A 61,999-nucleotide genomic window follows, 5' to 3' on the forward strand; every position below is an offset into this window, starting at 1 on the left:
CCCCTGCCATTCGTTGAATTCTAGCATCAAGTATGTCTCGTCTTTCATTATGAGTACGAAAAGAAGTTTTTCACTTCTTTCGCCGGAAAGAAGTTTTTCACCAGCAACTCAAGCTACTCCTTCTGGGTGATTGCCTACTGCTCAGATACGGCCGGTCTCGTCTGACGCTTCCGCATAAAAATGTCCATTTTTGCCAGATTCTTCTCCACCGTTAGGTCGGTTGCTTCGATCTCTCGGCTTAAGGAGCGGCAAAGAGATGATATTGTAAATACCAGATCGGCTATATCTGGCGGACGCAAAGCGCCTCAGTATGTCCAACTCCTTTTCGCTTCGCTTCGGGGTGGAGCTTGCAGTATGGGAAAATCATCAAGTTGCTTGACAGTGCTGCTGCTGCGAATCCACAGCCTTGAATCTTTTTTGTTGTGGACTTAATAAACTTAAGATTTAAAGAAAATTTGTTCCTATAAATTATATTCCATCGCCATCCGAAATTAACCCATTTTTATGATTGCAAACGTTAACACTAAAATCGATGAAAAATGAATTGGAATTTTCGAGCATTACATTCGGTAATTTGATGAAAATTGTAGAATTTGAATCGTGCTTGCCAGGCGTAAATACTCTGATTGAAAATCAAAACCACCGAAAAATCACAACTGAGTGCCAATACTCAGAAAGAAACAATACTGATCAGTTTAGACTCACTAAACTATGATTTATGTTCACATAACGTATATACATAACGTTTTGTTTTTTGTGTCCCGCGTTAGACCTCTGACCATCTGGTCACTTTAACCAAGTGACTACCACCTGTTTTTGTCCATGGCGAACGAGCTAGGTAGTCAGAAGTTAGCCACAAAAGAGGCCTGTGAAAATTGGTTATCCGAGTTTTTTGCCAATAAGGAAGCGAGCTTCTATAACAGAGGTATTATAAAGTTGGCATCTCGTTGGGAACAAGTCATCGAACAAAACGGCGCATATTTGACTTAAAACAGATGATTGTAACTAATTTTATGAACAAATGAAAATTCAAAAAAAATACCGCAGGACTTTTTTGACAGCCTAATATATCATTAGACAGTAAATTTATCCAGATTTTTTTTTTGCTTGAAACAAGAATAGTGAATATAGTAAAAAAAGTTAACAATTTGACGATTTAATTGGGTATGTTTTCTTTCGATTGTACTATCCACTTGCTTTCTCCCCGACGCAACGAGCAATCTTTTTGCCTAAATTCGGGCGTTAGCTCATAATGTGAGTTGATGCGTAAAATGAATTATTCTCCATTTACCGATAATAGGCATTAAAATTATATTATATTGTATGTTGTCCAATCAATTTGTGCTAAACTCATGTTTTTATCATGTGGGTCTCACTACTAACAATTTGTGTAATTGTGGTCCAGGATGTCATAATATCGAGTATGTTGTTTGGTTATGTGAAAATGCAATAAATGTATATAAATGGCTGCTGATTAAGAAGATCGAAAGGGTATACCCACGTAAATCAGATTATGATAGCTTGAATAGTTGCGATCTTACAGGGCTATAAAGTTATTACAAACAATGTTCCGGACAACGTGGTAACGAAGGAAATAATGATATTTTCATTTTATTTTTATTTCCATTTAAGTTTTCTCCATATTCATATCAAAATGTCACTTGTGAATCTACTATCGAGTATTTTTATTTAAGTTGGCTGGCTGTTTGAGTTAATAAAATATAAAATAAAGCACTTTGTTTGAAAAAAGTTATTGGCAGTTAACGAAGAAAAGCGAATCTAGAAACACAGAAGTGGTATAAATAAAAGAAGATGTTGATATCATCGCGCTGTTCAAATTGTGAAAATGTTGAAACATATTGCTAGTTTTGGATCGTAATACGTAAGACAGCCTCCAATTTCGGATGCTGTTCATTTAACTGATCCACAGATTCATAGTAACATTAGTTTACTATTCGCGTTGACTGCATTACGCTTTGTGCCCCTTTTGACGTAGAACTACGTCTTACATTAAGGGTGCCAAATCAGAAAACAGGTCACGTTTTTATGAAATAAAGTTAACGTTAATAACTATTTTTGCCGCGAAAGAATTTGGGGGTTTACATACCAAACGAATCGGAAATTCCCTGAGGTTTGTTTGATATGCTATACATTACAATCCCATAGCCTGTCTATGGTTAAAATTGATGAAAATTGGAAGCATTCCCATTTCCTCATACATTTATTCTGTCCATTTGTGTGCTTTCCCGAACAGAGCTGTCAAATATATAAAAAATATAAACAGTGGATTTCGCTGAAGCAAACATTCATTCTTCGTGAGGAAACCGACTGAACAACATTGTTGCTGGGCGAGCTGGACGGCGAGGGATCAAATGCCTTTCTCAAGGCAATGGGGGTGGAGGAGTAATATAATGGATAATGTTTTCAAGAGCCTTTTTAAGGTTAGAGACGAATGAACTGAAGAAGTTCAAAGTCTCAAGCGAGGAAGGAAGCCAAACTTTCAGTGTCGTTCTGTATTCAAAGCAATGAATATCGCTTGTTCTTCCTTGTTTTGAGTCATCACACGTCTTCATTTCGGATTGAGTCGTGGACGCGACTAAATTATTTACTCGTTGATGTCTCTGGCATTGCAATCATTGCATCAAACTGACGCCATTGCATTAATGTTCTGAGCTACACAATTGTGTGGGGAATCATCAAGCTAGGCAATCGTTAGCTCACCAAGAAAATAAATGTTCTGGAATTTTGTCAGTGATTTGGTTTCGCATGATGGTAGGAAAACTCTCTCCACAAAGGATGACAGCTAAGCTAATCTAGACTGGCAATATCAACAGAAAGGGCTTCTGTTGAGAAGAGCACAAAACGGAGATAAGTGTGTATATATTTAGTTGCTTAAAGCCATCGATATATGGATATTTGTGTGCGTTCGTGCGTGCTTCATAATCCGTACGTGAAAATACTGCATCTTCGCTACGCTGAGGCCCCATATGTATCTGCTCCCGTGTGCATTGGCCCTGTAACGATGCAACAATCGCCTAATTTTTTTTATTGCTATGATTGACGATTGTTTTGTGTTGCAAATTATGCAGTCGTAATGATAAATATAAACAAAGAGGGGAGATAGTGGGAGGGAAATATTTACGCTAGGGTATTAGTACTGAATCTCTGCAGAGGCAAATATTCAGCCTTTTCCCAAGCAGTTAACATTGTTTGTTTTCTATCATCAATGCATTGAACTGACGCTATGGTGAAACAGTTGTTAGGGTTGTGCACCAAAAATATATTTGGGGAATACCAAGTTATTCAATTAGTTATATTAAGTTATTAATTTATTTGGGCTCGTGTGTCAGTCGCGAAACTGCTTCCAACTAGGATTGCATTTGCGCGAATCTTGATCATAATGAAGCAGTGCTTTTTTTCGAGGTTGTTGAGATTAACAGATAGAGTTTGTTTCGTTTATTTTGTCACCAAGAAAGTAAATGTCGTTCTGAAATTTTGTATGTGATTTGGTTTCACTTGCCAGTAGAAAAACTTTCTCCACTAAGGATGACAGCTCCGCATATCTCAAGCATGTATTGTTCTGCGAACACAAGAATGAATCATCAAACAATTATCGTCAAATGATTCTGCAATAAAAAAACAATTCAGGGCGACCAAACTGGTAGAATGGTTATTTCAAAATTTTCGTAGCATTATAAAATAATATCCGCAGTTATAGACAAGCGACTTGAATCAAACTAAAGCGTAGTTCTACGTCAACAATGCGGTCGTGTCTTGAACACAACCTCCTATAACTTTTTTTTGGGAAGGGATAATGGCAATGGATTGGTGGATTGAACACACTTTGAAAATATAAATTATTAATTTAAATTTATATTTCCGTATCAAATATGTGTTCTATGTAAATGAGAATTATGTTGATTTTAGAATGGTGAAAAATCGTAAAGGAAAATAATGTCTAATAATTATTTTATATTATAAAGATCAATTTTAACGGGAATAGTTAAGTCGAGGTCAGAACTACGTGTTTGAAGTAATCAAACAACACAAATTCAATTTTAATTCAAATTTTAAATTGTCTTTGGACCTGCTAATGTAATAGAAAGTATTTTGTCTTAAAACCCGGATGTCGACATTGTACATTCGTGATCGCGGATTGCGAAATATTTTCTCATCTAAGCATCAATGGCTTTCGCTTTTACAGGATCGGTAGTGCCTGGCGGCTATAATGAACCTAGTAAATACAAAACACCTGCAGTATCATCGTGATCGATGATTTCGTTGACTTGTAATCCTTAATTGTTAAATCATTCTAAATATTGCCCGGAAAAGCATATTTTTTCATATACATATGGTTGTGCAAATGTTGCACCCTTGGATAAAAGAATGCAAAAATTTAACTCGTTCGGGTTGCGATATGTTAAATCCGATCGGGTGCCGTAATATTGGTTAACATGTAGTCCATACAATGTAGTGTTTTTCGTACCCATGCGTAGCCATGCGTACCCATGCAGATGCTCCTAAACGGTGATTTTAGACATCTGTAGCGAATCTACTAATTCATGCGTCGTGTAACAAGGATTAATCTTGATAAGTGTCTCGATTCGATTGTCAGCAGTAGCAGCATGGACTTTCCAGACAACCCAATAGAAGCGTATTACAAAAATTACCAGATCCAAATTCGAATGAAATGATTGTCATAATACTCCGTTCAGCCGGCAAAGAAGTATTAATGTTCAAAACCTTGCACTCCAAGCATCACGTTTTCGTATTCGAAACTTTGAAATTACACCCCGGTACAGAAATGAAAGACGTAATCCTACGTCATAAATATGGATGTTTGATCGGGCAGTATTCTCTGGCAGCTGATGAATACAGATTACTCTAAGTACAGTTTGAAAAGTCTTGTAAATACAAAGCAGATCTCATTGAATTTTGACCATAAACATTAATGTTTTACTTTAAAAAATACTTAGAGTGTCCACGTGGACATTCTATAAACCCCCTATCCCCACCATGGACAAGCGTGGACATTTTCGTAACCCCAACCCCCCTAAAGTTGTCCACGTAGTATGTGGACAGCCCCTTACGAATGAAAATTGTGACTGATAAAGATTTTATATTATATTGATGAACTTTTAGTAGGAAATGTAAAAAAAAATGAGTTAGGGTCAGTACGGCGTATTTAAGTATCCAAAGAATATTAATAATAAATTTCGTATTTCAACAATTTAAGACTGCCTTCGAGTCCGTTGAAGTACATTTTTGCTTCAATACTTTTGTAGTTGTCGAAACTGTACCTTCAATTTCTATATCAATAAAATTCACAGATATTTTTAAAAATCCTGACATTTGGATAGCCGCTAGCATCTCTACTTCATATCAACAGATTGTCCTACTTGTAGCTCAGACCTGAACCTACACGAATACAAGTTGTTGTCCGTACTAGATTACAAGTTTGCATTTTCTCTACTCGTCACCAGAATATTATATTGCGCCAACATCCGTGTGGGGGCCAATATGTTTATGAAAGTAGTGGTGAGGTGGGGACAAAATGAACATATCATAAATATCATAAGTGATTGATTGTGTTCGGATGTAATTTTTGCGATTTCGGTGGCATCATCATTCAACATCGAATGAGACTCGATGTTGTAGGTGAAGGGATAAAGGGTTTGAATAATCGTACTGGTGAGGTAAAACGAACACCTGATAGTGGAAGTAAGGCGGACAGTGGAATGTTTTTGAGGGGATATTCGGTTTTGTATTCGTGGTTTTTTTGATCTCCATGAAAATAAAATATAAAATATTTTTATATTCGTCTATCTTTTAACAATAACACAAAAATTGAATGGATAAAAAATATTCATAACTAGAATAATTACAAGCTGATGAAGTGAGGGGCTTCCAAAAAAAGTTGTGTCATGACGTACACGATTTCAGTCCTTCTGGTTATCTAAAACAAAAAAAAAATCGAACAGATTCTGAATCAGTAAAGATGTCGCTATCCCATAAACCTTGGACAAGTAAAAACATATTTTTCGACAAAATGGCGGCGGTTTAAAAACAAAATGTGGTTAAAAACGTTTTTTTCGATTCTGTAGAAATTGAGATATCGTGTACGCCAGTTTGAAAATAACTTATTTCGAGAAAAACGCGTTTCAAGTTCATTGTTATGGCTGTACCAGGTTAGATATCTCATCACCAAAATGGCTCTAACTCGGGAAATAATAGCATTTCCGATAAGTTCTTTCTAGGGTATATTCTTGAATGCCTAAACTACAGAAATATGAAGAATTTTTCATGGTGCCAGGAACCCATCTAGCATAAAATTTCATCCTATCTGCCATATAAGAGTAAAAACTACCCGTTGTGTAGTACTGCACACGCGGCCCCAACTCAAGGTAAACGAGTAGAATATCGATGAAAATCATAATAAAACAATTTATTTATTCGAAATTATATTTTTTATAACATTATTTCAAACTCGTAAAATATCTTCTATTAAAACAATCCAGACATAAAAACTTTTCGGAACATTTCGGACAGTGATAAATTGTAATTGGTAGAATAATACAAGCAGTGATGCTAAACCATGATATCAAAGTGTCCTACCATGTATTGAGGCCAGTAGAAAACGAAAAACACATTAGTTTTAACATAAAATGTGTCATGTAGCACACCCGTTCGAAACTTTGAAAGATTTCGCGTGTGCAGTGCTGCACTCATGGCCCCAGTGGAATAATTTTTGAGTACAGTACGGCACTCATGGCCGTCAAAGTGTTAAACTGCGCTATCAAAAAAGATTATCTTTGTCTGACCGCATTATTTTCTTCTACCAAATTTCTGTAAATAGAATTAGCCTTTGATACACGCTTGTCTTTTACAGATAAATACAAAAAGATACAGATAAATATATATAGTATAGTTCAGCATATCATCTTATTAACCCTCCTGTACTCGCGTGCAAAATCATAACACGTATACTCGCGCACGGTGTCACAGACCGAAAATTGAACTTCTCTGTAATCTTGCCATTGTGTATTTTTTAGGCTTTATTGGCATTTATTTGCAGAAGAGGGTATGATTGAATGAAAAAACTCCAAAAAATATGTTTTCTTCGTCTGTATTATGTTTTAATAGTCATCTAATTCAGCCTCCTCAAAATAGAGTAGTTTTTGACACTCAAACATAAATAACAAAATTCGAATTTTTCACTGTTTGTACTTTAAAGTAAGCAACTGAATATAATTCATGGAAGCATAAATAGCTATAAAATAACATAAAAACGTATTAATCGATTGTGGTTTCATTGGAGTAAGAATCAGAACATAGCATAACTGTATGCTCGAAACAAACATATTTTTTACATTTCATGCAGTTGTTGCGTGTTTTTCGGATCTTTTATCGAAGAGAAGAAGGTATAGCGACCTTCTAGATAATTACCAGATGATAAAGGTTCTGGAATATAAAATTTGCATATTTCTAATATTCTTTGTCTCTGTATTCTTGGTAAACTAAGAATTAATGACTTTTTTTAGATGGGGCATAAAAAGATGATATAAAAGGATTTCTAGGAACTTCCACTTCTTTTTCTTGTTTTCTTGTCGATATTGTCCATTATAAAAAAAGATCCCCGAAACTGTAACTGTTAAAAATTACCATAAGCCACCGATTAATTGATAGTTTACTGTTTACAATTATTCCACAAGTGAAATTCATTCACAAGTGTGTATATGTATGACCATTATATTTAGCGAATAACTATACAAAAGTCAAACATTTATATTTTGCTTTTGAACTTATGAATCTAACGACGTATATATCGACGAAGAGTTAATATATGGATCCGTTCAATCCAGTTACAAAAGCGACTGAAATCAAATAAGAATAGTCCGGTTATGATCTTATACATTATATTCAATAAATATTCCACGCCACTAACATTAATCATACATTTCATTCAACAATATTCTAGAATATGAAAAAAGTCACTTGTCCAAAAAAGTTACTCCTATACTCGCGTCGGTGTCTCAGACCGAAAGTGTTAAAAAAGTGGCACATGTCCCCTTTGTACCAACACATGCAATACGCTAAACGATGACAAACGACGATTAACGAAGCTAGAGAGAATCGCAAAGTCGTAGTGTTGATATTTTCTGAGAAATGAACGAATTATTGATTTCTCGGTCTGACAGACCAATGCGCGAGTATAGGAGTGTTAAGCCCTCAATACTATTGTTCGGCCATTATTCAATTTAAGACAGTCCGGTCCTCCCATTGAAAGAAATTTAAATTTTTCTAATGATGAAAAATGTACTATTTCAAATTTACATCGTAAAAGCCTTTTGCTATCTTGAGCAATAAGTTGAACTATAATATTCTTCGAATTGAAGCGGTTTGTGAACTCAAGAAATGTGCATATACCTTAGAGCGACCACTATGCCCCCACTTCCCCTATAGGTAGAAGATATTGAAGTGCGCTATTTCACCTGAAAATCCATTTCAGCTTTCGAACAAAGATCTATTTCGTTAGCGCAAACATCGAATGAACTAACACGCTTACCACGATGTAATTGTAGAACATATGGGAACACAATTTTCTGAATTATTATATTTTCCGAAAACTTTCCGATATTTCTCTCCATAAGGTAGATCTACGGACTACGTAGTTCACTGGATACTTCAACTTGAGCGCTGACTGGCATCGTCTAAATCAGCCTTTACTGTAGAACCAAAATCAAAACAAAAGCCGAGACACAAAGTCTAGGCAAAAACCCAAGGAACCGTCCCTCTCCGTCAATTATTCTTCTCTACAAATCCTGCCGGTCGTTTTCGTTGAACATATGCTGACGGGTCGTTACATTGCCGGTGTATGTGAATGTTTTCATAAGAATTGCATGATAGAATAACTGACGTAACGGAACATGACGGGACGTGAACGTGACGTGGATGTTGTATGTGAATCGCACTTAAATCGGACGATTGCTTCCCAGAATTTTGCGTTTACAAGCACATTTTGCGATCCATTTTTATTTATATAGATTTATGAAGCTAGTACTTCTAAAGATTTCAATTCTGGGTTGCATTACAAGCTACAAATAAACTAATAGTGCCATCTATACGAAAACTGATTCCCCACAATACCCTGCAATATTACACCTTGCCAATATTGAATGATTTGTTGGCAACTCATGAATTCACAAACAGATGTGGGCTGTTTCATATTGTGTGTCGGTATAATACCCATACCCTTGGAGAGTACATATGTCAATATTTATAATTGTGATTTCATGTGAACAGATGTTAACATGTCGAATATATTTGGAAGGAATCAGTGCTACCACAATAATCGAGCAATGTGTTAAGCGAGAGTGTATTTTCTTTAGAAGATGAAAAACACACCTAAAATTTTTAATTAAAGTACATGAATTAATCCATATCCATGGCAAAAGATAAAATACAAGACGGGATTGTGACAAATCCAAATGATTGTAAACCGGCGCCAAAACGCAAGCGGACTGCTGCCAATCAGGTATGATTCCTCATGAATTGTGCTTATCAATATTTTGACGACATAAGACGATGGTAACCGATTAAACCTAGATGGGACGATATTGACAATTCTTTTTGATCGAAAAAAAAACTTTTAAGTCATAATTTGGGTAAATATGTAGGGTATTCGATGTTGGTTTGTCCACTTTTTGAATACTCTAATCAGCGCACATGTGCCAAATCAGGTATTAAAATGTTTCCAAAAATATCAATAAAATTGTCTTTTTCATGAATTACAGTAGTTTTACAAAATATTTCTATGGATTCACATGTTTTATTGGGTTACAAAGTCCACCTTCTATTGGTGTCAATGCCCCCCTCATTTGAGCTAACTTTAAGCGCGATTCACATACAACGTCCACGCCACGTTCACGTTCCGTCACGTCACGTTGCGTCAATTATTCTTCCATGTAATTCCTATTGAAGCATTCACATACACCAGCAACGGCAAGTCGGAGTTGCCTTTGCCGGTGTATGTGAATGTTTGCATAAGAACTGCTTGGAAGAATAATTGACGCAACGTGACGGGACGGAACGTGAACGTGACGTGGATGTTGTATGTGAATTGCACTTTAAAATATTTTGTAAAACTACTGTAATTAACAGTTGTGAGTCAAACCACTTTATTCCGCGCAGCGAGTGAGGTGAGATGGCTCAAGTCACTGCATTCCCGTAGGCGAATGGCGTGACTATAGTTTGTCACTAAGTGAGATTTGAAGTCGTGTCCTCATATGTTATCGATTCGGGTATTAAAAATAAGTTGAAAAGTAATGTAGCTTCAACAATGAAGCGAGAAACTTTGCTATCTCACGTCACTCGCCTCGTGTAATAAGGGGGAAAGTGTACCATTCTGCTATGAAAATTTGAGCGAGATGGATTGTGAGTTTGAAACTGCATAAACATTTGTTTGCGTTCAGCATAATAGTCTCTGCCATCTACTGTTGGCATGGATATGATTGCACGGCAAACATGTTAAGCATAATCTTCCCATTTTCAATTATCTTAGGCAGTATTCGTCAATAGAATCGTCAAATTTGAATTCATTGTCATCGCTTCAGCCTAAATCGCACTCTGACATAGTACATTAAGTACACTAGTACACTGAAGACCATCATTTTTCACTGATCCGTTCAGTCGGAGTGGACCAAGTTTATTTTTTAATATGGGTTCGAGCACATTTCGACAAGGTACCTATTAGCTCCAAGAAAAAGTTTTTTTGGAACCTTTCCCCCCCCCCACTCTCTTAGGGGGGGCTGCCAAACAAATGAAACACAAATTTCTGCATTACTCGAGGATTAATCAAGCAAATGAAACCAAATTTTGCATGTGAAGGGTTTAGGGTGCAATAAATGTTTCTATGATGGTTAGACTGGGCTGCCATACAAATGAAACACAAATTTCTACATTACTTGAGAATTAATCAAGCAAATGAAGCCAAATTGGGCATATTGAGGTTCTAGGATGCAATAAATGTTTCTATGAAGATTAGACTCTCCACCCCCCTCTCTAAGGGGGGGCTGCCATACAAGTGAAACACGAATTTCTGAATTACTCGAGAATTTATCAAGCAAACGAAACCAACTTTAGCATGTGGCGGTTTTAGGATGCAATAAATATTTCTATGGTGGTTAGACACTCCTCCCGCTCTTTAAGGGTGAGCTGTCATACAAATGAAACACGAATTTCTGCATAACTCGAAAACTAATCAAGCACAATTTGGGATGTGAGGATTCGTGGGAATGAGAAAATCTTCTTCTATCTATAGCAAAAACAGGATCGCTGGATTTGTTGATAAGAGCAGAACTTGAGGAAGGAATTGTCTGATTTAGGGCTGTCGGCGGGACGAAGTTTTTTGGTAAATGGTACATGGTCCGCTCTGACTGCATACTATGAGGGACTTTCGTTGATCAATCATAACAATTTCGATCCGTTATTCCTGCTGTATGCGTAATTTTCCAAATCTGTTAAATGTGGTATGTAGCTTACATAATGCTTAACCAAATATAATCAATAACTCGAAATTTTCCTATTTTGCGACTTGGTCCCCTCTGACATTTGTATCATATATATATATATATATATATATATATATATATATATATATATATATATATATATATATATATATATATATATATATATATATATATATATATATATATATATATATATATATATATATATATATATATATATATATATATATATGTTTATCATATCTGTAATTAGCACATAACACAGTTGCCATTTTTTCGGCGTTAGAGTATTTCCTTCTATACCATTGCATATGGTACACATTTACACAGTAGCCTTTTAGGCATAAGAGTTTTCGTTCTGTTCTTCCATTATCCAGTTAGACCGGACAGCGGAGACAGTTGATTGATCATTGTTGAGTTATTTATAGAACAGCAGCCTGATGTGTCTTGCAGAGCAGAGCAGTTGTATGGATGAATCGATCTTATTTCGACCGTGGATCGATCTCCATCGCTGATGATTGTTGCGTGGACGTAGTTATTCTGTAAAAACACAAAGATGGTCAATGAGGGCCCTGAGTTTTAAACTCACGATCGATCGCTTACTAAGCGAACGCGCAACCAATGTGGCTACGGAGACCACCTTTTATATATTTAAATCATGTAACTAATGCATCTCGATAACCTCAATTCTGATCATGGTTTGGCTGACACACTGATGTCGGTTTGTACACATGGTTACTGCAGTTTGACGCGCTGTTTATCGTGTCCTTTGCGCGTAGCGGAAATAAAGTTTATCTGTGTTGAGTGCCCCTTTAAAATGCTCAAAAAAGGTAATATTCTGAAGAAAGTCAAATTACGAATGGATCAATGTGATGAGAGTAAACTCAGAACAATGAGAAAGGCAACATCTACTTGAGAATTCGAATAGCTTCGTTCAAAAAATGGTGATTTTTAAAACCGGGCAAACCACGATAATTTTTCGGACAAACCATAATCATAATTTCTCTTTGAAGAAAATCGTTAAAAACATTAAAAAATAATAATTTTAACGCCTTAAGGGCCAAAGGTTGTGCAGTCCACTGATCATTCAACAAGAGCCAAAGGTTGTACCGCTCATGACAACTCTACACGAGCTGATGTTTGCGCCGGCTAGTGACCATTCTATCCTGGATTCCTCGAGTCGAGAAGACGCACCACGCTAGTTATGGGGTACAGACTAGGGGGGCGTTGCTGATTAATGGTCAGCTGCATCCCAATAGGAAGTATCCCGTGTCGGGCACAGGTACAGAGCATTGGAGACAGGAACATCACAATTATGAAAACACTTGTAATACTAACCTCGAGCCAACCACAAGTAATCGGTTACATATTACTAACATAGTTATAAGGCAAACATTGTCGAAATATTGAACTCCCGGCCCCGTCAGGTTGACGCCATATGAGCCTTAAAAAAATATATATTTTGGATAAAAAAAAACGCCTTATTATTAGTAACTAGAGACGAACCTGATGTTAACATCAATAACAGCCGATTGGCTTTTATTGTCAGCTGGGTTTTGAGCGGTTGTTGAATTTCTTATAATGTTTTTCAAATAATTTATTTAATGAAATGACTGCCTGACGGCACAAGATGAATGCCCTGTGGTTGTGGACTTCATGCTGTTGAACAAAACAAAATGCTTATGATGATAAATAATAAATTTGTGTTCTCTGTTAAACAAAAGACGGCATACATATAGAATAAGCAGATAAATCGAACAAAGGTTCTAATTTTTCAAAGATCGATTCGGCAAAGATCGGTTCTTTTGTACTGATTTTATCAGTGGATCGATCCCTGCACCGTTTGGAAAATCGATTCGACGATCGATCTTTTCATAAAGATCGCCCAAACCTAGAACACACCCAAAATCGGAAACGTGGGGCTTTTCTACAAACCCAAAATCGTCTTGATTACATGTGATTTTCATGAAGAATAATTTATTTATTTGCATTTACTAGTTGGGTGAACACACTAGGATTGGGCGATCTTGGATGGATTCTTAGAAGATCGGCCTTTTCCATTTCAATTTCCGATTTTTTGGATCGATCTTCTGTACTCGAGAAAATTGAAAAAATCGTTTTTTTTTTGCTTTCGATCTATTCGATTTTAGAAAAAACTTTTTGTAGATTTATTTTTCAGCATACATCTTTTTTTTTGTCACAAAAGGCCACCTAACTTTTTTTTTAAACATAATGTCAACATTTGAATCGCTTCATCTACGATTTACTTCTATGCAAATGCTGACAGGGACAGAACTAACGGCAGCTACTGAGGGATATACTGTAACCAGTTGCGCATAGGATTACTGAACCTGATGTTAACATCAATAACAGGCGAAAGGTTGTTTTTCAGAACTGGCGCCAAAATCAAAAATGAGCTTCAACTAAATGACAGACCTATGGCACGATTGGCTTTTATTGTCATCTGGGTTTTGGGCGGTTGTTGATTTTTTTATAATGTTTTTCAAATAATTTATTTAATAACACGACTGCCTGACGGCACAAGGTAAATGCCCTGTGGTTGTGGACTTCATGCTGATGAACAAAACAAAATGCTTATGATGTTTGAATAGAAATAATAAATTTGTGTTCTAATAACATATAATGTTTAAATAAAAATAAGCAAATTAATCGAAAAAAGCTTCTAATTTTTCAAAGGTTCGGCAAAGATCGATTCTTTTGTACCGATTTAATTAGTAGATCGATCCCTGCGCCGTTTGGAAAATCGATTCGACGATCGACGACGAACACACCCAAAATTGGACAAACCAACATCATTTACCTCATTGATATCTGGAGGCGAATGAACTGCAAAGTTTGAAATCTCTTAAAAAAATAAGTGAAGTGAAGTTATTCATATTTCGCTAGTATGTATGCTTGAATGTGTTGTATCCACAACGAACCAGTGAAAGAACAACGAATAATATATGCGTACCATAATCTACCTCCACTTTTCACAGAATGGATCAAAACGTTTGCGTAAGGATGCAATAAAAACTGAGAGATCCATCCAATGGGTAGACCCGGGCCTTAAGTACATCCAAAGTATTGCTGGTCAACCAAACTCGCATGCGTTTGATCACTACACTCATGCATCGGTACTGCAACTGCCATTGCAACCGGCTAATATCACCCAGGAATCACTACATCGACACTTTGAGCGAACACCATGGAATAGTTCCTATCCCGTACCTCTGGTCACACACAGGACCCCTGAACGCATGCTTGAGGTCGACCCGATGATTAGGCTGGTCAAGACCAAAAAAACCCATTTGGTAACATTGAACAACATGAAACGTACCTACAATCGGAAACGAACAATGGCCAGGAAAATATGCAAGCAAAACAATGGTGCATTATACCCGACGGCAGTATCCCTAGTGGCCGAACACATGGAGCGGGATCCAGATCCGTGGTTTGAGGGCAGTATTGGTTATGATTACTATTTCACCGGGTGCAATCTGGCTGTGATTGAAGAGGGCGAATTCAAGTGGATAGTTAATACAGTCGGTCGTGAAATGAACACAGTAGAAATGATACCATTCAATACGGTCGATAATCGATTAGAGATTGATTCTGGCCAAATTGAACGATATGAATTTGAACGCGAAACCGGTCCTGTTTTCGAAGTTAGCTGGAGCAAATCAGAAGACAGTTGTACGCAATCGACGAAAACAATTATCAAAATTGCGTTGCGAAGAAAGCATAATATTGAAGTGATGTGGACAAACCAAGGGCATGATAGTCTAAAAACCAAGAGGATTAATTCAAAAATCCCGTTTATTTCTCATTGCTTGCTGCCAGGAAGAAATGGTTGGCTTATGTGCACAAGTGATCTCGAGAAAAACATTAAGTTATGGGATTGTAAAGAGAACAAAATACTATATTCTTTGAAACTTCAAAAAGAAGGCCCAACAGACGATTGTTGGCAATGTGTTCGAGTTGTTGCAAATGGTTTTGTGATATGTTTAAACAGAACATCTTTCGAACTAATAAAAATAGATGGAACCGATTTGGTTATAGTGCGAACAATTAACATTTCTGATTTGTTGTGGAAATGCGAGAAAGCTTCATGCATGGAAGTTTGCACCAAAAATCGCATTCTTTTGCTAGGCACAACTCATAAACTGCTTATAATTAGTTTGATCGAGAAAAAAGAAAAAGAACCAGATTTTCAACACATTCTTACTTTTACACACAACCTCAAACAACACCCAACGATGATCAGCATGGGTTCGGATAGCAAACAAAATATCCATGCTTGGATTTCCTCACAGCTACCCGGTGATTCCAAAATTTGTAGCTTCACGAAGGCTCCAATCAAACGCTTCATCAGCAGATTCGTTCCCATGAGACCTCTCAATATACAAGATGCATGTCAGCTAGCACGAATTCAGGGTAAATGTATCTATCCGGCAAGTGCTCTACAGCAGCATCTGCAACGGTTCCAATGTGGATCAGCGATTATCGTTAGCTCCGGTCACTTCCATCTGTTGTCACAGAACTCAAGTGGGGATATTTTCCATCAGCAGCTCACTCAGGACTCAACCGTCTCGAATGCTTCCATGGTCCCTGATTGTTTTCAATCTTGGTTACAGCAACTCAACACCCACGACGATATTGAACACAAACCAATCGCAACGGATTTCAAGAATCTTCGAAGCTTCAGAAAAATTCTCACTTGCTCAAGTTTGCAGCCTAAGAGTGATCTGCGACCGACGAATCATTTTTTTAAAAAACGCCCCCGCTGGCAGCAGCCGGTGGAACAACTCCATCAATATAAAGATCTCCTCGCTGGAGATATGTTAGCAATCTGGGGCTTCCGACCAGATGTTACTAAGAACCGACGACCTTCTACCGACGATACTATAAATCCTACCGATCGTGTTTTTAAGTGGCTAGATACAGCTGTGGATACGGATGCTACCTTCAAGCAGGAAAGCATCAAGATAGAAGATACTTTCATAGAGAGATACAGTAGTTGTGATGCTGTTGCAAGTTCGAATGAATTGAAAATGAAATCTAATCTAGCAGAGTCTCAGGAGACATTCATGCTAGATGATCTTGTTGTTTCACACAGTGTAGTTAAATCTACGAAAAGAAAATATGTTCAAGGTTTTTAAACAGATTCTTCTCTCCAACATGTCAAGACTGATTAATTCAAGGAATGAGTTAGTCAATATGAAATTTGTCTGCCTTGACTTGTTACATAAGTTTTTATTCAATTCTCGAAGAAAAAGAAAAAAGAAAAAATAAGCTGGCAACATTCCGCATCTTGGTGTTTTACTTACCCATCTAGATGACAATTCATTGCTCTGGATCAGGGCAAAATCATTTGTATAATTCCCAAATTCTCATTCTTAACATATTAAGGACCGCAAAGAAATCTGTAAAACATACGTCTGGGACCGCACGTTTTTTATTTTGCGTACTTGCATTTATACAGTTTTTCATAGCTTCATTTGATCGGATTCCACGAATGAGATTGTTTACTTCGGTGTGGATAATAGGAAAGCGAACCATTGGTAAGCCTTGTTAGATTTTTGGTAGACCAAGGATTTCACCATCAAGTTTAATACTGGCTGTTGATGTAAATACTTAAATACACAAAGTAGGATACAATGTATCAATATAGGTGATATCTAAAGACAGCGCGTATAAAACACGGGTTATTTCGTGATCCTTCCGTAACAGACGGAACGCGAAACACGAGAAAACTCGTGAGCGATCCTTAATATGTTAAACTTGCACTTTGCAGGTACCTTGTTCGTCGTACGGAAGATCATAAATGTAGAACACAGAACGGTAACGATATTGAATTAGCGAGACTTTAAACTCTGAGAGTTAATTCGTCTCTTGCCCTTGAGGGCGGGAAATTTAACTGAAAGGAAAACTAAGAAAACTATTGCAAAATTCGTTATTCTCGCTCGACCCAGTCCTAGTAACCGCTATGGATGTATGTCGTATCGCCGCACCCTACACGGCTCTGGGGTCAAAAGCACAATCAAACAATTGGAGCAGGGAAAAAGCCCCTTTTAGTGTGCTTGAGGAGCTCGCTTCTAAAAGGGGCGTAAAAACCTGCTCATCTTTTGCTGAAAGTAGAAGAGAAGACAAACAAAATTTTATCAGTATAGGTAAATGTAGTAATTAGACATTAGATCTGGTCAAATAAACCTGTATCCTTTAGGAAATCGATGGTCCTTTTTTCCTCGACGGAGTCGTCCGATAGTGCTGTCCTTATGGTGTCTGCAACCTGAAACTTTACTCTTGAAGCATTAAATTTAGGGCATGTGATTAATATGTGTTCCACCGTGAGTCTTACATTGCACGACTCACATAGTGTTGATTCCAATCTACGCATGATAAATTTGCATGAATCCTTCCAGGGAAGGGTAGTATTCTTGATCCTTCTTAAGAAGAGGTCGCGGGAAAAATACCAACTGTTCTCCCAGCTCAATCTGAGGGATTGACTGACCCATTTGATGGTGTCTTTTGCTGGGGGGGAGGTGGTCCACAGTTCGGAGAGCCTACCCTCCTTGGCGAGACGATCAGCCTGTTCATTACCCTGGATTCCGCAGTGCCCTGGGACCCAGCAGAAAGTGATGTCCTTCGCTGAAATTTTTTCCTCAATGCTTTGTATCCAAGGGCGTTTACTATCGCTACTTTGTAGCGCCCGTAATGCACTATAGGAATCAGAGAAGATCACCACCTTACTGTCGTTATCACAGAGTGATGTCGCGACAAGGAGAGCGGCAATTTCGGCGGAGTATACCGAACATATGGAAGGCAGTTGGAATTTTAGCTCCGTGTTATTAGCAAAAACTCCGAACCCTGTTAGGTTGCCATCAAAAGACCCATGTGTGAATATTCTGTGGTGGGTGTGATACTTGTTATGGAGGTGGTTATTAAAACAGGCCGTAACAATGCTGCTGGCTTCCCCAGCCCTAACAGCATTTTTGATTGACCAGTCTATCTTTGGCGGATGTGCGTGCCATGGGCGTTGACCAACTCTGCTTAATGGGGCAATAGTCGGGAGGGTGACTTGGCTAATATTTTGCAGCCAAATGTTGGCTCTGGAGTAAATGGATAGAAGATCCGGGTATTTCTCGGACGTCCGGATGGCTTTAGTGGCTAGGATATTTGTGAGGAAGTGTTCGAAAGGAACTACGCCAGCCTCCACAAGCAGAGGGTTTATTGGGCTAGTCTGAAGGGCTCCTGATGCATATCTAATCACACTATGGTAGACAGGCTTTAAGTGATTCGAGTGAGCCCAAGAGGCACGGCTGAAAAGCTCGATGCCGTAACGAATTCTAGAGAAGATAATGCATTTGCCTATGTTGCAGATGGTTTTACGAGAACTCAAGCGGCATCGGCCACCTAAAGCTTTCACCAGCCGCAGGCGGCACTTCATACTAGCTTTAGCATTTCTGAGGTGTTGTCCGAAGGATAGGTTACTGTCAACTAGCACTCCAAGAATTAGGGCTGAGCTGACTCTCTTAATAGGCCTGCCATTGATTAGACATGTTCTAAACCTTTTCCTATGACCTTTACATTTGCAGCAGTGCATTATATTAGACTTCTCTGCCGAAAACTTAAACCCAATGGAATTTGCCCAGTTACTAACAGCCGAGATTCCTTCCTGCAGTCTTCTGCGAGCCATTTCTGGGAAAGGATTTCTTGCCATCAGCAGTAGATCGTCTCGGTGTTTTTAGGGATAACCTCTAGAACCGACTGCATAGCAACGAGGAAGAGAGAAACTGATAGATCCGAACCTTGTGGTACTCCGTTTTCTAGGCAACGGTGATCCGAAAGTACTCCTCCGAAGTAGACTTGAAAGCTTCGATTGGTGAGGAAACAGCGAAGAATGTTGAAGAGGGAGCCTTCAAAACCCCATCGGTGGAGTTGATCGATAATGTTATGGCGCCATGTGGTATCGTAGGCTTTGACTAGATCGAGTGAAGCAATTTCGCTGTGGTGGCCCTTTTCGATAGTTTCTTGAAAGAAATGATCGAGTTGACTGAAGTAGGTGCCCGTACCTTTTCCTCGGCGGAAGTCATGCTGTCTGGGGTCTAATAGTTGGCATTCTTAAAGGGTCGTCCTAAGTCTTCGATTGATCATTCTTTCGAAGACTTTCCCTAAGAAGTTGAGGAGTGTTATGGGACGGAAGTTATTCGCGGCCCGTTTACTCTCCTTTACTTTTGGGATAGGTATTACCAAGCCCGTTTTCCATGCATCTGGGAAATAGCTGTAGAAGGAGTAGATGAAGGAGTAGAATTTTTGCATGAAGAGGTAGATGCTTGATCATCGGATATTCGATTCCATCTGGGCCAGCTGATTTGTTTTTGATATTTTTATTGCCCATAACAACTCGTCCAAAGAGAACTTATCGTTGTATTTGTGGACCTGTTCCGAAGCAGGAGGAAAAACTTTAAGTTCCGTCTCCGCCTTAATAGCCTTGAATTCGTTAGTGTGTTCTTCCACAGAGCAGCTTTCATGTTCAGAAAGTAAGCTGTTGATTGTGGAGTCAGCCGACTGGTATATCCATTTCCTGCGCAAACGAATGTTTGGGTTTCTTGACAGGGTTCGGATGTGGATGGGGAAATGATCACTACCTCTGAGGTCACTATCAACGATCCAGCTCAACCTGGGGGCGAGGTCCCAGGAAGCAATCGTGATGTCAATGGCCGATGATGATCCGCGATGGATATCTATCCTGGTATGACGGTGATCGTTAAGTATGATGAGGTTTAACTTTTGGACGATTCCCAAAATTGTTTTACCTCTTTTGTCACATTTGTTTCCTCCCCATGAAGAGTGGGAGGCGTTAAAGTCACCCATCAGGACGAATGGGTGCGGTAACTGTTTGATGGCATCCGTAAGTTGCGTTTCAATGTCATTACTGTGCAATGGGGGAATATAAATGGAAGCAAGGGTTACCTGTAGAGGTCCCTTCAGTTGTATCGTCTAACCTAACGTCTAACCGGAAGATATAGGGGGTGAAATGGAAATCTAGGCACTGAACAAGTAGGAAAAAATGCAAGATTTGGAACGCTTATAACTCGAGCATTTCTCAATAGAACGCTAAGGTTTTTGCATCAATTGATGGGAAATATATCTACGCATCTATCATAACGAATAACATTTCATTTTTCTTTAGATAAATAATTGAATAATTGTGAAATATCAAGCATTGTCAAAATGCACTATGTGCCGATTTTTGATTGGTCCATTTTGTGCTCCTCAAATCGTACCGACCAAAACGGGCAACCAGAGCAGCAGCGAAATAGAATGAAGCACGATTGGAAAGGAAAAAGAAAAAAATGAACGAAACATTGGTCGCAGTCTCACACATGCGTAATTCTCGAGCCAGCCAGTCAGCTTTAAAATCCCCGCTCCGCTGCCGTAACGATCATTCTTTGTGTGGACACCGACTGGACAACATCGTTGCTGGACGGGCTGGACGGCGAGGGATCGAGTGCCTTTCTCAAGGCAAGAGGGCGGAGGTGGTAGCGCTGGAGTAAAGTAGAGTAGAGTTTTCAAAGGGCCTTTCTCAAGGCTAGAGACGAATGAACTGCAAAAGTTTAAAGTCTCTATAATACAATACCTTCCTTCCTTCCGTAACGATCATTCTCATTCAAACCGTACACCACATTGGTTCGCATCACAACACATCAACAAACCAACAAAAAACGTGGTAAAGGAGGAAAAGTGAAGGGAAAGGCAAAATCCCGCTCGAACCGTATTGATCTGGAGCTCCCCGCAAGGGTAGCTAGGCCGAGCGCGTTAGTACCAGTGCACCAGTCCACCTAGCCGGCGTTATATAGTTTGGAAGTGATCGAGTTGGCTGGTAAAGCTGCTCGCGACGATAAGAAAAACCGCATTCAGAACAAAACACATTCAGTTCGGTGGACATCAAGACAACAACAGGCAGTTGCAGCGAGTGGCGAATAGCAAACGCAATCGCAAAACGGCAGCAGGTAGCAGAAGAACAAAGTTTGTTCTTTATACAAACTGCTTTGGTGGCAAATCCAGAACAAGGCGGCATGGAGGGCGTTCGAAATGTTTTTCGCTCCCTTTTAACGCTTATTCGTTCGTCTCGTTGGACTCGCCCCTCTGGCTGAGTCTGCCGATTTGTCTGTATCCTGTGAGTGTGTACCGCTAGAGTATAAAACACGCGGACCCCAAAAAAAATTCTTATTTTCTTTCAAACCGTAAACCCGTGTGGTTGTACGTCATCGGCATCGTGGACGTAACAAAGGAGGACAAGTTAAGGGAAAGGCAAAGTGTCACTCGAACCGTGCAGGTCTCCAGTTCCCTGTTGGTCGCATTCGCTGATTGCTCCGCAAGGGTAACTAGGCCGAACGGATTGGTGCCGGAGCACCAGTATACCTAACAGGGATTATAGAGTTTCGGCCTTCGGAGTGCTCGAGTTGGCTTGCAAAGCTGTTCACGACAATCAGAAAACCCGCATCAAGAACAGAGCAGCTTCGGTTCGGCGCTCATCAAGGCAACAATTAGTTTCAGTGAGTGGCAAAGTGCTTCTCCGGCACGTCGCATTAAATGTAATTTACTGAACAATATGTCACAAGCTGGATGGGAAGAAATTTTCCAACTGTGAAAGCTGTGGCGAGTGGCAAATGCAATAGCTAAACAGGAAGGTTTAACCGAACAAGATGGGAATATCGAGTGATAACAAAAACACAACACTAAAGGTTCTTTTCAGAACCATGAACATATTCATAAAGAGTAAACAGTAAACTAATCCATTTTCCAGGTAGATAGGTAGGTATTCACGTAGGAGAAGAAAATAAAACAATATTTTTAAAATATATATTTAACAAAAGCTGTCCCCTTTGTATAGTCCTACGTCACTCCGGTTATGTCCCCGACATTACCCACCCGTCTTTTTAGCGCACTTTTTGGAAGTGTGGCCAAAAGCGAAGCATCCGAAGCATTGCATCGGGTTTGGGTAGAAATTTCTGGTTAGGGCACGGAGGAATCCGAAGTTAATTGCTTCAGGAATAACTGTTCCGTTTATGGTAAGGATCATGGTAGAAGTAGGAACTCTTTCCTTCATGACTGGGTCAGATCTTAAAAAATTTTTAACACCGATCACATTTTGGTCGGCTAGTTCAGTTAGGAGGACATCTTCATTCAAAAACATAACGTCACGACAGGACACAACGCATTTGCGTTGCTTAAAGGTGGGATGGTAAATAATTTCAATGGGTGTTTCGTCGATCAGCGACTTTGTACCCAGAAGCAGTTGAACAAGTTTTTCATCTCGTAGATGTAGCGCATATTGAAGGCGATTTTTATCGTCGCGTTGTGGTTTAGCATCTTTGAATTCCTTACCGATCACTCCTTGGATCGATTTGGAAACAGTAAAAGGATTCGATGGAAGAAGATTGCCTTCAGTGGCTCTCAAAAGTAAGATTTGTATATTGCCACCAAAAGGGTCCGCCCATCTGGACGAGGTACACGTGGTGGGAACACCGTTATAAATATTGGTTGGCCTTCCGGCGCCGGAGCTGCTGGAAGCCATGATCAGGGCCTGGCTATATCGAAGTACAGCCAGGCGCGGAAAAATATTCAAATACTAAGGTAGAATATACGACGTGCGACGGGGGACGAAAACGGCGGAGGACGGTAACGGCGGGGGACAATGCCAACGCAGTTACAAAAAACTAACACCGAAATCACTTGGCGGAAAAAACACTTGCGGATCAATTCACTGGCTGTAAAACACTTGCTGCAAACCTATCACTGAATAAATGTCACTTGAGAAATAGCAATCACTTATGGAAATTGTGGGATAAGTTCTAGAAAGTACCTAACCTATGCCCTCTGGGCGTCCTGATCTTTCTAACTCCTGATAATGAAAGGATTTTTGTCACTCACCGATCGTATCGAAGAACTTTCTCCAAATTCACCACCTAATGGTAGTGGGGTAGCGGGGAAGGGACCGGATACCGCCGACGGCAGGGCAATCGCCGCAGCGGTTCGAAGCGACGAAGCGAAGATGACCTCCTTTCACACCTCCTGAGCTGCTGATGGTTGAAGAGCAGAAATTGCGCCGAAATCGCGCGTCACTGGCAGGAAAACGATGTAGATGAGACGGGTGCAAACAGCGGGACACGCAAGGGGCAGTGAAAACTGCCGGTCAAAGTGGCCAATCCGACCGGACCAACTTCCTGAATGGCCGTTGGGGGCTTCTCGGCTGCTTCCTCCTTTCCTGATGTCTGGACAACTGTTGCTGCAAAAAACGCTTTATTTAGGACCGAAATTAGCTTTGAAAAAAGCTTTGAATTCGGTAGTAGGAGAAAACTTCTATTCCTATTGTTCTCTTTTAGGATGGCGCTAAAAACATAACCGTTGCGGTCGAGTGTCAGTAGCACCTTGAGAACACAGTAGATCGTAGAACCGGTTTTATAGTGTTTCGTACAGGAAATATTTCGCAGGATTGCTAAGTCTGTTTATCTTCAGAACTCAGACCATGTTTTGTGGAGACCATTGTAGTCACGACTTCCATTGAAATTGCTTCGCCGGATCTCTTGGCTGGTATCACTGTCAGTCATGAGCCAATATAGAAAAATTGGTCCACTACTTGAACTCATCGCTGTAGATTACTACTAACTACTGCTTAATCGGGCCCTCCATACTCGGATCAGGAAACCAACTTATTTTTGGTTTTAGACGCAGTCCACATCTCTCCCCGCTATAACTACCGGAGTAGTGGAAAGAAGGAGTAGTCTTCCCCATTTATAAAAAGGGGACAAACCGGACTGTAGGCACTATCGTGCAATCACGATCCCGAATAGTGCCTATAAAATTCTGTTTGAGATCCTCTTCCACCGTCTATCGCCAGTAGTAAGAAGATTTGGGAGAAGTGATCGACGGCCAACCAGTTATTACACTGTGACAGATTTTCCAAAAGCGCCGCCAGTATTATTGCAGAACAAATAAGTTAACCCATATTAGCCCGAGCGTTCGAAAATCGAACAGTAAATTTGATAATTTTTCATTGCTTTGGAAACCAACCATATGGTAAGGTTTTGACATCAAATGATAGGTTAGTTCATTAGCTACCACTTACCATCAATGTCATTCAATTTTGTATAACTTTATTGGGCAATAAATTCGATTAAAAACAACTATATGCGGGAAGTACATAGTCTCACATATCCGAACAAAAAATAAAACCCATTAAAAGGCCAAAATATGTAAACTTTTCTACAGTATTGCTTTGATAAAATAACATACATTGTGATGTAAGAAAAAAAACCATTGGATTGAACCTCATACAGAAACAAAAAATATAGGTTTTGGCCAATGTTTTTGTTTAGCGATTTTTCGATTTTTGCATTTTCCGGAAAACGAATAGAAATAATTCTTGAAGATAGGAGTTTCTGTAAAGCCAATAATCAAAATTACACCAACGACATTCGTTATTTTATTTACAGCTTGGTCGTTAATGGGTTAAACGACTTGTTCGGTGAAATGCTTGCAATGGAATGAAAATTTCATTCTGTTTTCTTTGCAACTAACAATTCTTTTTTTATCCCACCTGCTTATTTTACTAAGTTCATATAGCAATTCAGCTGTAACAGAGCCGAATTTATTCGTGTTCATTTTTATCTTATGATCATTTTGTTGTATATTACACAGCAGCCATTTAGGCGTAAGAATATTCCTATTGTTTGAATGTTCACAGTTGGACCATACACAGCGGGACTGTTGCTTCCATTGTTGTGTCATTTGTAGCACCAATTACCGTTGTAGCAGACCGTATAGAAAGTGACAGGCTGGGATCACCATCACATGATGAAACAACAATCCTTAGCGACGCGTATTACAATGCTACTACGATTCCATTACTCCTCCCTAGTCCGCGACATTCGGAACTTCTGCTGCTTCTGAACAGTCATCGGACAATCATGCACGAAAGTGTTGCGCCTCCCCATGGTCTTTCATTTTGAGCCGCCTGTGCCTTCATCTTTTTCTTCAGCTTCCGATCGTTTGTAAAAATCAAGAGGTCGACGTAGATGGTCAGTAACATGATCTTGTCCACCTAAACACACCCGCACAGGCGAGAATCTACACTCGACCACTTGAGCCCGACGTCATGCCGCAGCTCATCCAACTGCGCGTTCCATACGTTCCATAGCTAGACAGCTTGAGGCCATACAGCGTATGTACCGGTGCTTGGAAATATCTGTTCCACATCAATCTTTTCACTTGACTTTCCGACCACATTTGATCATTATACCATTGCAATCGGGATACCGAAAATCAACCAACGCCAAACCTCAAAAAGCCACTCCCAGTTGATTCATTTATTTTCGTTCATTCTCTTTTTCGTTCTGTTCTGCGTTCACGGAATGTGAGCATAAGGAAATATCCCTAGTTCTGTCAATCATTGATATTATTATACCAGTCCATTCACTATCAGTATCGTTCTCGGACACTAACGAAACGGAGAAATTCGTTGAGAAAGATAGGGAAGTACAGAACGCTCATAATAGTGACAAGAAATTAAATTGTTCAAGCATGCAAGGTTTCCGTCTCAGTTAAAATGCTTTCATTTTACATATGCAATTCCAATTCCACTCGTCAGAAATGCTTCAAAAGACTCCAATTCCGATGTAAAAAAATGCCGTCTTGGCTCAAATTTCGAACATTTAATTTTTGACCCGAATTCCGAACATACGAACATAAAAGGGTGATGTCCAAGACTCGACCGCAATGGGAATAATTCGAGCTTCCTTTTGCGAACGCATCAAACTGTGCTATAGGATTAGCAGATGAAATTGCCAACATCCAGCTTTGGCTGACGAGGTTTGCATTCGCTACTCGGATCGGTTCTGCAGAATTCTTCCTCGCCGTCCAAGCCTATGCAATCCTTAGCTGTGAGTGTGCATGCAGATCTTGCTCTTTTGTTGGCATTTCCGCTTGCGCCACCGATTTGCATTGCCCTTTCGGAGTAACTTCAAAAATAACTGAATAAGCAAGACACTAGGCCGTATGAATAATAACAAAATTCACCTTTACTTTACTTCATTCGAGCAGTCGAGCAGTGAGATTAAGTTTTTACTACGTTTGGTATGAATAAAAGAAACAACAAAGTATTTACTTTTCGAAGAAGGATGTTTAACTGATTTCGTATGAATAAAACAGCATTCATCAAGTATTTACTTCGTTATTATCAAGTATGCTCATGAGCATACTTTGGATCTGAAAACACTATCATTCGTTTTGATGTCATATCCGATTTATGTTTAATGCTGCTATCTTGCGCTTGAAGTTAAACAAGTTAACGATCCGTATTGATGGCATTGAGCTTTGTTTACTAGTTTAGAGGAGCGTAAAAAAATTGATTGATTTTCAGGCGGAATGAACACGTTTTTAAAATTTAAATTATGACCAATTTGGTACCAATTTGGCATCTTTTATTGTGATGCTATGGTCCCTAATTGAAAGTCGCCACCAGACGTCGACACTATTCCTTTTTCATCGCGAATTCACTCTTTGTCAAAAAAAAAATGTTTTGAAACGAAACCTAAACAATCAGTTGATAGATGTTTGACAAAGTAAAAACTATGTTCGAATTCGAAAATCAAATTAGTAAAGTAAACTTTTATTCATACGGATTCAAGTAAATACTAGCAAAGTTTACTTTACTTGGAAACGGGCAGAATAAGTAAATACTTTTTTTTATTCATACGACCTACTGTCTCAACAAGAGAATCACACACCTATCGGAATATTGAAAATGAACAGTAACAACATTTCTGACAATTCAATGGTAATGAATAAATGTAAATGAATTCTCATGACTCGAACTTGAGGGAAGCTCAGATAGCACAGAATGAATATGAATGAACACAGTTGAAAATTTGTTTGACGTCGAATGAATGACAGCAGCATCGACAAGCAAAATAAACGCGTCACACTGATAAAAATATATTTCCAACATTACTTAATAAGCTCAATATTTCCAAGCCCTGGTCTGTACACTTTTCCGTTACCCGCTACAAAGCCTTCTGGTTGTAACATGTGAATCTCCTCATTCTTCAGTTCACCCTGAAGGTAAGCTGTGACTGCATCCATCAGGTCGATGTCCAAACTGTACCGCACCACCAGAGCCACCAAGTATCGGATGGTCGCGTATCGCACGACCGGAGAATACAATTCTTTATAATCCAAACCAGGTCGTTGAGAGCGGCCCTTCACCACGAGTCGGGCCTTGTACCTCTGGATGCTTCCGTCGAAACCTTTCTTCGTTCGGAACACCCATTTGATCCGGTTTGCTTTCCGCCCTTCAGGCAGATCTGCGAGCATCCATGCCTTGTCCTCGCTAAGGGAAGCGATCGTTTCGCGCATCGCCGCCATCCAACGATCTCGGATCGTCGCAGAACCTCTTCGTAACTCGACGGATCATCCATTGTATCCTTATCGTTCGTCGTGTTTGAGGATAGCCGAGGAGAATGGACGTCGTTAGAAAATGAATTGTAACTCACACAATCCTCTGCTGGCTCGAAATCATCACGATTACCACCACCAATTCCAGCAACATCAGCAGGCTCGGCTGTATCGCACGCTGGACGGTCACGGTACTCATCCCAACAAAGCTCCATATACTCCACCGGCTTCATTGATTGTCCGCCTCATGAATAACGACACCTTCCTTCTGATCTACTACATTTCTGCTGATGTGAAAAAACCCTTCTCAGAACCAGAACCACCTTCCGTATCTCCACAATAACCAACAAAAATACGCTTCTCGGATTTGGGATCGATCTTCTACCTTTTCGCCTTTGGAACCAGGGGTTGACATTTTTTTCGAGATAACAGTAAATCTAGACATTTGGCGCAATTATAAGACATTTGGCAAAAAAAATTGAAACCCCGATTTCCGGTGATTTTTCGATTTTCAAAAAACTCAAATTTTTTAAGTCTGCGACACTTGTAAATGAAGTCCGATTGAGCTAATATTTTGCATTGGATATTTTATCGTGTAAATCAGCATTTCGCACGAAGTTCCATATGATTATTTTCATTGATTCATGTGAAGCCAATCAACAATCTCAGCAGGAGGACTTTTGGGATACAATTATTTGTGATTGTATTGATCGTTTTGAAAGTTTTTTATTTTCTCTCGTGAAATTCAAAATTTTATTATTACTTTTATTAATATAAACTATCCTTAATATTTATCTTTTTTTTTCTTTTCTTTCATCTCTTCATATTTTACATATGTCACAGTCTAATGAAAACTATTTTCATAATCAAGTCATTTCTTACCACCCGCATGGACGATTGGCGCCTCCATGCACGTTGCTTGTTTTAGCTCACTATTGTGAATTCTGTTTCATTGTTATGCTGTTTCATGTCTCTATGTTGGTTGTCGATTACGTGAAGATTTCGCATGTCGAACTGTTTCACACACTCCGCGGCTTCCGCTGGCCAATCTCGTTTCACTCAAATCAAAAAACCTTGTAAGGATAGTTTTGACAATAAAAGTTAATTATTATACACATTAAAAGTGTAATATATTTTTCCATTCTCCATCCATCACGCACTCCACTCTCGTTAGTTTCGCTTCTGGTGATTGCTTGTCTCAGACGTCATTAAAATATATCTTCGTATAGTCTGATCTTGTTTGGGTCGCAGTTGAGTGCATATGTTGAACAGGTAAATAGTTCTTCGGAAATTCAGCAAATACATATCCTGTAGCGTTGATATAGTAGTACAGTTTTGCAATCTTTGTTACATGGTTAATGGAAAGTGAAATGAAAACTCAAACTAATTACTATTTTCTCATTACCAGAAGTTGTCTACATCTCACTGCCATTGGAAACTACTCAATCCGTGTCCACGCGTGGGTCGTACAATGCATTTGGTATGGAGAAAACAATAGTTATCACAACTATTGTTAATACGTTCCGTTCCCATAAAATTTCTACAAGAATTTTGATTAATATTGTATATGTTGCCTCTTTAAGAGGAATCCTGTTCTTGCTATACAGTTTAAATGTTCCCCGCAATCGTTTTTTTTTTTTGGTTGGATATTTATATTCACACAAGAGAAACGATTTTTTGCTGCTATGGTTTCTATTGTTGTGTTTGTTGCCTTTTTTAAGAAATCGTCATCGGCAATAAAGACCTTTGAAAATATAGTTTCCTATACCTAATGTACACATTCACGTACTCTTCATCTTTCTATCCATGTCTTAACGAGCACTCAATAATAATACAATCTAATATTATCTAATATTATTACAACGCACATCATTCATATCTCCTTGTGACACGCTTAATTTTCTCAAACATGCATTGTTCTCTCAAATACTTCACACCCACTCATTAATAACGAAAAAAGGCTAAAGCGTTGCTAAATGGACGACCATTTTTGCTACTATTTGCTGCATCTTTTTCTCTTTTTGTGTTTACATGTTATTTGTTGATGTAATGTTGAAAAACAAAAATTACTCCTGCTATTGATGACACATTCGTCGTTTTTTGTAGTTGCTGCCATATGCTACAATCAGTGTTGGACTCGAACGGAACGACGCAACGGTGGTGACACATAAACCGCTAGAATGAACGGAAGAACGATTTGATCGCGTTAGATCCTAACTTATCCATCCTCCTTAGGTGGGGTGAACCAGCCGTTCTTCTCGTGGATCTGAACCAAAGCTTTGAAGCTCTGTTGCGCCCGAGCTAAGCTATATTGACCCTGCGTAAAAGACTGAAATTGGATTAACGATCGCAGCCTCTGAACAGAACAGAGAATTCGTAAAACAATATTGCAACTTCCTGGCGGTTAAATCAAAACAAAACCTTCTGAAGATTTACATGAACAACGATGCTAAGAAGAAGCGTTAGGTACAATGTAAATTCTCTTACCTTTGTCGCGCCAAACTGTATTCGCGCTTTGCCCTTAACTAGCGTAGCTGCAATCTGCATGATGACAGCTTCCACTGTATACGCGGAACTCCATCCCTGTTTCGTGAGCAGCTCCATGCAGATTGCACCACCAACTAATACGTAGCCGCCTAAAATGTGAATAAACACAGTCAAAAAATTAATGACTGGATTTGAATCCAAATCTTCAACATCGCATACCAGATATAACGGGATGCACTACACGTACGAACGGCGGCTCGAACGGGTACGTCTCCTTAAACATGATATTGAGCAAAATGTAATCTTTGTCTTCCATCTCCTTCAATAGCACGAGATCGTTGTGCAGTGGGCTGTCCGGATCGACGGACATCAGTCGAATGTTCCACTCGTAGATGGAATCGTTCACCAGCTCTATCGAGTACATGTTGCTCTTGAACGAATCGGAACGGTAGATGTCTCGGAGTTCCTTCATCAGCCGATCGGTAGCTTGAACGGACCCGGAAACTGACCCCTGCAACGAAAAACAGTTCCCAGTGATTGGAAATGATTGGCGGCACATTGAATGGAACGCATTACCTTTAAATAGTTCTGCCTTTGAGTTTGTCGCAATCTTTCGAGTGTCGCTAAGTGTTCCACCTCCATTTCGTCTTTCTGTAAAGAGTATTAGATGTTGAAATTTGATTAATAAAGCATAAGAGCATAGATTTTTAGGAGCTCTCCGCCATTTCATTTGCAGAGCTCGGTAACAACCTGCACGCAGGTAGGTGGCTTCTTCACGCATGGGCATTTCGTAACACTTTACGCCATATGGCATTGTATCGGAAAGTTGAAAGATGAGAAGATAAATAAAAAAAATATTTCTTTTTTATGTCCACGAGATACCTGCATTATCGGGATTGAAGGTCTTTCAGGGAAGTTCACGTGTGGTGATGGATAATCCTCTAGCTATGCAAAAATTGGTTGATATACAAGTTTGAATATCGATAACGATGGTCGATCGAACTATGAATTGAACTTGCTAGGTCGTCACTTCGACCAGTGGCTTTATAGAACTTTTGCCCGGGAAGCTGTCCATAATCCATCTTCACGTCATGGTTGCCATAATAAAATCTGTGTTTTTGGTCTCAAAAAATCTTTTTATCTGAGTTTTTTCTCAAAAAAATCTGTATCGAAATCTGTATTAAACATTGGCAGTCGTTTGTTTGCTCCCAGCCACCACAGCAAAGAAGTATACTACTATTCTAATTTATGCAACAATGTATCAGTTCACACTTTTTCTAAACGAATGTTAATGTCTTGTGAACTTATTCACGAACCAAAACGGTGCTACTATGAATAATAGATAACGGTACGCAGTATAAACAAAAGTTGTCATCCATGCTTGAGGAAAGGATTAATGGAAAACCCCATGTATTACGGCACTGTGTAGATGTAAAGAGCATTGTTCTGCATGATAAAACAGAAAGATAAAAGGCGAAAGATGCCAAACCGATTATTTATGAAACATGCGAAAACCAGGACTGGATTTTGAGAACTATTTCGAAAGATATCACACGAAGATGAATTACAGTAATCGTTCGCTAACTGGTCCGCTTTATAACTGGGCGAACGTTAACTGGTCCTTGGACCAGTTAAACTGCAAAATTTCGTAAACAATCGACGCCATATTCAAATGGAAGATTTGCTGTGAAGAACATTCGAATGTAATTTGAAATGTTATGAAAATTGACATTATGTTCGCATGACAAAAACATTGATTAAATTACAGAAAAATAATTCCCTCAAAATATATTTCATACCTGTTGTCGCACTCAATGCGAAACTTTCATTGGAATCCTTTTGTTCATCCAATTTCACGATCAACGCGAATCAAACAATTCATTGAAGTTCCCCTCGATTTTATTTGACGTTTAACATGCCGGACCAGTTAAAACGCGAATGTCGATAACTGGTTGTGTTGCTGGCAAATTCTAGAGGCGAATGAACTGAAAAGTTTAAAACCTCTATAATTCATCACGTTCGTTGCTGGCAAAATGGAGGATTTCAATTTATTTGTCCTGACATGTCAGAACACGTGAGCTACACTTGGCGCGAACACTGGTCTTCTCTTTTCGCCCAGTTAGTGAATGTTTAATGTATAGCAAATATTGACATAGGCCTGTCTCTGATTTCTGTATAGGGTGGTAACTCTACGAAAAAAGTAACGATTCATTAAGAGTTTTCAAACGCATATTACTCAAAATCGTTATTGCGACATATGTTATTTGGCGTTAGCTCACTATTTGATTAGATGTATGTTATGAATTATTCTTGATTTGCTGATAATAGGCATTCATCAGTTGTCTTAAACAATGGAGGGATGATCGAAGAATGATATTGAAGATAACATTGGATGAATTCATACTCCCCTGTACTCCCCAAAGATTTGACGAGAGCCTGGCTCAAAAGATTAAACGTTAATAGAGATTTTATTAGATTCACGTTTCATCGTGTAGGTCTTGTTACTAACAATTTATGTAATTGTGGTCCAGGATGTCATTACAGTCAACCCTCCCTAACTCGATGTTCTGTATCTCGATATTTTCCCTAACTCGATGGATTTCATGGCACCTTTGATTGATTTTACGAGTATTATTTTCTCCATAACTCGATATCTCTCTAACTCGATGATCCCTTGGATATCGAGTAAGGGAGATATTAGCCAGCAATTTGACAATTAAAAATTGTTAGAGTTGACTGTATAACGAGTATGTTGTTTGGTTATGTAAAAAATGCAATTAATGCATTTTTTCTGCTGATTAAGAAGTTCAAAAGGATATAATCACGCATATTTTTCAGGGCTTCCATTTGATGTATCAACAAGAAAAAAATACAGATTTTGAACACTGTTTGAACTAAATTCAAATGCAATTACTACACACAATCACAGTCCTATGTCAAGATCCCGTCTGTGCCCCTAGGCCCAGACACATCAACTTTTTTCTAAACATAAACATAAAAAACATCGTTTAGTAGATACTTATCAGAAGTTTACAAGAAATAAAAGAATCTTGTTCACCTTTATAATCTCACAAATTAAACAACACTGCTTTTTCAAGTAAAAATAACTGCAACCAGTATGACACACATGTAAATTTATAAGTTCAATTTTGAAGCATCATCTTAACTTTAGTATCATTGATTGGCATAGTTATAATGAATTTGACAATTGATATCAACGTATAAAATTCGCATTCACGGTGCTTTAGTAGGAGAAAGATAAACAGTGTTATTTATTTATTGTAAAGCTAGCCGATGACACAGACTTTTGCATCTTTTCGCATTAGATTGAACATGAGAAAGCAGTACTACACGCTACATAAGATACAAAAAAAAAACAAACAAAAGATTCTCGTTCAAACTGATTCGAATGCTATATGATGCAAAGTGACGAGTTGGGAAATTATATTATTGAGATCAAGCCATAACTAATATTGGATCGTTAGTTTGACAAATCTGTAAATCTGTATGAAAACCAGAAAAATCTGTAATCTGTATCTACAGATTCTTGGTTTCAAAAAGTCTGAATAATTTGTATAAATAGAGATTATTCTGTAGATATGATAACCCTGCATCTCGAGTGATCGAGTGAACGATGAAAATTCTACTCAAAGTTCCAAAATTTCCCGATGAAATATTTAACTAAGAATATTTCAATATTTCCATTAAAATTATTTACAGTTACACCATTCCAGATCACGAAGTAGTTCAACCAATGATCCAATGAATCCTTGTTAACACTTTCGTCGCCCAACGTTACGGATAAATTATAAAATGAAGATCAAACCTACTACCATCCGTACTATGAATTAACACTTTCGACGCCTCGTCACCCAGATATGGGTGACACTTTCCTCGCTCGAATTGAGTAGGATTTTTAGAAGGTATTTGATAGAATAGGCACCTAAATGTAACTATAGGATATGAAGAAAAATAATTAAATCATAACCATAATATTATACTGTTTATACTACACTTTTTATTAATTTATAGTACGGATGGTTTGTACTGCAGTTTTTTGCAAAACCCCTATACTATGACTTTGGCATGTGTTATTGTCATCAATTCGTATTCAATTGAAAACAAACATTGCTAGATCATGTAAAAGTTATCTATAATCTAAGTTTGATCTTCATTTAATAATTTAATCGCAAGTTGGGCTCTGCACGAAAATCAAAAACGTCGCGTTGGGCGTCGAACGTGTTAATAAGAAGTATAGTATAAACATTATATTAATATGGTTATGATTTTATGATTTCTCTACATATTCTATAGCTATATTTAGATGTCTATTCTATTCCTTTGATAAATCCTATTCAATTTGAACGAGTAAAGTGTCACCCATATTCGGGTGACGAACGTTTAAATGAATTCCATGAAATAGTTCAGAGTTTTCACTAGGCAAATTGTTATGACTACTTCGATCATCTTCAGAGGCTCCTATATATTCTAAATATTGATGAGCTTCATCACTATCACCGGTTAGGGGTCCAAAGCTAACGCTACACTTGACGGTGTCAAATATTGCATCTAGATCAGCCTTTGTTGCTATCGATTCTTTCAATTTCAACTTTGAATAATACATTAACACATATGCAACCCAGATCTTCAAATTCCTATTCATTTAATTATTTCGAATTACTTATCAACATTACAACAAACGATGGTGGCTCTTCTATATCAGAATGTCTCTTTAAATTCGCAGCGCCACAACAGAAAAAAAACAAAAAGAAATTACGTGACACTCACACATGTTACAGCCACGCAGCAGCGCGTTTGCACTGGAGCAGAAAAAGGGCCAACATTGAGAATAACGATCACTGCCGGCTGCCGGAAAGTCTAAACCCTAGCCAGCACCATACACTGCCACCAACCGGTACCGAACTAGGTGGTGATAAAGGGCGTATGCGAAATGAGTCATCCAATACCGAGGGTCAAGGTTTTGACCCGAAAAAGATTGCTTTGCTGCAAACAAATCGTGTCATTTAACAATCACAACATGGAAAATAAATGACTCCAAAAAGAATCAATAGAAGGGGGTTGTTTGAAATTTATCACGCATCCTATCCCGGCTGAGTATTGAGCAAAGAAAATGAGTGATGTTCATATCGTTGCCTCCAGTGGGACAATATTTTCGGTCTGATTCTTATGCTAGCTTGTGTTTGTTGCTAGTAATAAGTAACCCGCAAGTGGAGAAGTAGTGAAAAGTACCCATCGTAATGCTCTGTATGCATGCAAAATGTGCAAATTTCAGTTTTCTGCAGTCACCTTCAGAAGCTACCAAGAAGAGAAACTGTACACAAGGCGCCATTAGTCGTTGCCACAGGGACATTGTTTTATTGAGAAGTATTTCTGTGAGCTCTATTGCAGCCGATAGCAGCTATAGCCTTCAGCCAGCAGCGAAATGTTACAATAACTAACGAATGCAAGGTGTTTCATTTTTTGTTTTTGTCATATAGGTCATACGATAAGCCACACAAAGTGTGTCACCCATACCTTATCCGATTGTTACCCGAGTGTAATGTGAAGCCGCCACACGGTGGGTGGTGTTTCGCTTACCTTGGCAGTACTTCGGCCGTCGTCCATCTCAAGTGAAAGATCCTCCTCACCCTCGCTTTCCTGCTCACTTTCGCCCACGACGTCCTCAATGTCATCACAGTCCGAGTCGATCTCGTCGATTTGATGATGCTGTTGCGGTTGCTGCTGGTGCAATTGATGAGCCCCCTGGTAGGCGGCCTGATGTGGTGAGGGTGTGCCGGGTGCGTGAGGTTGAAACGGTATCGCTAGATTATCCAGGTCGGGAGGCAACGGTACCGTATGTATCCGGCACAGCTCACGCAGAAGTATGTCGACCTGCAACAACATGGAATTGATAAGGACTGCGTTTTTCGAAACGAATAGTTGGTTTGCATAACAGTATCAAGGACACATGCCTTGTGATTGTTTGTTCTATTTTTGCGGCTCCTAAAAGAAAAACCAAATGAAGGGCAAATTGGCAACAACAGATGAACAGTGTAGAGATATATTCAATGAACATATGAAGGTGATCAAGGTTAATGTTGAGACACCGGAGGGCTATTCAACTTGGTTATACCACCTTGTTGCGATAGACCTTGGTTGCCATTGTTGTCATTAGTGATCCCCGATTTTTGAAATTAATCGTTCATCAGCTAATCGAATAGTTTTCAGCAGTTCGTTATTCGATACGATTAATCGACCCAAATAATCGATTAATCGATTAATCGCAATACTGAGAGAAATAATCCGTCAGACTAATATTTCTCATTTGCTAGAAAGCCATATGGAATCAAAAATATGTTAATTCCACCTGAAAATCAATTATTATCCTTTACGCTCCCCTAAAGTCGTAAAGAATGCTCAATTCGCGTTGACGGCATTGAGCTTCGTTTATGAACTTAAGGGAGCGTCAAAGATAATGATTGATTTTCAGGATAATATGCGATTCACATAGCACGTTACGGAGAAGAACGTCTACGTTCCGTCAACGTCTCCACCAATTCACACATGCAGTCAATGCTTCCACCAGCACCGTCACGTCAAATGCTAAACGAATGATTTATTTAATTTTATTCATGGTGTCGCCACCTACAACAATTTTAAATTGCAATGCCCTCTTTCAAATCAGCATGCCTAGAATCAGTTCTAAATTTTAAAAAATTCAATGAATGATTCTCATTGAATTTTTCAAAATTCAATTATTCAATTCAATTATTTAAATGCTTATACCCCGTAGTCCGACCCTTATGCAATAATAATAATAAATAGAATAATTCTTTCAACTAGTCGCGAATGATTTTCACTCCGAAATTTGGAACTAAGAGATATGTTGGCATAAAAAGTACAGTAAGTTACTTGTAAAGCGATATGCTGAGGCGCCACTCAGTGTCGCATTGGAGTCGGTTTTGACCAGTAATAGGACCTTTGCGACTGGTGGCGACTTTAAATGTGGGGCCATAATTTGGGCCCCGAACTCAATGTTTACAAAAATGTCCAACTAGAGGTAAAAATGTCTAATTAAACGTGTTGCATCACAGATCTGTTCAATTAGCTTAATGTCGATGTAGATGTAAATTACTTTACAATCAAATCAAAACAAAAGCCGAGACACAAAGCCCAGACAAAAACCAAACGAGCCGTCCGTCTCCGTCATTATTCTTTTGTATAAACCCTGCCGGTCGTTTTCGTTGAACGTATGCTGACGGGTCGTTACGTTGCTGGTGTATGTGAATGTTTTCATGAGAATTGCATGGTAGAATCATTGACGTATCGTGACGTGACGGGACGTGAACGTGACGTGTATGTTGTATGTGAATCGCACTTAAAACTGCAACGGCCGTACGTTTTTTTCTCTCAGCGTTTGGATCGATTAATCGACGTAAATTATTCGTTCGCTTCGATTATTGGTTGTGCAGTATTCGTTCGATTAATAATCGATTTCTGTAGGAAGTATTCGATTAATCGATTAATCGAACGATTATCGGGGATCACTAGTTGTCATCGAAGGATTGGCGTCAATTTGTTATTGTTGACAATTGATTACATAGAGTAATTGATTGTAGAAAGCGAGATATTGAGGAAAGAGTTAAAAGTAGGATAGAAAGCAAGATTATAGTGAAAATTGAAATGTATAGATGTTTGAAGTATAGGTGAAATTGAATCGAGATAATTTGAAGTGAACGCAGATATTTATTTAAATTATTCAATTACAGAAATTGATAGATTTAAAAGGGCTAACAAGTAGAGGAAACGGTGAAAAGAAGAAGCAAATAAGAAACTATTCATGTAAGTTTTTATAAAATGTTGTTCAAGCGCAATTATTGTAAATTTTACATTTTAGTTTTGAGCCGTTAACAATAAACATACGAGCTACAAACAAGTAGTTTATAATCTGACCGAGACTCCAAAAAATCGCCCCAACAGTTAATATATTAGGCTGTCAAAAAAGTCCTGCGGTATTTTTTTTTGAATTTTCATTTGTTCATAAAATTAGTTACAATCATCTGTTTTAAGTCAAATATGCGCCGTTTTGTTCGATGACTTGTTCCCAACGAGATGCCAACTTCATAATGCCCCTGTTATAGCAGCTCGCTTCCTTATTGGCAAAAAAAACTCGGATAGCCAATTTTCACAGGCCTCTTTTGTGGCTAACTTCTGACTACCTAGCTCGTTCGCAATGGACAAAAACAGGTGGTAGTCACTTGGTGCAAGGTCCGGACTATACGGCGGATGCAAAAGAACCTCCATCCTCATCGTTTAGCATTTGACGTGACGGTGCTGGTGGAAGCATTGACTGCATGTGTGAATTGGTGGAGACGTTGACGGAACGTAGACGTTATTCTCCGTAACGTGCTATGTGAATCGCACATTATCCTGAAAATCAATCATTATCTTTGACGCTCCCTTAAGTTCATAAACGAAGCTCAATGCCGTCAACGCGAATTGAGCATTCTTTACGACTTTAGGGGAGCGTAAAGGATAATAATTGATTTTCAGGTGGAATTAACATATTTTTGATTCCATATGGCTTTCTAGCAAATGAGAAATATTAGTCTGACGGATTATTTCTCTCAGTATTGCGATTAATCGATTAATCGATTATTTGGGTCGATTAATCGTATCGAATAACGAACTGCTGAAAACTATTCGATTAGCTGATGAACGATTAATTTCAAAAATCGGGGATCACTACATCCGAGCTCCCGGAGCTTCAGGCGCGTTACCAAAGAAGTGTGTGGCCTGGCGTTGTCCTGATGGAAGACAATGCGGCCTCTGTTTATCAAAGATAGCCTCTTCTTCATGAGTGCTACCTTCAAGCGGTCCAGTTGTTGGCAGTACAGGTCCGAATTGAGCGTTTGGCCATAGGGAAGCAGCTCATAATAGATTATTCCTTGACAATCCCACCAAACACACAGCAGAACCTTCCTGGCCGTTAATGAGGGCTTGGCCACCGTCTGAGCCGCTTCAGCGGGCTTCGACCACGACCGTTGGCGCTTCACGTTGTCGTAAGTGACCCACTTTTCATCGCCAGTCACCATCCGCTTCAGAAACGGGTCGATTTTGTTGCGATTCAGCAGCGATTCACATGCGTCGATACGGTCAAAGATGTTTTTTTTTGCGTCAACGTGTGTGGCACCAATACATCGAGCTTCTTTGTGAATCTAAGCTTTTTCAATTGGTTAATAACGGTTTGATGACTTATCCCCAGCTCTTGGCCGATGCTACGGCTGCTACTATGCCGGTCTTTCTCGGCTAATTAAGCTATTTTGTCGCAATTTTCGACGACAGGCCTTCCGGAGCGTGGCGCATCTTCGACGACCTCTACACCAGAACGAAAACGTTGAAACCATCGTTGTGCGGTGGAAATGGAAACTGTATCGGGTCCATAAACTGCACAAATTTTATTGGCAGCTTGAGATGCATTTTTGCCTTTGTCATAGTAGTACTGTAAAATATGTCGGATTTTCTCTTTATTTTGGTCCATATTTGCGACACTATAACTCACGAACGACTTAACCAAACAAAACACTGTCAAGGACTATATTATAGCGCGCTAAAATACCTTTCCAACAAGCTATAGTATACAATGAATACAACTAGAACTACGCGCTTACAACGACACCTCGCGGAAATACCGCAGGACTTTTTTGACAGCCTAATATACGAGAGCTAGCTGAATAGTAATGCAAACATACTTGCAGAACGCGAACCAACAATGAAATGTTAATCTTAGAGAATTTCCGATTCGATTGGTATGCAAATCATAAAACTGTTCGCGGCAAATAAAGTTAATAACGTTAAAACTATTTCATCAACGGTGTCATTTTTCCGATTTATCACCGTCCTGAGAAGCCTAGTCCAAAGTCAATTACAGCGAAAAAATAATAATGTCAAAGAATATGTAATGTAAAACATATACAACGTTTCAATAAAAAACATCTAATAATGTGTCGAAGATAATACGAAATTCTCCGTTTTACTGAAATTAGCATCAAAACAAAGTGAATGAAAGTAGAGAAAGCTCGTTTCAGAAGTCATGTCCTGCAATGTGTTATCAGCAGCTTATAGAACTCCGAATAGACTAAGGCCAATCAAGACAAAGCCCATCGACTTTCATGTACTTTCGAACAGTCATTGTCTAACAGTGGTAATCTGTGTTCAATCGTGACTACCGCGACTGAACGGAAATAAAGATATAATGGGGAGGAGGGGTTGATGCACTTACCTGATTTATGACATGATTATCGTGGCCACGGGTATTCGTAAGTATTTGTACAGCGTTTGTTATGCTGGTTTCCTCGCTCTCGGCGAACCATACTGGCGGTGTGGAGGGGTATGTTTCCTAGAATGATAAAAACGCACGCGTGAGGACAAGGCTAAAAATATTAATTGTTGAAATCGCATTCATTTCTGAATTAAATTTCCCCAAAAAAAACTGGTTTTCTTTCCTGAAAAGCCTTACAAATTTCTGCAAATCTCCTAAAATCGCCATTCCCACTGAGGCAACATGTAATCTGCGGTGTTCTCAAAATAATTCACACTCCCCAATATTTCGTCAGACGTTGTTTCATTTTTTTCGATCATATATAACAGAAGCATAAGATAAACACTGAACAATGAAAGAACAACAACCTGCGAGAACAAAAACAGAAGGAATTAAGCATCGCGAAGAACGCGATAATTTGATGCAGCCGTCAGCGTATCGCGATTCGGAGAGTTTCTAGTAAACTGAATCAGAACCATTGAACCGTACAAACGCACAAAACCATAGTGAGGAAGAAAAATACAACACGACGAATGGAACCAATTCGCATGAAAATACAGTTTAGCAACATAGACTCAGTCGTAACTTCGAAAAAAAGGTTTATATCAGCAACGCAAGGGCGAGAACTTTGTCCACATGCATTAACCCTATTGCGGTCGTATGTCTGCTCTCCGCTACCAAAGCAAGGAACCATATAAATTTTATATTTTAATTATAGTATTTTAATCAGTTTACACTTTTTAAACGAATCTTAATGTCTAACTAATCTATGAATTATAGTTAGTGGAACTCGGTATGAACGAAAGATTATTAGCGTGGAAAGATAAGAAGATAGTTAGATTGCAGAGTTTTCTCGTTTGTGAATTAGAAAATATTCTCCTAGAACACATCACATTCGAACACATTGTTCAGTAAATACATATCTAAAGTTCACAAAAAGTAGTTTTTTTATCCTTCACAATCTAACATGTTATACATCACTGTTCTTTCAAGGGAAAATTATTTTGACCAGAGGGTTGAAAGTGGAAACACGTCGTAATATTGTTGTAGATATCGTTTATGATCGTTCAGTTTTCGCTGTTCGTGCTTTTCGGAGGACGGTTTTTGAGATTTTGAGTATGGCACTGTAGCAATCAGTGTCGGAAATATTCACGTTCACAACATCCAAATACGGCGAATTTCAGTTTGCCTTGTATTGATCTAAGACAAGATGAGACAACTGGCTTCGTACTCTTCTTCGTCGTACAAAAACGAAGCCATGACATAAAGATGCCTGAGTTGCCAAATATTATAAAACTTCGGGTTTTTTTAAATTTCTGTTTTTTTGAATCGTAACATTTGGTTGGTGCGAATTTAATGATTTTGCATATTTTCAGTAAGTTGAGATAAAGAATAAAATAAGTATTTTAAATAACCATATCTATAGTATAATAATGATATCCATAACAACTCGTCCAAGATTGTCTGAAGAATCTTTTCTCGTTGATTCGTGCAAAACAATGGCGATCAACTCCATTGTAATTCAGAAACAACTTGAAAATCGTGACTCTTTCGCAATACATGACCGTAGTACCGAATGCTTCGCATACAGCCGATACACAACAACATCTCGTTGGATTGATGGACTTGCTATCAAAGCGGCGAGAAGAATGTTCAGCCCAGAAATTGATGGACAGTGAAGCAGCATCGACTTCATATCGAATTTCAGCTTCATCTAATTTTAGTGATAATGTGGATGACATGAATATTGAATTCGACTATGAGTACACCATCGATGAAGCGAAAACTTTCCTCGATAGAACAGAACAAAACTCGTAGCTCTTTACATCATCAAAATAAGTCAGCGGGAAAGAACATGTCAGTAGTGTAACAATTGGTAGTCAGCAAAACACGACCTGGATGGTAGCCATCTCTTTTTTCATATTTACGAGCTAGAGCTAACAACTCTGCCATCTGCATAGTCAATGATGAGACTTTCCACTTCTTCTTAGCAATGGAAATTATATTCCGAAATACGAAATCGCATTAGGGACCTAACGAAGCTAAATTGACAAATGAGTGTTTTGCCGTTCACTTTACTCCATTGTGAAAAAAAACACATACATAAACTTGCAAATAATTCCTTCACATTTCCTTTATACTAAATATCGTAAAATTCATTAAATTCGCCATTTTTAAATTCAATACAAATTCACCGCTATTTATTTTTATTAGTAACACTGACAAAATCGGCTTTGTTTACAAAATTGATCGAAATCAGCCAATCAGAAATCAGACCGACTGACAGAAATTTGGTCCGTATCTGACAGAAATTTGGTCCATAAAAGACCCCCTATTGTCTGATCTTATCTTAGGTATTGATAACCTACTGATCAAGCGAGATTCGATAAATATGGAACAACAATATCAATGAACACCAGTGGAATGAACAGCAAACATCAGCTTGCCATGAAGTTCATTTTTCATTTGCATCTTCATTTTGGTCATGATATTCGTAACGTCGAAATTGAAGATCATTGCGTATTAGTGAAAATCAAAGCATGAAATTCAACGTCAACCAATCGAGAGTGAAATCGATAACACAAAATTCTACCTCATACCAAAATTCTACCTCATGTATAAAAGAGCTACCTGTGCAATAGATGTTTGTTTCCTATCGTTTCCATCGGCTCCATTCAGCAGAAAACTTTGACCCTCAAATGTAATTTTTAGTCATTTATTAGTAGTAGGGATCGCTTCATACATAGTAGACTGCGTTTGCCCTGTCGCACTTGAAGATGCAGAAAAGTGTTTGAATGACGGCGGGTTCAGATGAAAGGTTTGAACCCGGTAGTCATTACAACTTATTTCGTAGTGTTGTGTTGTGTTACGTGCGAGTTGTGTGGTTTATTCAAGTGTAGCTATCGGATTACATTCTTCACGGTGGAGGTTTCACCCAAACAGAAAAGAATATATCCTTATTTTCGGGATAAAATATAGAAATTACAAATAAACTACCATCGATAATTCCTCATCCATGCTACAGATGTGGAATAATTGAAAATATATTTTATAGATGCGATGTATGCAAGCAGAAGTAATCAATTGCCGGCCCCGGTTTTGTAACTAATATGAAACGTCGTTTGCCTCATTTGCCTCTTTTAATACTCCATTTTCCAAGACGGTCTGGGAAAATCCAGTTTGGTGAAATAAAATCGAATGAAACTGTCAATTAAATAAGGGAGCTTCCATTCGCATTTCAAAACAAAACTGACATATGGTCAGTGTTGAATCAGATCGGATCATATGTTTATGATTTCGGGAAAAACGAACTTGATTTTCAGTGCTCTGCAATTTTCGAAGCATTCAATTTTATCGTTCAATTTTGTTCACATCAAGTATTATGCCCAAAACGGACAGTTTTTTGGCTTTCTATATGTACATGGTCCACACTGACAGAACCAATGAAGCACTTCTTAAGACTTGGTTCACCATGTCTGAACAATTACGAAATATTTTTCAATAAATTGACAGTTTTGAGTCAAAGTGTACCATTAGAGCGAGAAGGGGTGTGAGGTTAGAACTGTAGAATCATTTGGTTGCGTTTAGCATAATAGCCTCTGCCATCGACTACAGGCATGAATATGACGGCTCACACGTTAAAGCATAAACTTCCCATTTTCAATCATCACAGGCGGTATTCTTCAATAGAATAGTCAAATTCGTATTCAATGTCATTGCTACAGTCTAAGCCGCACTTTGAAATAGTACATTTTGTGATCACTAAAACTGAAGACCAGCATTTTTCACTGATCCGTTCAATGTGAGTGAACCAAGTTCATCTTTTAATATAATCGAAATGTGTGCCTTCTACGCCAATGGGTTCAAGTACATTTTAACGAGGTACCATTAGCTTCAATAAAAAGCTATGCCGGCTTGAATTTGGCGCGAATTTGGTTCACTCTGTCTGCACATGATATAGAGCAAAATCGCCACGGTTAATAGTACATGGTTCACTCTGACCGAATACTATGAGGGCTTTTCGTTGATCATTCAAAACAATTTCGATCCGTTATTCTTGCTGTATGCGTAATAATCCACATCTGATAAATGTAGTATGTAGCGTACGTAATGATTAACCAAATGCAATCAATAACTACAGCTTTCCACTCTGACTTAACACCGATGATATACAGTGTCGGACAAAACATTAATACCACTGCTCAAGCAAAAAAAGAAATGGACAAAATTTTAAAAAAAATCCAATCCAGTACTTCAATCCATCTATATAAATGGAAATGATTTGGTGTCCGTTCCTCACGATTTAACTCAAGAGCGGAGCAACGTATTTAACAGTCAGTATCAGGATTGATGCGTCTTAGTCTGCGTCAGGTTTATATGACAAAAAAGTTGTGGAAACCATTCGGAAAGATGGAAAATTTGAAAATCATTTTTTAGCAAATTTGATGATTTGATTCGAACAGTTAGTACCAGGTTTGATGCGTCTTAGTCTGCATCAGATTTATATGCTTAAAAAGAAATTATATACCACGAATATAGTGTTCGAAATTATGAAACGTTGATATTCTATGCATAACTGTCCAACAATATATTTTTTGTAGTTCCATAATAAATTAATCGGTTCAAGTACAACAATTTTGTGCCACGCCTTCATCAAGGCTGATGCACTCATTTCTGGTTTGGAAAAATGAACTAATTCTCAAACAATTAAAAAAAATTTAACACTAAACCTACCACGAGGGGTCAAATGACCCATTTCAAACTTATAGTCAAAAATTTCTTGCAAACTACATTGTCACAACACAATTTGCCTACACTACTTTTCTTAAAACATACATCGAATGAATTTTTCTGTGTTTAGTCCTCTCTTCTTATTTTTTTTACTGAGAAATATATGTAATCTGCCCTAACTACCGCAACGGATCATTTGACCCGTACAAACAATCATATGATATCAGAAATATTTGTATGTGTGGTTGTGATATAAAACCATTGCATTACACATTTTTGCTATTGTTTTATATATTCTGTTGTATTTGTGAATGAATAGTGAATTAATTGTATTGCTGATTATCCAAGCGAGTTAACAGTAACCATTCCAAGCTACAGTGCTATTTTGCGTGTCAAAAATTATAATTAAATTATTTTTCCAATAATTGCTATCCTAATATGTCGTAATATACAGGAAAAATGTGGTATGCCACGTTTCTCAACAAAACTATATAAATCGAGTCATTGTCACTAACTATTCATAAAGGGTCACTTGACCCGCTGTGGTAGGAATAGTTATAAATGAAACATCGATAGGTTTAGTGTTAACAGAACACGTGTACACCTTGTTAGAGGATGCCGAACAACAATGAGATTTATATTCTACATGTTTATGCTGCAGATGGCCCTTCTTCATAAAACTTTTTTGCATAGTCTTTCGAAAAAAACCAAACTTAACAAAAAACCAAAAACTTATTGTTTGTTCCCAGTTTTTCAAAAAAACAACATCAAGATTATTTGTCCCATGTTGTTATTCTACCTTCATGTTTAATGCCCTCCACGACCGCGAACAATCCGAAACGACTGGACGCCCAAGGAAAACGACTGCGAAGGATGGCTCTACCATAAAGCGAGCCACCATGAAAGACCCACATGAAAGGCCTCGAAAAAGATCCGGAACGAACTGAACTTGTCCGTGAGTTCCCGGACCGTTCAGCGGCGGCTTCGCTACGATGAGCTGCGTGTACGAGCGACGTCTTTAGACGACATGAGAGTGATACTGCACATCGATCACACCCATGTGCATACTTTTCGGCGCAGTGCGGTAGCACTCCGGCGGAGCACACTACCGTATTGAAAGGGTTAAGGCGGTCTATGAATACGTCTGTTCTCTGGACATTTTTACCCCTTAAATGATGAAAATAAGTCTAGATACAAGATTACATGAGCAATTTTGGATCATGACACCGTGAAACAGTGAATTGTTTAAACTGCCTTGAAATGACAGTTCATGTAGGATAACAATTCGAAGCATACCGCCAAACCGTCAAAAATTGATTCCAGGATGAAACTCGGAAATTATTTTCAAAAAGGACTGTCTCAGATAGGTTTCCATCAACACGAATGTACAGTCAGAAGTGCAACGAAGTACTTCAGAATCATTTACTACTGTGTTTGCATCAAAAACTATTTGATAATTGGATAATTTGGCATTAATTGTTAAAATCCGGAAGGTCGTGGCATGGTTGAATGAATAGGGCCTTCAAATTCTGGACGGGTCAGCTTGTTTATTAGGTCAAAACCTTATCAAGAACTTATGAGGAGAAATCGTACGAATAGTAAATGCAGCTTACAAGCAGTATGATTGATCAAAGGAGCTTAAACGAGCAGTATCCTCTGCGATACACACTAAAACATGGAGCAACTTGATCGAAACCATCCCGAGTGGGTTTTTGAACTAATCGAGAACTAAAGATGACCTACGAATTAGAAACATATTGTAATTCATGTGAAATTGACGTTATGTTTTGCAAAGGAGCGAGAGTTTTTTTATCTGGTCCTATAGTTATGAAACACTGAAATTTTAGTTTTTTAATGTTTCGCACCTGGACACAACAATAAAGTTCAAATGACCAGTGAAGATAGTTTTTATATTCTACACTTCAATTCAACCGACTTCTTACATATCTCTGGAAACTCAGAAAAAATGAGTGGTTCTATAGTCATGAAACGCAGTGTACAATGAACGATGACAAAATTTTCCGTTTAGAATGAATGTTCTTTAATAGAGTATCAAGTTTTCTACAAGGAATCTTCAACAGATTGTTTTGTGATAAGGATTTTCTATCACAATGAAGAGATTTTCATGGGGTGTGTCTTTGAGATGATAAGCTAAGAGACTTCACTACAAAACATGCTTTATGGCTTTATGGAGCAATGCGTTTGGCTTCTGATATTGTATGTTGAAATAACACGAATTAAAAGTTCTAATCCACCTGTATATTAGAGGGAATTTATCATTTTGCTACTTAAAAAGCATTTGGACTAAGACGAGATTGCAAATATACTCAGCGTCAATATAGGGTTCAGGAAACATATTCCAATGCTAACAAAATCGACTGTTATGTGAAAACACTTTGAATCGATCGCAGTCACGATCACTACATTCGGTGGCTATTTTAAGGAGTATCGCCAATTAACAAGATTTGCTAGAATTAATATTAATTTAATTTTGAAAAAAAGATCTGGCATTTCAGTGTTAATTATTTTTAATTATGTAAGAATGATGTTAATGAGATATTTTGTTATGGTTTATCTTGTGTCAATGAGAAATTATTTATATTTTTTAATATCTGATATCCGGTCGGATAGCAAATATTGGCCGGATAGACCGGATACCGTATAGTTATCGGATATCCGTTTCATCTCTAATAAAAAACAAATGGAAAATATATATATATATATATATATATATATATATATATATATATATATATATATATATATATATATATATATATATATATATATATATATATATATATATATATATATATATATATATATATATATATATATATATAGGTCAGACTCGATTATATTCAAGTTTAGATTCGATTGTATAGGATTATATACATTCATTATTTTTTTTAATATTTTAAAAAAAGACTTATTTAAAGCGAAAATTATATGTTTCAACGTTAATGTTAAATTTATTTGACTATTATGAGTACAGTGAAGAAAAATCGTGATTTTGATAGATTCTAGTTGAAGATTCACCAGGAATTGTTAAAAATGATTTTGCAACAAAATTGAAGAAGATGGCAGTTGGGGTTGTGCTCCCGTGGCCGAGTGGTTAGCGTCATAATTAACATGCCGGGTGTTCGGGTTCGATTCCCGTTCTGGTAGGGGGAATTTTTCGTCAAAGAAATTTCCTCCGACTTGCACTGTGATCACGTGTATTCTAGAGCTTGCCACCCAGAATGCATTCAAGGCGTGTTATTTGGCATAGAAATCTCAACTAAGTACTAATAAAAAATGACGCAAGTAATACTACGTTGAGACGGCGAAGTTCCTCTAGGAACGTTAGTGCCATTGAAGAAGAAGAAGGCAGTTGGGGTTCGATGAACGAAAGTTTAGAAAGCTTCAATTTAAATGATAGAAACATTCAAGTATATTGAGTATTTTTTGGATAAAATTAGGAATAATACCTTAAAAGCAATAACTTTGAAGCTTTTAACTTCTAAAATGTTACTTAAATCCACTAATTTAAAAGATTCACAACTGTATCCTATATAATTAATCCTATATCCCTATTTTCTCATCTTTCAAAGGAAAGCAATAGAATTGTCGTACGTAGCGTAATTTTTGAATTAAAGACAGTTTAAGGCGAACAGAGCCCGAAACAGATAAAAAGTTTAAAAACTCTGTTATTATTGAAATTCGAACATATGCATAGCAGGATTTTTTCATCAAATTTGATCCCCTATCTCCTTCTAAAAGTATTTTGATTTTTCATGCGAGAAAGGTATTTTATGACTTTAAGGGGATTAATCAAAAATTATTTTTTTTCTTTCTTATTCATAAAACGAGATGCATAATAAATGTATAATAAACAAATAAAAAAATGTTTGACTCGATTATGTACAGAATGAACAGTGAAATAAAATCGAAGACTGTATATAGTCGAGTCCGCCCTGTACAGTGAAAAGAGATTGAAGACTATATATATAATCAAGTCTGTCTTGTCCGTTACTGTACAATTTCTGCTGCATGACCTTGGTTTCCCGAAAAAAAATAACACCACATCTAAGATCGACAATAACTATTATAAAACGCTGCACGAGAATTTGCGAATTTTTGTAAAAGCCGCAATAAAATATATTCAGTGAGGAGAAGCGTTTGGACGGACCTAGATTTATTGGGGGTATTCCTTGAAATGAGGTCTGCCAAAAAGGTCTGTCTTTGTTTTTCTCTCCATTCCGTTTTTTATGACACTTCACTACTAACAAAAAATAACTATCGGTTTCGCAGAAAGTAACCAAAGTCATGAGTTGATAATGCAATGTGAACCTCGCGAATAAGGCGGAGTAATTATAATTTAATGGTGCTGAACGATAATGGAAATCCCGCTTGAAACAGGACCGAATAACTTCAGTCGTTGGGATGTGTGAAATTTGGAACACATTCTGCAAAATCTCTATTCTATTTGATCAGGCCATCAGGCATAAAAACCATTGGGGAACAGAATAATAGTGAAAGCTACCTGATTCTCGCCGGAATCTGACACTAGAAATAACAACAGAAGAGCGAAAGAAACTGTAGGTGGGAGTATGGATCGTCATCAAGGTTCGTTCGGCCTTCAAAAACCCAGCATCATGTGAGAAATGAAGTTCGTCCTTATAGTCATTCGGCCTCTGCAGGAAATGAGTTGCGTTTACCTTTCTGTCTATAGGGCCATGCTGCGAACCTTTTTTCGCACTTGGCAAGAATATAAACGATGGGAAAAGTATTGATGTTGTTTTCAGTTCTCACTTTTGTTGATATTCGTTACCACATTTAACGCCAACCGTTAACACTATGATCCCTCACCATTTCAAGAAGAAATCTATTATTTATTTAATCGAACCATTTGAGTAGCGAACAGCTGATGGACTACAGGTTGACCTGAGCGCCTCCAGGCGTATTCTAACCATCATCAGAATGAATAACTGAATGAACGAACGAACACACAAAACAACACAACCAATTGCGTGTTCAATTCCGAGGGAGACAGCAACATGAAGCAACGGTAGAGGTATGTTTAGAGTCGAAGTAGAAGAAACAAAAAATGAAGCCAAGGTTCAGCGCACTCACCGTAATATTGGCATGGATGTCGTACTGCTTTCCGTTGCGGCCAATGAAACGGCAGCTCAATTCGTCCACCGATGCACTCACAATCCGGAATCGTTCGTGATTCTTGGTGAATATCTGCTCCAATGTTTTTATCTCGAGCTTCAGTGTGTTTAAACACGCCATTTCGTTTATGTTGCTTTTTTTTTTGCTGTAAACTCAACACATTTAACAGCAGAAACTTATGAACGAAACCACTGAGAAAATCTTCGATTCATCTAACTCAGGAACTTGCTGCATGCATACACACTACTCGTATTATCCAATTTCTGTCGTCACTTGCATTGAGTGCTTTTCAGGGCAAGATTTTTCCTCGGAAAACTCTCGTCGCAAAATCACACTATTTTATTTTCCAGTGAACACTGGTAAACGCACCATTTTCAGTGTTTGTTTCCGCTGAACATTTACAATTCACAAACACACTGCATTTGTCTTCTGCACACCAAATTTGCCCTTTTCCACAAACCGTCTGTCACTGTTGCAGACCACTCACTGAATTTCACCAGTGTTACCAAAATAGTGGTTGATTCAGGCAGGAGTATACACAAACACTGCTATGTACCAGCCATGTCCACGGCAAACCTACAACTACCAACACGCATTAAAAAGATTGTTATCCTTTCGAAAGGATGAGGCTGTTTGTTGGGAACTATCTTTTCTCATTCAGCATAGGCCATTTGTTATTAATTATATGTAAAACATTTCTCGTGACTCGAACGCATTTCAGGTCAGGTAAAAAATGATATTTCTGTTACCAGGCAAGGATCGAAGAAACAACGGGTTTTATAACCATACCCAAATTTACATTCGAATTAAATTTGGTAACAATAAAACAGGAAACGTTTATCGCAACGAATACTCGCGTAACTTTTGAAAAGGTCCTATGTAACATCTACGTTAACTCGAGAAAAACGGAGCAGATCGGAACATTGCTCCGCGAATTGTTTCAAAAGGAATCGATATTCATCACTACTTTCACTACTAGCGGTTAATAATAACCCTGAAAAACCTATCGTAACTGTTGACCCGTGATTTTAGTTTAAAGTTGAAGCCTCGTAGCGAAAAATTTTACATTGGACGTTTTACAGACCGCGTTTGTACATTGGACAAATTACATTGAACGATAACCGTTTGAAAATAACTACTGAAAAACAATCCAAATACTTACACTTCGTGCTAAAGGCAGATCATTATTGTTATCACTCGTTGAATCGTACTAAAAACGATACTAACACCCGAAAGAAACAAAAACTCAAAACGACCGAAGTACAATTTCGTGTTATTTTGATTTCTTCGTTACTTCGGACATATCTGGCGTCCGAAGTAACAGTCGAGTGCTTAAAATCCGAATCTGTACATTTGACTTTTTTTGTATCGGCGATTCAAATGTGAACAGGATAGATACTTGAACGATTGTTTTTGCAATACATTCAATGATTGAAAACTAATACTGTGCATCCATTACCTCGATTTGTTTACATTTATTACACAGGACCTTTTCTAATGTTACAGGAGAATAGTCCTGTCATACATAATGAAAACACAACAATTTAAACGAAGGGTAAATATTGATGATCTAGATAACAGGAAAATGGAAAACAAACCAATTCATTTGGTAAAAAATTACGTAAATTCATTCATCGTGAAGAAGACGCATTCACAATAGAAGACACCGAGCTGAAGCTTGTTTCACCACTCTAACTGGAAAATTTGATCAGGTGTAATTCAACTTGCTACTCAATATTGTATAGTGAATAAAATCAAATTCTTCGGCAACACTGGATTTGACACAACAGCAGCAGCCGAATGAGAACAGGAAAATTTTCCCTTCTTTTCCGTCATTAAACCAAATCCAATATAGCAGATGACGGCGATGATCGGAGCAAAATCACTGCCACTAACACACAGGTATCCAGCGAGAAAAAAGAATACGACTAACAGCACAATCTTTCACTGAAGGATCTTCTGGAAGAACCCATTATACCTTTTTGCTCCCTTTCCGTTCGCAAATTCACAGCAATTTCTTCCGACTATCGGTCACTATCCATTCTACGGCGACTCTTATCCTCAGGCTAACAGTTATTGGCTATTTTTGCACTCATAAGCGGCAGTGAGAACAATGAAAGTTTAGGGACGATGGTTCGAAAAACACCATCGGAAATGTCTGTCCTTATTGCAACCGTGAATGCTTCCGAACGACTCTGCGAACAAACGAAGAGAACGAGCCCATCGGACAAAGCTTTACACCGACCGATAGCCAAAAAGAGATGGAACGTTAAAAGATGGCTGATTCGCGAGGGGTCACAGAATCCAGCGAATTACAAATATGTCAAACAATAATGTGTTTGGTAAGAAAATCAAGATTTATAGAATGTATAAAAGGTGGACAGTTTTACGGATGTTGAAAACAATGGAAAACTGTGACCCAAGCTAATATAACCCTGTAAGATTTTTCGAATAAGCTACCCAAAAGCTGTTTTATTAACATAAAAATTAACTTGCTTGCGGAGAGCTTCGAATGAACAGAGGCTATCTGAATATAAAAAATAATCACTCGACAAGAATAGCGAGACAAGACACACACATATAGAGCAGAGATTTTCTAAACCAGCGGTACTCAACCTTTTTTCAGATGGGCCACAAACACATTTTAGTCATGGTGTCGCGGGTTACAAAAAATAAATAGAAAGGGTGGTATTCAAGAAATGACCGCATTGCTAACATAGAACATCGATATCATGACCGACGAGAAATAAACATTATACAAATTTAAGAATGATACACATTATAACAAACATTTGGTAGCATTGACAAAGACCGATGAATGAATGAATGTTTTGACTGAGTGAAGGGCGCGGATGTTTCGCGAATCAAGAAAACGTCAATTCGAGCGAATTCTCTTTCAGACTAGGGGTGTGTTCGGAAGATCGGGACTACCCTGTACCGCCGAGTTTACAGACGATCCATTGGTAAAAACGACGGTTGCTGTCGGAAGTGACGAACGTTTAAGTTCGAGTTCAGTGGAGAAATTGTAATAGAATTTGACAGATGTAGGGATAATGAAATGAAATGAACAATAGCTATGATCATTATCATTTGTGAGATTCACGTGGCTTGACCAGTAGAAAATTTATATTATTATAATTATAATTTGAATACCTGTGCGTTTCAAAGAACTATCTCTAAAAAGTAAAGGGGAAGTGGAATTGTTCCAAATTATTACATAACTAATTGTTTAATTACTTCTTATCTAGGCTCGATCTGCAACCTGAGTGGAGAGCTTGAGACCCGTTTACTTAGGTTAGAGCTCCCTCTAACTGCCAAGAAGGCGTGAAGAAAAACTTACTGTAAGTTAACATTTTCCAAGAATTCATAAGTTTATTTCAACAATAAAACCTTTCAGCTTCAAGCTGTCTAAACGCGACTGCTCTGAGGAGGTTTATAATTCATACAATCCGAACATTCTTGAAGAGTAATAATCGGATATAACCTCAAAATGGCAGAGGGAGTAATCGGATCGATTAGTAGTGAAAGTGACCACAATTGCATCCTTTGCGACGACCGTGACAGCAAGGACGATATGGTCCAGTGCGACGTGTGTGACCTCTGGGACCATTACGGTTGCGCTGGTGTCACATCAGCCGTAAGGAAACTTCCGTGGACGTGTCCGAAATGCACGAACATACTGCTGGTGCCTAAGGAAGCTTGCGGATGAGCAGGAATTTCTGCAACGGCGACAGCAGCTCCGTGAACAGTTCCAGTCAATGAAATCGGACTTGTCCCAACAATTCGACGAGGTGAAGGAATTCGGTGAAACAAACGATAATGTAGAGAAAAAGACGAAATATGGAGAGGGATTTCAGGATCCACGTGGGGCATTTCCAAAGTTCTCCAGTCAGTCGTCAGTGCCGAATCAGCAAACCGAACATACGCGACACGGAAAGCCGAATTTCACTAGACCCACGAAGCTGAACGAGCCGGGGCCGGACCAGGATAAAAGAAAGCCACCAAATCAAACCCGGTGGCAGTTATCTTCCGGAGAAACTGACGGAGAAGTTGAGGAACTGTTGCAGCAGCCGGATCTGACAGCGGAGGAATAATCGACCATCAGAAATATCCTCGCCCGGAGGGGACGAAATCATCAGATCCCGCGAAATGGCGTAGGCCGAGCACCGACGCAGGAACAGTTGGCAGCCAGACAGGCTGTCTCTAAGAATCTTCCGATCTTCAGAGGTGAACCAGAGGTTTGGCCGCTTTTTATAAGCTGTTACGAATACACGACAGCTGCATGCGGATTCACCAACACGGACAACCTGAAACGGCTTCAGGATAGCCTACAGGGACTCGCGAAGGAGGCTGTTCAAAGCCGCCTCTTGATGCCTGGTTCGGTCCCCGAGGTTTTCGATGACTTGCGCAAGCTATTCGGAAATCCGGAAAAATGGTTAAAAAGTCTGGTGACGAAAGTCAGAAAAGCACAGGCTCCACGGATGGATAAACTGGAAACATTTCTCTACTTTGGCATCACAGTTAAGCAGCTTTGTGATCATCTTGAGGCGGCTGGGATGCACGATCACCTGAGCAACCCTATGCTCGTGCAGGAACTCGTAAGCAAGCTGCCCCCCGAGTACAAGCTGGACTGGGTGCGATTTAAGCGCGGTAAGCTGGAGACACCGTTAAGAAACTTCACCGACTTCATCAACGAAATAGTATCGGAGGTCTCAGAAGTGGCGGACTTTACAGGAGTGGAACGAGAAATAACACACCAGACGGGGAACCATAAGCCGAAGAAAAGGGAGTTCGTGAACACTCACAACTATCAACCAAATCGGGCCAGTGGATCTCAAACGGAGCCCTTCGTGAAACCAAAAAGACCGTGTGTTGTTTGCAATCGGAACGACCACAAAGTTCGATTCTGCGACGATTTTGCCAAGCTGAGCGTCCGTGAACGTTTGAAGATCGTTGAAAAGTGGAAACTTTGTCAAATATGTCTCAACGACCATGGCAAGGCGCAATGCACGTTTAGAATACGCTGTAACGTGCCTAACTGTTCGAAGAGTCATCACTCCTTGCTACACAGGGTAGAAGAAAATGTGATAGTCCCTATCACACTTTACTTCGGAGAAACGACATTTGAAACGTCAGCATTTCTCGACGAAGGAGCGTCTGCTACGTTAGTGGAGGCCTCGATTGCTGAAATCCTGGATGCTTGGGGAGTTCCAGAACCATTGGTGGTGGTCTGGACAGCAAATATGAAGCGCCACGAAGAAACGTCACGAAAATTCGATCTTCAAATCTCGGCAAGAGGATCGAGGGACCGTTACCAGTTGAAAGAGGCACGCACGGTGAAAGAACTAGTCCTGCCGAAACAAGACGTTCCATTCAAAGAAGTGGCGAGCCGATACGACCATCTCAAAGGTCTACCGATTTCCGATTGTAGTGTGGAAGTTCCCCGTGTTCTAATCGGTCTCGACAACCTGCATTTGTTTGCTCCGCTTGAGACGAAGGTGGGAAAATCCGGTGAACCTATAGCCGTACGTTCACTTTTAGGTTGGTGCGTATACGGTCCCTATCACCAGACGACTTCAACGAAAGCATACATACACCATCACTTCGCGCAGTCGATTAGTAACCAAGAACTACATGACCTAATGAAAACTCAGTATACTATGGAGGAAACGTGTACACAAACTGAAGAGCTTCCAGAGACGAACGACATCAAGCGAGCTCGACATATCCTCGAAGAAACGACACGTCGTGTAGGAGACCGTTTTTAAATCGGGCTACTCTGGGCCAGCGACGACAAAACATTTCCTGACAGCTATCCATCCGCTCTGAAGCGAATGTTTGCTTTAGAACGAAGGCTAGTGAAGGATCCGCAGCTCCGAGTAGCTGTCCATGAGCAGATCAAAGCGTACCTACAGAAAGGGTATGCGCATAAGGCAACGGAAGAAGAGCTACACAACGCAGACCGTTCCAAAGTATGGTTCCTTCCATTAGGTGTAGTCCATAATCCCAAGAAGAAGAAATCGCGCTTAATCTGGGATGCTGCGGCGTGCGTAAATGGCGTTTCCCTCAACTCCCGACTTCTAAAAGGGCCCGACCTACTCACGTCCCTTCCGGCAGTTATCTGCAAATTCCGTGAACGATCGGTAGCAATTGGTGGTGACATTCGAGAAATGTACCACCAGATGCGCATGAGAGAAGCTGACAAGCTGGCACAGTGGTTCTTATTTCGTTTCGAACCAACGGAACCTCCTGAGGTGTATGTGATGGACGTGGCCACTTTCGGTGCAACATGCTCCCCGTGCTCCGCGCAACACGTCAAAAACCATAACGCCCAAGAGCATTCTATACAGTTTCCTGGCGCCGCAGAAGCAATCGTTAACCGGACATATGTCGACGACTACTTTGACAGTCTGGACACCGAGGAAGAAGCTCTTCGAAGGGCCAAGGAGGTGCGGTTCGTCAACGCAAAAGCAGGGTTTGAGGTCAGAAACTGGTCGTCGAATTCGCCACCTGTTCTTCGAGGTCTGGGAGAAGATGAATCCACCGAATCAGTACACTTCCATCTAGACAAAAACTCCGAAACCGAACGAGTGCTGGGTATTAGCTGGAACCCTCATCAAGATGTCATGTCATTCGACGTCCTATCGAGAACGGAAGAATCGCTGGATCCCTCCAAAAAACCTACAAAGAGAATCGTCCTGAGCTCGGTAATGACGCTCTTCGATCCGCTGGGTCTGTTGGCTCCATTTACGACGCTGGGTAAAATGCTGATACAGGATCTCTGGCGATCCGGCTGTGGCTGGGATGCAGAAATCAACGAAGATTCGCATAAAAAATGGCTATCGTGGATTAGTGCGTTGCCTGAGATAGCAGACCTGAAGATACCACGCAGCTACTTTGGTGATGTACATTCCAAGGACTTCGGATCGGTGCAATTGCACATTTTTACTGACGCAGGAGAAAACGCTTATGGATGTGCTGGATTTCTGCGTATCGAACTAGAGGGAGCGGTAAAGTGTTCACTCGTCATGGCGCGCTCAAAAGTGGCGCCCTTGAAGCAACTTACTATACCCCGCCTGGAGCTACAAGCGGCTGTACTGGGTGCGCGGTTGGCGCATACGATCAAACAAAGTCACTCACTTCAAATTCAGCAAACATTCTTCTGGACAGACTCCCATACTGTCCTATCCTGGATAACCTCTGACCAGAAGCGCTACAAACAATTCGTCAGCTTCAGGATCGGAGAGATATTAAGTCTTACGAAGCTGTCGGAATGGAGATGGGTGCCTTCGAAGATGAATGTCGCGGATTGTCTGACGAAATGGAGGGGCAATTCCGGACTGTCTCCCGAATGGTTCCAAGGTACAAGTTTTCTTTACGAGAATCCCGACAGCTGGCCGCAACAACGATTTCCTCCTGTAAACACCAAGACCGAACTACGAGCTATGCACCTATTCCACGAGGTGGTGTTCCCAGACAAGCTGATTGATGAGAGCCGATTTTCCAAGTGGGTTATTCTGGTAAGATCGGTGGCTAGCGGACTACGCTTTATTTCGAACTGCCGACGGAGGATGAGGGGAGAGCCCATTGAAACCCTCAAGCCGACGAAAAATCTGCAGAAAATGATAATCGCGACTGTTCCATCAATGAGAGTTCCACTGAAGCAGGAAGAATACCGACTTGCTGAGACCATTCTGTTCAGGTCTGCGCAGAACGATGCTTACGGAATCAAGATCCTCAAGAAGAATCAAAAGCTGGAGACATCGCAGTGGATACCTCTCGAAAAGAGCAGCCCACTTTATAAGCTGACGCCTCTGCTAGATGAAGAACAGCTGTTACGGATGGAAGGAAGATGTGAAAAGAGCGTTCTACTACCGTTCGACATGCGCTTTCCAATCATCCTACCCCGGGACAGTGCAGTAACTGATTTACTGGTGCGGCACTATCACGAATCGTTCGGGCATGCATTTAGAGACACGGTGAAGAACGAGCTTAAACAACGGTTCTTCATCTTCAGTCTGAGCTCGGTGGTAGCGAAGGCCGAACGAAGCTGCATTTGGTGCAAGGTGCACAAAAACCGCCCTAAGTTCCCTAGAATGGCGTCTCTACCAGTACAACGATTAACCCCACATCAACGACCCTTCACCTTCGTTGGTATCGACTACCTTGGACCGGTAGAGGTGACAGTGGGGCGCCGCAAGGAAAAGAGGTGGATCGTTTTATTCACCTGCTTGGTAGTACGAGCGGTACACCTTGAGGTGGCTCACAACCTCACCACCCAATCCTGTGTCATGGCCATCCGACGGTTCATCAGCCTCTGGGGCCCAGCCGCCGAATATTTTTCGGATAATGGAACGAACCTGAAAGCTGCGAGTAAGGAGTTTCTTCAGCAAATCCTGGAGATAGGATACGAGTGCACCGGTCAATTTACCAGTGCTAGAACGAAGTGGCACTTCAATCCCCCAGTCGCCCCCCATATGGGGGGCATCTGGGAACGCATGGTCAGAACTGTAAAAGGGGTCATGGAGACCCTGGACGATGGGCGTAAATTAACCGACGAGATCCTCCTGACCACCATAGCTGAAACCGGAGACATAATCAACAGTCGTCCACTAGTCTACGCTGCGCCGAGCTCACCACAGGAAACGCTTACCCCAAATCACTTCCTTCGGGGAATAGCCGCTAACGAGCCACAAGAAGTTCTGCCCCCCACGAATCCCGCGCTGGCACTTCGAGACGCATATCAACGCTCAGTGGAGCTTACTAATAATTTATGGAAACGCTGGCTAAAGGAATACGTTCCTTCCCTCAATCAGCGCCGTAAATGGTTCGAGGAATCTACACCGCTGAAGAAAGGAGACTTAGTTTACGTTGTTGATGGAAACCGACGCAAGGCTTGGGTCAGAGGCGTCGTTGAAGATCCGATCGTGTCGAGCGATGGGAGAGTTCGGCAAGCACTTATCAGGACCAACCACGGGGTTGTTCGACGGGCGACCGCTAACTTGGCGGTACTGGAGATAAATGGTGGTAACGCTGCCCCGAATGCTAGTTCCGAGGCAGGATTACGAGCCGGGGTTGTGTTCGGAAGATCGGGACTACCCTGTACCGCCGAGTTTACAGACGATCCATTGGTAAAAACGACGGTTGCTGTCGGAAGTGACGAACGTTTAAGTTCGAGTTCAGTGGAGAAATTGTAATAGAATTTGACAGATGTAGGGATAATGAAATGAAATGAACAATAGCTATGATCATTATCATTTGTGAGATTCACGTGGCTTGACCAGTAGAAAATTTATATTATTATAATTATAATTTGAATACCTGTGCGTTTCAAAGAACTATCTCTAAAAAGTAAAGGGGAAATGGAATTGTTCCAAATTATTACATAACTAATTGTTAAATTACTTCTTATCTAGGCTCGATCTGCAACCTGAGTGGAGAGCTTGAGACCCGTTTACTTAGGTTAGAGCTCCCTCTAACTGCCAAGAAGGCGTGAAGAAAAACTTACTGTAAGTTAACATTTTCCAAGAATTCATAAGTTTATTTTAACAATAAAACCTTTCAGCTTCAAGCTGTCTAAACGCGACTGCTCTGAGGAGGTTTATAATTCATACAATCCGAACAGGGTGGCATTCTGCATTTCGAAACGAGTGATTTTTGTTCATTTCGACGACTTTTGCCATAAGGGATCTCGAAGCGAGCTTGGGACGAGTGAAATGAATAAGGCAGTTGTAGAGTTTCGAGCAAAATTTGGCATTACATAACATTGTGTTCGAGAGTTTTTTTTACCTCGAAACGAGAACAAATGTCTTGACAAGAAATGGTTGTTGATTGAGCCATACCAAGTAAAAAGTTTCCTTCTTTATTACATTAATTTGGTACGACCAGAAGCCAAAGGTTCAAACGGCCGTTAATTTTAAAACTGAAGGAAAAGCAGCGAAAGTTGGTTGGAAAATATTTTCAAATGCTTCTCGGCTAAACCTGAAATACTGCCGAAATCTTGACACAAAAGAATAATTATTATCATTTATATCGAAAACGTGAATAAGATAAACTCACTCATTTTCACTTAGCGATAGAGGGTTAATTTTATCTCTTAGATATCGCCTCAAAGGAATAAGCTTGCTCTTATGTTCACTGACGCTGTCGTTAAAAAACGTTTCGTTTACTAATCACGATTCTAATATAATGTCAAATTGAATTTGTTTTTCGATCTTTTTTGATCTTTGCAATGGCCGTGCACTTTACGAACCCAAAAATTTTACATTTCTGTTCGAGACAAATTTTGCTCGAAATCTAGTACACAGAAAATATTAACTCGAAATAGATACGTAATACCAAATTTAGTCCGATTCGAGTTTGAATTTTCTCGAGCGGACTTACTCGCTTCGAAATGCGGAATGCCACCCCAGGTGGCAACGAGGCTTACCAAATGAACTTTCTCAAGGCCTAGTGTTTAGATTGGTTTTCAAAATTGGCCTTTTCCTAGGACTAGAGGTAGACCTGAAAAAGACCGATGGGTTTGGGTGGTTTTGTAGAAGCAGTTGAAGATGGCTTCTTTTTTCGCGAGATTTGTGTCTTTATGCATTGACAATTAGTTTTCTTCTCGTGATAGACACAATGCGGCCCGAGGTTGCTACATATTTGTTCACTATAAAAAACAGGAAGTGAGTTATATCTGTGATATAACCACAAGGTTGACGTAGGACTATCGTTGATTTAGTAATCATTTGTTTGAAGTTGAATCTGAATCCATTCTGAATGAATGAATAAATGAATATTTGGAGGACTTTGGAAACGAGAGCGTTACGTTGGAGGCACAAGGTTTCATGTATCCAATAGTGGATACGAAATTTTTTTACTGAATGGGAAAAATAATCTCCAGAAACTTTCCTGTTAATTGCACTTGATTGAAATCACAAAACGAAATGCATTTGATCGCAGTATTATATGAATAGAAAACATTAAAATAAACTTTTTGAATGTTATTTTCAATGTTTATTTTCAATTCCAAGGGTAACTGGCAGATTTAAAATTTTTCTGGATTCGTCACGATGCTCGATGGGCGCCAGTGGTTAAGAGGGGACCCCAATCTAGAAAATCGAAAAAATCGAATTTTTATTTTTTGCATTTTTGGGAAGCCAAACAATAACCAAAATACGCGAACACTTCATTTCAGTCCTAACATCCGGAAAAAATCACGAAAATTCATTACTTTTTGGTCTTCCGGACAGGGGTCCCCCTTAATGCTGACTCGATAACCACTTGTTAATTGCACTTGATTGAAAAATCACGAAACAAAATGTATTTG

At 39.3% G+C, this 61,999-nt stretch overlaps 3 protein-coding genes across 5 annotated transcripts; 2 read left to right on the forward strand and 1 right to left on the reverse strand.

Moving 5' to 3' along the window:
* The first annotated feature begins 9,270 nt into the window (after nt 1-9,270).
* Nucleotides 9,271-16,855, forward strand: LOC129776146 (uncharacterized). The gene is made up of 2 exons (XM_055781583.1): nt 9,271-9,535; nt 14,531-16,855. The coding sequence occupies exons 1-2, from the start codon at nt 9,446-9,448 to the stop codon at nt 16,691-16,693; spliced, it is 2,253 nt and encodes a 750-aa protein (XP_055637558.1). The 5' UTR covers nt 9,271-9,445; the 3' UTR covers nt 16,694-16,855.
* An 11,856-nt stretch (nt 16,856-28,711) lies between these two features.
* LOC129776159 (ubiquitin-conjugating enzyme E2 Q2) lies at nt 28,712-52,909 on the reverse strand. 3 transcript variants are annotated; one of them, XM_055781623.1, is made up of 8 exons: nt 52,667-52,909; nt 50,647-51,264; nt 40,762-40,878; nt 36,078-36,371; nt 31,056-31,130; nt 30,699-30,990; nt 30,480-30,628; nt 28,712-30,321 (listed from the first exon to the last, which is right to left on the reverse strand). In XM_055781623.1, the coding sequence occupies exons 2-8, from the start codon at nt 50,806-50,808 to the stop codon at nt 30,211-30,213; spliced, it is 1,200 nt and encodes a 399-aa protein (XP_055637598.1). In that variant the 5' UTR covers nt 50,809-51,264; nt 52,667-52,909; the 3' UTR covers nt 28,712-30,210. The 3 variants fall into 3 exon arrangements, with proteins under 3 accessions (XP_055637598.1, XP_055637599.1, XP_055637597.1); XM_055781624.1 differs by having other exon boundaries at nt 28,712-30,309; nt 50,647-51,270; XM_055781622.1 differs by having other exon boundaries at nt 50,647-51,270.
* Nucleotides 52,910-56,522: 3,613 nt separating this feature from the next.
* LOC129774130 (uncharacterized) lies at nt 56,523-59,885 on the forward strand. Its single transcript, XM_055777829.1, has one exon. It carries the CDS (start codon nt 56,523-56,525, stop codon nt 59,883-59,885), a length of 3,363 nt encoding a protein of 1,120 aa, XP_055633804.1.
* Nucleotides 59,886-61,999: the final 2,114 nt, after the last annotated feature.

Source organism: Toxorhynchites rutilus, chromosome 3 (assembly GCF_029784135.1).
Source record: "Toxorhynchites rutilus septentrionalis strain SRP chromosome 3, ASM2978413v1, whole genome shotgun sequence".
Lineage (NCBI taxonomy): Eukaryota > Metazoa > Arthropoda > Insecta > Diptera > Culicidae > Toxorhynchites > Toxorhynchites rutilus.

Bases quoted from the DNA above. Each gene is read 5' to 3' on its own strand.
- LOC129774130 (XM_055777829.1), top strand. From the start codon at position 56,523: ATGTTTGCTTTAGAACGAAGGCTAGTGAAGGATCCGCAGCTCCGAGTA.
- LOC129776146 (XM_055781583.1), top strand. From the start codon at position 9,446: ATGGCAAAAGATAAAATACAAGACGGGATTGTGACAAATCCAAATGAT. The intron at 9,536-14,530 runs GTATGATTCCTC...CACTTTTCACAG, and splicing joins AGCGGACTGCTGCCAATCAG to AATGGATCAAAACGTTTGCG.
- LOC129776159 (XM_055781623.1), bottom strand. From the start codon at position 50,808: ATGGCGTGTTTAAACACACTGAAGCTCGAGATAAAAACATTGGAGCAG. The intron at 40,879-50,646 runs GTGAGTGCGCTG...TTATCATTCTAG, and splicing joins ACATCCATGCCAATATTACG to GAAACATACCCCTCCACACC. The intron at 30,629-30,698 runs GTATGCGATGTT...TTCACATTTTAG, and splicing joins AGTGCATCCCGTTATATCTG to GCGGCTACGTATTAGTTGGT.